This window comes from Solanum dulcamara, chromosome 5 (genome assembly GCF_947179165.1).
Source record: "Solanum dulcamara chromosome 5, daSolDulc1.2, whole genome shotgun sequence".
NCBI lineage: Eukaryota > Viridiplantae > Streptophyta > Magnoliopsida > Solanales > Solanaceae > Solanum > Solanum dulcamara.
Window position 1 is genome coordinate 58,858,734 of NC_077241.1, and position 72,089 is coordinate 58,930,822.

Sequence of the window (72,089 nt, forward strand, 5' to 3'; positions counted from 1 at the left end):
TATATATATATATATATATATATATATATATATATATATATATATATTCAATTTTATTTAAGAAATTATGTGAATGATTTAGGAGATGAATTAGCGGAAGGACCTAGGTTTTGCAATATATATATATATATATATATATTAGCCAGTATATTTAACTTGATATACGAAATTTTATAAATAATTTTTTTCCTTGAAATTTACAAGTTGTAAATATTTATATGACTTACGAATTATTTTAGTAAGAATCACGAGTGACTACTCTCTTCTACTCTCTCTATTCCATATTAAGTGAATTTGTGAGGTAATGCACACCTATTAAGAAAAATATTTAAAGACATAGTCATATTTTCCACTATTGTCTTTTTGGTTATCTTCAAGTAGTGCAATTTATCTTTTAAAAATTATAAAACTTCATTAAAGATAAAAATAAATATAAAAAAAAAATTCAAACATTTATCTTTTAACTTTGAATCATTCAATGTTAGAAGGAGTAATATATTTCTCTGAAATTGATAATGTGACATTGAAGTGATTGACTAAATACCATATTAAACATTCTAGAAACATTATACTAACGAATGATGCTAAATGGCCCAAATTTGGCCAAAAATGTATAAAGTCTATAATATCCTTATTTCAATTTTTTCATTTATTTCCTCAATACTTTTCCCTCCAAGACAAAATTAATTGTCTTCTATTTCCTAAACTTCTTGAACTACTGGAATACAATCTCTTTGGTTGCTAAGAGAAATAAAAAGCTTTTTTGTTTATTTTTTTGTGTGTGTGAGATAGTTCATTCGATTAACAAAAAAATACGATTTATTTTTAAAAACAAATATCATTCAGTTAATTAAAAAAAGTTGTATGCTTTAGTTAAAAATTATTTTTGTAATTTTATTTTTATTATATTAATAATATTTTTTATTACTATACCATACAAATTATATTATACGTATACATAACCTCCATTCCCTCCCCCACCCCTCCCCAAAACTCAATTATATTCATAATGTACCAACAAATACCTTTGAAAAAAATATCTTTTCGCTTAAAATAAATCACTCTTTTGAAGGAGACAATTAAATTTCTCGTTAATAATAACTATAAATGAATATCTTATCTACTTAAATTATACTTAATTATTTCATAATACAAATTTAGTAAAATATACTGTAGTAATTAAGCGTGAATTCAAAAAATTACAATTGCATTTTTTTCTTTAAATATGACCAACGAAATAGATTAGTGTATACAATGCATGGATGTTTTCAAAAGAAAAAATAATGTAATTTTGAAAATTAGATATTTATTAAAAATAATTGATGATATGACATTTATAACTATACCATGAGTAACACATTAATTGTTTTTATATGATAATCATTCCAAAATAATATATATAAAAATTAGTAAAATTATTTGTCACGACCTCGATCCGTCATAACTAGCCCCCACACTAACACTTTAGTGGGAGAACCATCCTTACAGCCCAAGCTATCACATTTGTGAGATATAACAGTTAAAGATTTGCGGAAGCAGGAATAAATCAAGAAATAATACTAAGTCCCCATAAACTCAGAAAATATTCTAAACAACAACTAAAATGCGAAAAACATCCTACGAACTGAAAGCCAATCGTACCAAAACTCTAACCAAACATCAGCATAAGAAAGGGGAACACCCCAAAAATGAAGACATAATACTAAAATAGTATTTGAAATATTAGTCTAGGAAAAAGGACAAGAACAAAGAAGAGTCCACGACAACTTAAAGAAAACAGCTCACCCTTGAACTCAAACAAGTCTCACTCTTCTAAACGAGGTCTCTTTGCAGCCAGATGAATATGCCTTGTACTCAACAAAGGCAGAGAAAGTGTAGATCAGTACACAAAAACAACAGTGTACTGGTAGGATCATGCGGTTAGCCAGTAAACGGATCATAGACAAGTAAATTCAACATAACAGGCATACACATATACATAATAGGTCAACCAATCTCATCTTCAATCATATTAAGCAAGATCGTAGTTAAATATCTTCAACATATTATAACTTCACACAAAGGTCCTCTCAAGGGACCTACAAACAATCAACATTTTATCAAAACGTGGCACCCGATTCAAATATGTATCAAAACATGACATACAATTTGAATATATGTCGTAACGTGACACCCTATCCAAACATACTCAATCACAAATATATTCAGTATTTACAATATTCTATTTACCAAGAACACACTCATCACAAAATAGGGCAGCAAGTGATTATTTCACACATAATCTAGTATGTTTCCCCATTCATATACACATAGGAATCTCATGAATCAATTTAACAAGTATATGAAACACATACAGGAAACAAAACCATCACCTACCTCAAATTCAAGCTTCAACCACCTTACAGTGCAAGAGCTTTTTCTTTTCGGGTTCGTTCCTCTCGTTCTTAGTCTAGAAACAGTAAATACATATAAAGGATCAACACAATGGCCTAACTATCATAAAAAATAATACAATTATTATCCTAGGCCAAACCCATGATCCTAACCCCACCCTAGGGCTATTTCCCACATTAGTTTTTAGTTCAAACCCTCCCCTAATGATTATCAACCATAGCTTCTAGGTTCTAGAAATCAAAAGATGAATTTAGGAAGTAAAATCCTTATCTTAAACATGGAATTCCATGGAAAATCATTGGAAATCACCCTAGTTCGCCTCTTGAAGTCTTAGAAACTGTTTTTACAGAAATAGACTATTCTGGGGGGGTTTTCGACTTAAGTCTCGCGACTATCCTGCTCTGGTAGGACAGATCCCTCTCTAACAGATTGCACGGAAATAGAGAGCTCAGATTTTGAGCTCTAAGCCTCTATTTCACAACACCCCCCCTTCTCAAGACGTATTAAAATATACCCACCCTTCACTCCAAGTTTAATTCTGAGAGTTTTACTCACCTGAATGTAATTCCACGAGGCCTTAAATTCTTCGTATTGCCTTGGCTACCAGCTTATATAAATAAGTCAAAGATTCGACCTCTCACCATTCACATGATCACCCTAGACCTCACCTCACTCAGAATTCGTCCAAGTTTGGCCTAAGCTAAAAAAAATTGAAGTTACTACCCAAAGTTTTCTATCCCAAAATCCTTTCCCATTGTCCTATTTCTAACGATAGGGATAAGTCATTATAAGAGATACAAATTTATCTATCACTCATCCCCGAGTAACTAACAAGGGAAAACAGGGCTAAAGTATAGATAGAGTAGTACATGTTTCATTGAACAGTTGAGGAAACTTGTCTCGCATATTCTTTTCGGTCTCCCAAATAGCTTTCTCCATTGAGTGATATTTCTATTGCACCTTGATCATGTTGATCTCTTTAGTCCTCAACTTTCGGACATCACAATCAAGAATTCCAATTGTCTTTTCCTCATACTAAAGTTCCTTGTCTAATAACACTGAATCATATTTAATGATGTAGTCCCCATCCTTATAGTACCTCTTTAGCATTGATATATCGAACACCGGGTGTAACCCAGACACTTTGGGTGGTAAGGCCAGTCTATACGCCATTGGCCCTACACACTCAAGAATCTTAAAAGGGTCAATATAATGAGGATTGAGTTTGCCTTCTTGCCGAATTTCATCACCCCTTTAATGGGTGATACTTTTAGAAGTACTTGCTCACCAGCCTGAATTTCATATCCCTTACCTTTTGGTCAGAGTACTCTTTTTGATGACTTTGAGCCGCTAGAAGCTTAGCTTGGATGCTCCTTACCTTATATTGAGCGTCCATCACTAAGTCTACCCCCAATGGTTCTACTTTTCCAGCTTTCAACCACCCTATGGGTGACCTGCATCTCCTTCCATAAAGGGATTCAAATGGTGCCATTTCGATGCTAGAGTGGTAGCTATTATTATAGGAGAACTCACACAAGGGAAAAAACTTTTCCCAATGCCCGCTAAAGTCGATCACACATGCCCTCAACATATCTTTCAGCACTTGTATAGTCCTTTCTAATTTCCCATCTGTCTGTGGATGGAAAGAAATGTTGAAAGTAATTTGAGTGCCCAAATCTTCATCCAACTTTCCGCAATATTTGAAAGTGAACTGCGTACCACAGTCTGAAATGATAGAAAGGGACACTCCGTGCAACCTTACTATCTCTTTCACATAAATCCTGGCCAGTTGTTGTGAATTATAATCCATTCTAACCAGAATAAAGAGTGCTTATTTTGTTAACCTGACAACCACTACCCAAATGGAGTCATACTTGCCCAAAGTTTTTCGAAGTCCTACCACGAAGTCCATGGCTATTCTCTCCCACTTTCATTCAAAAATGGGCATTCTTTGAGCAAACCTGCAGGTCTTTGGTTCTCATACTTAACCTATTGATAGTTCTGACACTTATCTATATATTCAATGATGTCTTTCTTCATACCAGGCCACCAATATAACTATTTCAACTATTGATACATCTTAGTCACTCTCGAATGAGTAGAGTATCATGAACCATGAGTTCGGACAAGATTTTCTGAATTAGTACGTCTACCTAGGGAACACAAATCCTACTCTTAAAGTAAGCACCCTACTTGTATCAAGTATTGAGCCTTGAGCCTTGCCCATCAACACTTTTCCCTTAATTAAATTTAAGTTAAGATCTTCAAACTACTTGGTCTTGATTTTTTCTATAAAAGTGGGCCTTAGATTAACTCCGGCCATTATCCCACTGTAACGATCCATGAGGTTGTTTTGAGTATAAAAGCATTTTTATTTCATAAAAGACTCATACCGCAAGTTTTTAATGAGTATTTTGGATTATTCGATAACTATTGTTATTTAGTTGAAGGATAAATATAGATAACAAATTTAATTAGTGGACTAAATTGATATTTTTTTATACCATATACCTTTGATTTTATATTTATTAAAATAGTTTAATAGGGTTTGTCACTTTTAGTACATAACTATTTTAGAAAAGAAGAAAAGAGAATGGCGATAGGCTAGCATGTACAGCATACAGAATAGAGAGGCCGAAGTGCTTCGGGTAAGGAATTTCAGGTGACCTTTTCAATTCTATTTGTTCATACATCAATTGCTACATGTATAAGTAATACTATTATATTCTTATTGTATTGAACCAAAGAGAAAAAAAAAGAAAAAAAGTGGATTACTGTAGTGTTGGTCATTGCCCTTTTGGATGTAATGGACATAAATTGAGTGTCAATCATTGCTAATAATAAGTCAATGGTTAGGTCATGATGAGATAATGATGGGATGATTATGATAGAATGGATCAATTGTAGATAGGTCAAAATTATACTTTTTTTGTGGTGGAAGTCACTGGCTTCGTAACTAGTTAGTTCGATTTGAATTATTATCCTTTTGTTATCATATTATGATATAGATTTGAGAGAGTGGTATATCTAATTTAATATTAGGTGTATTATGTTATATGAATACCATTAGAGTTATGTTATTTGAATAAATTAAGATTTAATCCTAGGCATGAGATTTAAGAAAATTGATTATAGATTTGGGTAAGTTTTTGGATCTAGGCTAGACATATAGTATTATTGGTGTCTACGGATTTATTTGCTTACGAATATTGTATACTTGATAGATTAGAAATGTGAGGCATTGAAGAAAGAAACGGCATTGGTGAGTTAGCTTGCTTGACTTTTGGTTCTTCAGTTGAGGTATGTTATGGTTTATTCTATATCATACAGAGACTCTTAATAGTGATTGATATTCGTTGAGTAATGTTGTGAAGTTTGCTATGCATTTAATTATTGTGGTTTGGATGATTGATATAATATTGTGATTGGTCTGTAATTCTAAAATCATAAAATCCATAATCTTGAACTTGCTTTATCAAAAGTAATGCCTTGAAGGCTTTATGAAATATTATTAATGAAGTGGGAAGTGATAATAAAGAATGATGAATTAATTATATATTTGGATCAGGTGTCACGAGCTAACACGATATATTTTTGGATCATAGGTCATGTTCCGACATAATATTATTGGATCATGTGTCACATTCCGATATGATATTATTGAATCAGGTGTCACGTTCTGACATGATAATTATATTTGGATTAGGTGTCACGAGCTGACACGATATTATTAGATCAGGTGTCACATTCTGACAGGATATTATTAGAGCGGGTGTCATATTCTGACCCAACCCCATAGGCCGTGGCTGGGGTCTGACTAGACTCCCATATACGTAACTGTCAAATGTAGCCAAAATAAAATGCATAATGTGATACTACACCCAAAAACCTCAATGGGTCAAAAGCTTTTCATGTACATGTAGCCTCTTTTATTCGTACCATATCATGAAAGGGCATACGATCCGACAAGGCTATCAGCTCATAAAAATATTAACAACACATCGTATAGGAAAAATTGAGACAAGTTACACTTAACCCACATACACGTGACTACAGACCTCTAAGAATAGTAACAGCAACATATGGCGGAATAGGGCCCCCGCCGTACCTATGAATAAACAAACATATACATTAGAAGATCAGTACCAAAAGCTAGGCTCCAAAACAATGGAGAACTTCTGACATATCTGAGTGGAAATCCTAAGCTGATGGATCCCTGAAATGAATATCTATACCTACGTGCATGAAATGCAGACCCCAAAGAAAGGGGGTCAGTACGATACATGTACTGAATATATAAAACATAGAATATCATAACTGAGACAATAGTTGAAATAGGGATGCAGGGGGCAAGTATAATATTTAGTCATCTACCGTACCTGCATCTTATAAAATAAAGGCATATGTATTATCATCACGTATTGTATCTGGCCCATTCGGGGACTCGGTATAACAACTATATCATTTTGTCATCATAAGCACATATGTATCATTAGCGCTGTAGAACGTATAGCCCGATCCATGTATATAGCAAGTACATGCCGAGGAACGATAGCCCAATCCACATATAATATAATAATTTCGAGGAATGATGGCCCAATCCGTATCTCATATACACGCTGAGGAACGACGGCCCAATCCTTTCATATATCGTTTTACTTAAATTAAGCCATTTCAAGAGAAGGGAGGGATAGGCTTCACGTATAATACTTTTCATTACATAAAAGGTTTATAAGACAATAACTCAACTATCGCAGAAGTTCTAATATCAAGAAGTGAATAAGATTTACTAGCCATACTTGGAGTTCTATGAATGGAACTATACCCACATTACATATACCATCCACTTGTGGCTAAGACATGTCAAGAGAAAAGGAGAGTTAAGCCTTACATACCCTCTACTTTTCATCATCTAGGAGACAGTGAGAGACACTAACTCAATTAGCATAGGAGCTCTCACTTCAAGAAGTAGGTAGGAGTCGTAAATCATATTTTGAGCTTCATAAGTAGATTTGTCCCCACATTTCATATACGTATCATACTTACATTAGAGACATGCTAAGAGAAAGGTGGATAGCCTCACATACTTACTACTTTCCCTAATATAGAAGGCTTGAGGGCCATAGTTCAATTACTGTAAGAGTGCTTTCATCAAGGAGTAAATAAGAACTGTGAATTACGCTTGACATTTATGAGTAGATTTACCCTCAAACTCATATCATTCATTACTTAACTTGAAGACATGCCAAAATAAAAGAAGAGACAAGCTTTACATACATAACACTTATATCTAATACATGCCAAAAGAGAAGAAAGGCTAGGCTTTACATACCTCTTATCGATTGCTTTTAACCCGGCTTGTCTCATTGTCCTCCGAACCTATTTAACACAAAGGTAATACTAATATTAATAAACTTTAACTTTATAGATTTCAAATCTACAACCAAGCACCCATAGTAATTAATTCCTTATTCGCCTTTCTTGACTAGTCTCGACTAGTCTATTAGTTAGTTAAGAAGTTAACGGAATTCGGGCAGCATCTCCTCTATAACTTGCCCTATCCGAACTTCCAATTAACCTCCAAACCTTAGAATCCATATTAATCACAACAACCAGCATCCAATATACACTTACACCACTTCAACATTACACAAAACAAGTCCTAAATAGCCCGCTCAAACTACGACTTCAAAGTATGGTTTTCAATCTTTATTTCATAAAATCTTAACCAAACGAAATAGGACATGATGTGGATGCAAACATAATAACTTATACCTATATTTATACATATTTCCATCCCTTCAACACTACAAAACAACTCCCAATACAACCCCACAATAACAACAACACTAGTTAAACTTTAAGCCGACTAGAATACACCAAAATAGTCCCTACACGACTTGCAGCCTCCTTCAGAGGTGACGTACATATTTTCATGTCTTCAAATCATATTTATACATCCATAACATGCTTAAACACTTACCCAAATGTGGGACAAGAGAATCAAATCTTACCTTGCTGAAAATTGACTTCGAAAGCTCCTTACGAGCTGAAAATTGGTGGGGCTGCTCGTTGCACTTCTTGTTGCCCCAAATAGTGATTCTATGTTATTAAAAACCATCATGTAACCATAGTATACCTTAAATAATTAATTCATGGAGCAAAATCGGGGCCTACCTTTTCTTTTGGCAAAGGCCTTCACTACTTTCTTTAAGCTTCCTAGGGTTTCTCTTATTTTGTTTTGTTCAATTTTGCTGAAGATTAAGGTGTATAAAGCATGTAACACCTATATAAATGTATCCTTAGGATGTGACATGTGTCAACCCCTAAGGATGACATGTGTCCAGCCCTCATTGGGTCATCTCATCTATGCAATCCCTCTTAGGCTGCCACGTGGCTGTGTGGGGCCCACCCCCAAGAAGGTGGGTCACCTACTTGACCCTAAGTAGGTGCATCACCTTCTTCTATATGTCACTTCTTCATTCTTCCATATGTCATCCTCTTTTCCATAGGTTTGTAATCTCGTCTTACTTTAAGAACCTATGTATGTCTTGCAACTTAAGCTCGACGTGTACTCAAGTAGATTAGTTATGTAAGACATCCAAGTCAGTGGCTTATGCGAGTAAGTCAAGTCCTATGACCCATTACTTGGCCTCCAACTCCTTTCGGATTCTCATAATTCTATTTTCAACCTTCACTATTATGGGGCATCACATCATCCCTTCCTTAGAGTTATTTGGTAACGTTATAGATAATGTAGATCACATGATAGCTTTAGAGAAGCTAAATAGGTGTTACCATGTACCAAAAGTATGGGGCATAACAATAATATTAAAGGAAAATATATTCAAATGACTTAATACTACCCAATCTCAAATAACTCATTTCCCAAAAGACTATGGTATGGAGGTTTGAGTCCTCATGTATACTCTTGATATTACTGACTAACTATATAATTTTTCATTATGAGTCTACGTTCGTGGTAGTATATTTTGTCAAGGTATAAATTGATAAGGTAAGAAATAATCGATCGCATCGGGTATTGAGCATTTAGAAGGAATTGTGCATTGGGTAAGTTTGATTCGATATGGGTGATTGTTGACAGGTTAACTAGGTCTGCATATTTCATCCTAGTTAAGGTGACTTATAATGCAAAAAAGTTAGCCAAGCTCTATATTCACGAGATTGTTCGATTGCATGGAGTTCTAATTTCTATCATATCAGATAGAGGTATGTAATTTACTTCTAACTTTTGGAGGACCTTGTAGGCTGAATTTGGTACTAGATTAGATCTTAGTACCATATTTCATCCTCAGATCGATGGCCAGTCTAAGAAGAAAATTCAAGTGCTAGAGGATATGCTTCGTGCATGCGTGATAGATTTTGGTAGTCATTGGGATTAGTTCTTACCCTTGACAAAATTTTCGTATAATAATATTTATCACTAGAGTACTGAGATAGCTCAATTTGAGCCATTATATTGGAGGAGAAGTAGGTCTCCCATTGGTTGGTTTGTTACATTTGAGGTGAAACTTAGGGAACTAATTTTTTGAGGGAATCGTTAGAAATGGTAAAATACATTCAGGAGAAGCTTCTAGTAGCTTAGAGTAAGCTGAAAGAGCATACAGACTGAAAGTTTAGGGGCATGGAGTGTATGAAGAGAGAGCAAGTGTTGTTGAAGGTTTCACTAATGAAGGGTGTAGTGAGGTTTGATAAATGAGGTAAGCTCGATCTGAGGTATATTGGGTTGTTTGAAGTTCTTAAGCATGTTGGAGAGGTGGCCTATGAATTGGCTTTACCTACAGGTTTTTCTGTCACGACCCAAGCCTAGGGCCTAGACGTGACACGGCAAATGAGACACACGGAGGTACCTCACCCAAGCCTCTTAGCATTCATTAAGCATTTCATTGGTAATGATAAACAATAATAAGCGGAAATAAAAACATTTCATCCATTTATGTCCAAACATACCTCTACTAATAAACTTGGCGGGGGCTATGACATGTCCCTAGCTCACCCTCAATATAAGTGCCATGAAAAGCTTTAATAAAAGTCTTACTATCCTACATAACAAAAGCTTAGAATAAACAGGATGTTGTTCCCAAAATATGGGAACTCACCACAAGCAAATCTTCAAACTAATACGAGTTAGCCACGTGGAGGAGATCGAGGAGCGACGTCGGTTCCTACATGGTGATATCATATAGGCAAAAGTATGCGTTAGTACTATGAATGTACTAAGTATGTGAGTATGCTATGAAATGAAGAACATAAGAGGGACATGAGAAATCAATATGCATAAGTGAATGAATGCGTTAGACATCATCATAGGAAACCTTAAAAATATTTATTTTTGTGAGGAAATGACCATAACCGACATTTAAGACCATACGAGCTATTACATGGAATCCAACATAAGCCCCTACGTTGGCACGGGGAGACTACTTGCCAGGTAGAACTCCATTCAGATTACATTTAATTATTTAACATTTGGTGGCTACAAAGGCCTAGCCGACAAGGGCTCCTATGATGGCACATAGTTAATGAAACATAAGACTTTACTTAAGGACCCCTTAGGTCGAGTCCCCATCTACATGCTACATTCGGTGCTAGATCAAATCCCATGGAATAACATTTATATATCATAATAACATAAGTATTGTATGACTTTAGACATCAAATCATCATCGATGGAATAGCTCATTAAAACCTTTGGTTTATAATATCATCATGACTACCATGTCATATTTACCGTTCTACTAATGAACCTTGTTTTATAAGAAAATTAGATCTACAATCAGTGATGACATTCCGGATACCATGCTAATCGGACCTTCCATTTTAGGAAAATGTTCAAAAGCATTGACGGCTTATAGGGAGGTCAAACATGCCATATCATAACCTTAAACATTTCATTTGATTCAATGTGAGAATTGTCCTTTCACATTGAAACCTTAATTTGGCTAAAAAGCCCTTTTATCAATCAAACATTTCATAAAGATATTTCATTTGATTCAATGTGAGAATTGTCCTTTCACATTGAAACCTTAATTTGGCTAAGAAGCCCTTTTATCAATCAATCATTCAATCATTTCACAAGACTCTCTTAAATATAGGCATTTGCTTCATAAACTTTCATTTAGAGTCAAACTTCCAATCCAACTTCATTTCAACATAAGAAGACTAGGTGGGTTCATTTCATATAACTTTCAAATACATTTAAAGAATACTTGTATGCATGAGAGTGATATGAATGCATCTAATCAAACATCTTAAAATAACCCACCATATGCACTTGAAACTACTTTCAAACCTTCATATAAGTACCTTGATAAACTATCCATTTCATGTAAATATGAATCAACATAAGTCAATATAGGTAATAAACTTCAAATATTCAAGAATCTATACATTTGGAATCGTAGTATGAAAATCCCTAAAATTTCTCATCACTTGAAATTAAGAGTCAATACACATATATATCAATAGGAGTAAATAAACTTAAATATACCATAATCTATGCATTTGGAACCATTATGTAAGATAACATAAGGTTTTCATCATTTAAAATGGAAATACTAGATTGAGAAAACTTTTGGGCTCCATGGGTGGAAGAACCCATGGATGAAAACCCACACACCTTGGAGAAAAATTCCCAAATGCAACCTTGAGAGTAATGGAGACTTGAAGAACCTTGAATGGAACCCTAGATTTTCTTCTTGAAACCCTTGGGAGAACTTTGAGAGGAGAGGATTGAGTGTTTTAGTCTAATTGTGAGAAAATGAGAGAGTTAGAAGGTTTAGGATCTTTAGATAGGGTCAATTTAGTCCCCAAAATGACCTCACTTTGGTTTAAAACAAAAAAGAGACTATAATGACCTTAAAATCTGGAAAACAAGCCAAAAACCCTGCTGGCGCGATAGCTGGCGTGCCGCGCCAGCACCCAAACTACTGAGGCTAGTTTCGGGCGCTATAGTGGCGCGGGGCGCTATAGTGGCGCGGGGCGCTATAGTGGCGCGGGGCGCCACTGCAGCGCCAGGCCAAAAATTTCTGCAGAGATAGTTTGTGGTAAAATGGTCATAACGTTTGAATCCGAACTCCAAAAATTGCAATCTTGGTGGAGTTGGAAAGAAGACTCAAAGACCTTTAATTTGATAGGTTATGGTCCACCCAATTCTCTATATTACAGGAGATATGATCGTTGGAAGTTAACCCTTATACAAACTCATTCGGAAACTTGGTCGAGACTAATTATTTGGACTCGACTTGGTTTTAGGGATCCCTTATGACCCTAAACCACATATAATACCCTTAAATTACTTAGGAATTGATCCTAACTCAAGAATACACTTCAAAGTCGTAGAGTTCGATCCTATACGTACATGAAAAATGCTACGAGTCTTGGCGTAGAAATTTTTGGGGTGTTACATTTTCTAGAGAGTATTCAGTGTTTCATGTGTCGATGTTAAAGAAATATTATGGTGAGGAAAATTATATTATTCATTGGGATTCAATCTTACTTAATGAAATTTTTTCTTATGGGAAGAGCCTGTAGTTATTCTTGATAGGGAGGTCCACAAGTTCAGGTCAAGGGAGATTGTGCCTGTGAAGGTCTAGTGGAGGAATCGTCCTATTGAGGAGTCCACTTGGAAGATTGAGGCTGATATGCGTGGAAGATATCCACATTTGTTCATCAAGTCCGGTACCCTTTTCTACCCTCTCTCTTCTTTCGACCATTCGGTGACGAATGGTGGGTAAATTAGTATCTGTTGAAATGACCCATTAGGTCGTTCTGAGTACTAAAACATTTTTATTTCATAAAATATTTATCTCATAAATTTTTAATAATTATTCTAGATTATTCGATAACTATGGTTATTTAGTTAAGGGGTAAATTTACATAATTAATTTAATTAGTAAGCTAAATTGATATTTTTTTAATATCATACACCTTTCGTTTTATATTTATTAAAATAAGTTAATAGGGTTTGTTACTTTTAGTACATAACTATTGTACAAAAGAAGAAAAGAGAATGGCAATAGGCTAATCTATGCGGCTTACAGAATGGAGAGAACAAAGTGCTTCAGGTAAGGAATTTTAGGTGACCTTTTCAATTCTGTTTGTTCATACATCAATTGCTACATGCATAAGTAATACTATTATATTCTTATTATATTGAACCAAAGAGAAAAAAAAGAAAAAAAATGAATTACTACAGTGTGGGTTCATTGTACTTTTGAATTTAATGGACACAAATTGAGTGTCAATCATTGCTAATAATAAGTCAATGGTTAGATCATGATGAGATAATGATGGGATGATTATGATAGAATGGATCAATTGTAGATAGGGCAAAATTATGCTTTTTTGGTGGTGGAAGTCACTGGCATCGTAACTAGTTAGTTCGATTTGAATTATTATCCTTTTGTTATCATATTATGATTTAGATTTGAGAGAGTGGTATATCTAATTTAATATTAGGTGTATTATGTTATATGAATACCATTAGAGTTATGTTATTTGAATAAATTAAGATTTAATCCTAGGCATGAGATTAAGAAAATTGATTATAGATTTGGGTAAGTTTTTGAATCTAGGCTAGACATATAGTATTATTGATGTCTACGGATTCATTTGCTTACGAATATTGTATACTTGATAGATTGGAAATGTGAGGCATTGAAGAAAGAAAAGGCATTGGTGAGTTAGCTTGCTTGACTTTCGGTTCTTCAGTTGAGGTACATTATGGTTTATTCTATATCATACAGAGACTCTTAATAGTGATTGATATTCGTTGAGTAATGTTGTGAAGTTTGCTATGCATTTAACTATTGTGGTTTGGATGATTGATATATTGTTGTGATTGGTCTGCAATTCTAAAACCGTAAAATTCATAATCTTGAACTTGCTTTATCAAAAGTAATGCCTTGAAGGCTTTATGAAATATTATTAATGACGTGGGAAGTAATAATAAAGAATGATGAATTAATTATATATTTGGATCAGGTGTCACGAGCTAACACGATATATTTTTGGATCATAGGTCATGTTCCGACATGATATTATTGGATCATGTGTCATATTCTGACACGATATTATTGAATCGGGTGTCACGTTCTGACATGATAAATATATTTGGATTGGGTGTCATGAGCCGACATGATATTATTAGATCTGATGTCATATTACGACACAATATTATTAGATTGGGTGTCACGTTCTGACACGGTAATATTAAAGGAAAACATATTCAAATGACTTAATACTATACAATTTCAAATAAATCATTTTCCAAAAGACCGTGGTATGGAAGTTTGAGTCCTCATGTATACTCTTGAAATCGCTGACTAATTATGTAATTGTCTATTATTTTTTCTCTTGATCTTGATTTTCTTGGTTGTCATATGTTAAGTGCTATGATTGATTTTTTGCTATTACTTTATGCATATTAATTTCTATTTCGAGTCGGTCGATGATACCTACTCAGTATATGTTGTCGTATATTGACCCCTACTTGTATTTTTCTTTTTTTTTATTTTGTGAAGTTCAATGAGTGTTCCATCGAGTTTGACTCGACCTCTGCTCTAGCCAGTATCCAGCACATCATGTCTAAGGTGAGCTATTCCTTCTAACTTGTGTTTGATTCTCTCGATCATGGCATGATGTCCTTAGTTTTTGGGTATATTATGTTATTTATTTATTCTGGTGATTGATATTTCCAGACTTAGTATTTTAGAATTAGATGTTCTTGATGTGATGACTTTCAGATTTTAGGAATGATATGTAATATATCATAGTGGATTGTTGTTTCTTACTTTCATAAGTTGGGTTTCCGCATTTTTATCGTGTTTTATAAGTTGAATGCTAATATAAGTTGGGGCTATTATCATTGGTTCTCTCACCAAGGAAGTTAAGTGTAGGTGTTATTCATGGCCCATTTTGGGCCGTGACACCCACTTTTCTCTGAGATTACTAGCTTCATGAACCTAGCCTCCAAGGCCTAAATTTCTCTATCCAGGGTCCGCTTAAGGGATCCCAAACAAGCTAGACTACCCATGCTAACCGGTTTCTGGCTCAATGCGTCTGCCACCACATTCGCCTTACCTGGATGATACTTGATAGTAATATCATAATCTTTGAGCAACTCCATCCATCTTCGCTGTCTGAAATTCAAGTTCTTCTGAGTGAATACGTGTTGTAAGTTGCGGTGATTAGTAAATACCTCACACTTGATGCCATACAGATAATGTCTCCAGATTTTTAGTGCAAACACAACCGCTACCAACTCCAAGTCGAGAGTTGGGTAGTTTCTATCATGCACCTTCAATTGTCGCGAAGTATAAGCTACAAAATTCTTATCCTACATCCACACAGTACCCAAACTTGAATATGAAGCATCACAATAAATAATAATGCCATTACCTTAGACCGGCAGGGTCAGAATTGGTGTTGTGGTTAGAAGAGTCTTGAGCTTTTGGAAGCTCTCTTCACACTTATCGATCCACTCGAATTTCACCTCCTTTTAAGTCAACCTATTTAAGTGAGTATCAGTAGAAGCAAAGTTTTTCATGAACCGATGATAATAACTAGTCAGTCCTACAAAAATTTTAACCTCGATTACAGAAATAGGCCTAGCCTAGTTCTTAACTGCCTCAATCTTTTGTGGGTCCACCATTACCCCTTCTTTTGAAACAACATGCCCTAAAAAGGCAACTGAAGGCAGCCAAAATTCACATTTAGATAATTTTGCATATAACTTTTCTCTTCCCAAGACACATAAAATAATTCAAAGATGATCTGCATGTTCTTGTTCACTCTTTGAATATACCAATATATCATCTATAAACTCTATTACAAAAGATTTTAGGAATGGCTTGAACACCCCATTCATCAAATTTATGAAGGCTACAGGTCCATTGGTCAACCCAAAGGACACCATCAAAAATTTATAGTGCCCATACCTGGTTCTAAAAGCTGTTTTTGGCACATCCTCAGGACTAATTTTCAACTAATGATACCCAGACCTGAGATCAATCTTAGAGAAGACTGAAGCACCTTGTAACTGGTCAAAAAGGTCATCAATACGAGGCAAAGGGTATTCATTTCTGATGGTAACCTTATTCAGTTGTCGGTAGTCAATGCACATTCTCAAACTACCATCATTTTTCTTGACAAACAACACTGGAGCAGCCTAAGGGAAGTACTATAATGAATGAATCCCTTATCAAGAAGCTCCTGAATCTGAGTCTTAAGCTCTCTCAACTCTGTCGGATCCATACGATAGGGAGGAATGGAAATTTGATGAGTATCCGGCTCTAAGTCCATGCAGAAGTCTAGATCTTGATCAGGAGGCATACCAAGAAAGTCTGAAGGGAATACTTACAGAAAATCACACAGTACTGGAATGGAATCCATAGAAGGAGACTCTACATCCACATTTCGAATATGGTCCAAATAGGACAAAAAACCTTTCCCCACTATTTTTCTCGCCTTGAGAAAATATATGACCTTAGCTGGCTTAGGCTTGTACACCCCTTCCCACTCTAACATTTCCCTCTCCGAGATCTCTAGAGCCACAATTTTTGCATTGCAATTAAGTACAGCAAAGTAGGGGGACAACTAAGTCATGCCTAAGATCACATCAACATCTGTCATGTCTAAGATTACTAAATCAACCCAAGTATGGTATCCCATAAACACAACAAAACAAGCATGATACATATGGGTGACTATGACTGACTCACCAACAGGGGTAGAAACATGAACAGAGGCATTTAGTATATCACACAGTGCATCAAAACCCATGACATATTTCACAGACACATAAGAATAAGAGAAACTCGGATCAAACAAAATAGTATCCATCTAGTCATAGACAAGAATAGTACATATGATCACTGCGTCAGATGCCTCTGCCTCGGTCTTACTGGGAAAAGAATAAACATGAGTTCGATCATCCTAACGGGCTACCTCCTTGCTTGGATGGGCTTCTCCTCGACCTTCACTACCATTACCTCGGCCCCCATGGCCTCTCTAATTTTTTTTTCGCCCACTTTGTGGATGTCCTCTACCATTACTCCCCCCAACTGCTGGTACTACTGCTCGGGCTTGCTAGGGTGCTGAAACTATCATGCAGGGGTGAGAAAACTCCTTTTGTATATATCCCGGCTCTCCATAATTAAAATAGTTGCGATCAAAAGATGGGCGGCTATCCGGGAATAATGTTTCTTGACCCTCATAGGCTGGATGCTGCTGTGGAGTACCTAAAAAACTGCCAATAGAAGCAGGTAGCGCTGACTGAATTAGTTGGGCTGCAATCACCGGCCTACCTGACCCTCTGGAATAGGATCTCTGAAAATTACCTGTGCTCTTAGGCTTCTAAGACAAAGCTTTGTCTTGACCGTCTCTTCTTACACTTTCGACCTTCTTTGCAAAGTCCGTAACTTTGTTGAAACTCCTGCTTGATGAAGTCATATGGACGAAAAGTACTTGCAACTTGAGGTTCAACCCCTTCACGAACAACCTGATCATTTTCTCCTCTATGGTGACTAGCTGAGTAGTATATATAGACAACGCTTAAAACTTGTCCTCATAAGCAGCCACGGATAACCTTCCCTACTACAGGGCTATAAATTCATCTTTCGTTCTATCTCTCAAAGTACGAGGCACATACTTTTCTAGGAACAGGGCATGAAACTGAACCCAAGAGAGTAGGGGCAACACTGACGAGCGACATTTTACATAAGCCCTCTACCACTTCTTGGACACGCCTTGCAACTGAAATGTTACAAACTCCACTCCATGTTGGTGCACTATACCCAGCTTGTGTAACCTCTCATAGCAATTAAGAATAAACTAATAAGTATCTTCATTTTCAATCCCATGTAAGACTGGAGGTTTGAGTTTTAGGAACTTGGTGAGCATGTCATGCTCCGTACCGGTCATTACTGGACCCATGAGTGGTCTGAAAAAGACATCAGGATGAGCTGAGCTGTAGTAGAAACAAGACGAGCAAAGGAGTTGGTGCTGCGGGCAAGGTAGAAATGGCTCCAGTGCCGGCCAACCCACTCAACAAGGCCATGATCTGCTGAGCTAATATGGGGTACAGTCTGGGTGTCCTCATCTTTTTCAACATTCTATTCTTCCTCTCCAACTTCTATCTCTCCCTCTAACTCGTTTTGGGGAGCAAGAGGGGCCTCACCTACTAGCACATCCTCAATAGGAACTTCCACCCTAGTAGGTGCTGCTCTCCCTCTGACCCTACCTCGTCTCCCTCGCCTGCCTCTTCCTCTATCATGTTCTCGAATAGCAGGCTCTTCCTCTGGCTCTACTGGAGCTATTGGCCTTACATCGTTATAGGAAGTATTGACCATATGCATACAAGAGAGTGAAAGAGGTTAGATATCAATTTGTATTGCCAGATACCAATTGGAATCAAGTTATAGCACGAAGGAAAGAAGCCAATGAAACTTTTCCTAAAATTTGTAGCCTCTCGAAGAAAAGTACACACGTCTCCGTACCGTTCCTCAAGACTCTACTAGACTCATTTTGGTATGATGAGATTAACGAACCTAGGCTCTGATACAAACTTTGTCAAGATCCTAACCTGCCGTGACTAGCACCCACAGTAACCCTCCAGTGGGAGAACCATCCTTACAGCCCAAGCTATCACACTTGTGAGATATAATAATTAAAGATTTGCAGAAACAGGAATAAATCAAGAAATAATATTGAGTCCCCATAAACTCAGAAAATAATCTAAATAACAACTAAATATGCAGAAAATATCCTACGAATTGAAAGAAGTTTGTACCAAAACTCTAACCAAACATCATCACAAGAAAGGGAAACACCCCTAAAATGAAGACATAATACTAAAATAGTATTTGAAATCTTAGTCCTAGAAAAAGGACAAGAATAAAGAAGAGTCCACGACAGCTTGAAGTAAACAGCTCTCCCTTGAACACGAATAAGCCTCACCCTTATAAACGAGGTCTTTCCACAGCTGGTTGAATATGTCATGTACTCAACAAAGGCACAACAAGTATAGTACTAGTATACAAAAATAACTGTGTACTGGTACGATCACGCGATTAGCCAATAAGATGATCATAGACAAGTAAATTCAACATAATAAGTATACATATATACGGAATAGGTCAACCAATCTCATCTTCAATCATATTCAGCAAGATCATAGTTAAATATCTTCAACATGCTATAAGTTCACACAAGGGTACTCTCAAGGGACCTACAAATAATCAACTTTGTGTCGGAATATGATACCCGATTCAAATATATGTTAGAACTGACACTCGATCTAAATATATGTTGAAACGTGACACTCGATCCAATTTATGTATCAGAACATCAAACCCGATCCAAACATACCCTATCACAAATACATTCAGTATTTACAACATTCTATTTACCAAGAACTCGGTCATCACAAAACAGGGCAGCAAGTAATCATTTCACACATAATCTAGCATGTTTCCCCATTCATATACACGTAGGCATGTCATGAAGTAATTTAACAAGTATATGAAATATATACGGGAAATAAGACCATCACCTACCTCAAATTCAAGCTTCAACCACCTTACAGTGCAAGAGCTTTCCCGTTTCGGCTTTGTTCCTCTCGTTCTTAGTCTAGAAACAGTAAATACATATAAAAGATCAACACAATGGCCTAACTATCATGAAAAATAACACAATTCTCATCCTAGGAAAAATCCATGGTCCTAACCCCAACCTAGGGCTATTTCTCACTATTAGTTTTATTCAAACCCTCCCCCGATGATTACCAACTTTAGCTTCTAGGTTCTAGGAATCAAATGATGAATTTAGGAAGTAAAATCCTTATTTTAAACATGGAATTCTGTGGGAATTCGATGGAAATTGCCCTAGGTCGCCTCCTAAAGTCTTAGGAACTGTTTTTGCAAAAATAGATCGTTCTGGGATTTTTTTGACTTAAGTCTCACGACTGTCCCCTCTGGTAAGACCATCCCACTCTGATGGCCCCACTCTGGCGAGACAGATCCCGCTTTGATGGGTTGCACAGAAATAGAGAGCTCAGAGTTTGATCTCCAAGCCTCCATTTCACAACACACACCCTTTTCAAGATATATTAAAATATACCCTTCACTCCAAATTTGATTTCGGGAGTTTTACTAGCCCGAATGCGATTTTACGAAGCCGTAAATGCTCTGTATCGCCTTGGCTATCAGCTTATCCAAATAAATCAAAGATTCAATCTCCCACCATTCACATGATCATCCTAGACCTCACATGACTCAAAATTCATCCAATTCTGGCCTAGGCTAAATATTTTCGAAGTTTCTATCCAAAGTTTTCTGGCCCAAAATCCTTCTCAATTGGCCTATTCCTAACAACGAGGACATGTTGTTACAATATTTCACCAATTTTAACCAAAAATAAAAAACTAAGTTACTCCAAAATACTTTACTAATTAGGAGGATGTTTAAAAATAAATAAATAAACGATCACTCAATACATAAATATCAATTATAATACTTTAAAATAGATATATTTTATGTAGGATACTATATTAAATTACAATATGTTTAATGTCTATAAATAGAGTATAACATAATTAGGATTTTTAAAATTATTTTCATATAATGTAGGATTTTCCATTGAAGGAAACAATTGAAATTTATGTTAATAATAGATATAATTAATTTTTTATTAATTAAAAAATATACTAATTACTCAGTAATACACAAATTAATAAATTGAATGAGTTTTCAAATTTACACTTGATTTTTATTTAAATATAATCAATGAATAAAATTACATACAGTTCTACATGATAAATTTATCGTTCATACAACGTGTGCATTTTTTTAAATATTTTAAATATGAAAAAAATGAGATATTTATAACTATAGCTTGAATAACATATAAAATTTCGTATATTATTATTGCTCTAAACAAATAATAATAATTTATAGTAATTGATATAGTTATTTCACCAATTCTAACCACGAACACATGATTAGTTACTTCAATTATATTAATTAAGAATATGTTTGAAAATTAAAAAAAGGAATAAAATCATATGTATGTATTGTATTTGTATATATTCTCTCTCTCTCTCTCTCTCTCTCTCTCTTTATATATATATAATTCTTGATTTGATAAGGTGTCTAGTTATACCGCTTAATTATAGTTCTCTTGGGAATTTTATTTTTATTTTGGTAAGTTAATATATAGGACACGTATAAATAATTTATTATTAATTATATTAATCTTTTATTGGTACATGAGAAAATTATAACTTTCAATAATTGGTCTCTTTTATTTATAATATTGATTTGACTTTATTTGTTTGTACCATCTCGCATTTAACTAGATAAAAATCAATATATACATATATAATTCATAATTAAACAAATAATTTAATTATATTGTATTTATTATTTTAGGTATTAAAATAGAGCATTGCAATCATTTCTTCTCCCTCAATACTGATATGTTCATCATTCACAAAAGCTCAAAGTTTTGTAATAATATTAATGATTCAGGACTAAAGTGTGACTACAACATTAATGTGTGACTCTCTTGGGTTATTATTAGGAGTGTGAAAAAACTCAATCGATCGGTAGATCGAACCGAAAAAAGTGTTATTGGTTTATTGCTATTGGGTTATTGGGTTAACGGTTATTTAGTGATTTTATAAAAAATATTTATTGGATTATCGGTTCGGTATTGGTTTTATAATATTGGGTTATTGGTAAACCGATAACCCATTAAGACTATAATAATTTACTAATTTAATTTTTAGTTTTTTTACTCATACACAAATATCAAATAAAAAATATTAATATAAATATATAATCAGTTAATCACTATATAATATTATTTAGTATTTAGTATTTTAGGATTTACCCTTTATGCTTTGCCGCTTTAGGTTAAGTAGTAAGGGTTTGTAAGTTGCAAGTTGCTACAACGGTGACTTCAGAATTCATATATTTGTTTTACAAAAAAATCTTATTCGTTAAATCGAAAAACGAATCGTTAAAGACCAAAAACCGATAACAAATATCTGATTTGTTTGGTTATTGATTTAGCGTATTTAGAAATCGGAAACCTAAATCGAACCGATAATACTTAAAATCGAACCGAAAGGATTGATACACACCCCTCCTTGCTATCAATATGGTTGACACTTATAACTATATAATTTTTTTATGATTTCTAGGTTATGTCGTTGTCTATCATGTAAAAGTGTTTTGAGACTGACAGTTATTATTGTAATATTTTTAAATTATATTTTAAAAAATTATTTAAAATATGTAGTTAAATTTATTTAAATATAATAATTAATAAAATTACATATAGAGAAATATAGGTAATGATTCGTAGGTTATCAAATCGGTGTAACATAGGGACACAAGACTATAATGTTAATGTGTGACTCTTTTGGATTATTGTTAACTAGGATCGACACTTATCCACTATATGAATTTTATGATTTGTACAATTTGTTGATGTCTATCATATGTAAAGTGTTTTGAGTTTTGATTGTTCTTATTGAAATATTTTCAAATTATATTTAAAATTTTAATTAAATATGTAGTATAAATTTATTTTTACATAATAATTAATAAAATTATTTAATTAGAGATCATATTAATAGTAAATATAAGTAGTGATTTGCAAGTTATTTAATAGGCATATTATAAGGGCACATAACTAGAACATTAATGCATGAATCTCTTGAATTGTTGTTAATTAGGATCGACAGTTATAAACTATATGTTTTCTTTTTTGTTATTATATTTTCATAACATATCGATATTTATCGTTATTGAAATATTATCAAAGTACATTTAAAAATTATTTAAACATATAATTTAAATTTGATTAAACATAATAATTAATAAAATACTTAATTAAATAACATATTAATAACAAATATAAGTAATGATTCGTAAGTTATCAAATCGGGGAAGACTACAACATTGTGTAACTTTCTTGAATTGCTAACTAAAATTGACACTTATAGACTATATAATTTTGATGATTTCTATAATATGTTTATGTTTATCATGTCCAAAGTGTTTTAAATTTTTTTTGTCGTTATTGAATATTTCAAATTATATATATATTTTAAAATAATAATTTAAATTTGTTTAGATACAATAATTGATAAAAAGTACTTAGCTAAAAGTCATATTCGTAACATATTTTTTAAAACAGAGTGGTTTATGACAAAATTTTGATTGTTTCAATAAAATTAATTAGAAAAGACATTAAAATACCTTGCATACCTATTTGGTACTACTACTTAAAACATTTCTTAGAATGCAATAAATGTGTCCCTTTCCCATGCGTTGAAAATGTATCAAATGTATGGAAAATAATTGATAAATAAATTAATAAAAAAATTCAAATTTGAGAGGAAGGAAAAAAATATCAAAAAAGAAACTAGTTTATAGTGTGAATTGGTTTTCTTAGCATTTTGACCAAATTTGGGCCAAATTCTTTTGGCCGAAAGGATTTTTCCTATACTAACTTCTCAAATATATATCTCTTGTGAAATATCAGAAGTGGATAGGCTCAGTCCCAATTCATCATTCTTTCTTCGTCCTTTTTAATCAATTTCCAAAGAAAATGATATCTTTCTATTTTTAGTAATGATTTAATTTAAATAAGAAAAATTAGTGAAATTATTTATAGCCACAAAATTCTCAGACTTATTTTAGATTATACAAATTTTGAAAAAAAAAATCTCTTAAATTTTGTTCTTATTTAAAAATCTTCACACAAATTGAAATGGAGAGAATATTAAAAAAAAAATCAGAACTTTATCAATAGCCATTAAAATTTTAAAAAAATTACTCCCTTCGTACCATATTAGGTGGACATCTTACTAAAAATAGTTGTCCCAAATTACTTGATCACTTACTAAATCAGGATAACAACAACAACAACCCAGTGAAATCCCACATCGTGGGGTCTGGGGAGGGTAGAGTGTACGCAGACCTGACTCCTACCAATGTAGAACGGCTGTTTCCGAAAGACCCTCGGCTCAATAAAAGCATAGAAAAAGGTCAGACAAGAATATTAGAATAAATAAGTAGATGACGAAAACGGTCCAAACAATATTATAATCAAAGCACAAAAACAGTAGATATTATTATTGGATAATAACATAAATACCATAAATAACATACATCAGAGTACAAGAAATCATAGTGCGTTAATACGCCTACGAATAAGGGAGAATAAAATCATTATGTACTAGCCTTCTACCCTAATGTGTGCCCTCCACACCCTCCTATCTAGGGTCATGTCCTCGGTAAGTCGTAAATGCGCCATGTCCTGTCTGATCACCTCTCCCCAATATTTCTTCGGCCTACCCCTACCTCTTCTGAAACAATCCATGGCCAGCCTCTCACATCTCCGCACTGGTGCATCTAGGACTCTCCTCTTCACATGTCCAAACCATCTCAGTCGCGTTTCCCGCATCTTGTCTTCCACCGAGGCCACTCCTACCTTTTCTCGAATAGCCTCATTTCTAATCTTGTCACTCCTGGTATGCCCACACATCCATCTCAACATTCTCATCTCGGCAACCTTCATCCTTTGCATGTGGGAGACCTTAACTGGCCAACACTCCGCCCCATACAACATAGCTGGTCTAACGACCACTTTGTAGAACTTGCCCTTAAGTTGTGGTGGCACCTTCTTGTCACATAACACACCGGAGGCGAGCCTCCATTTCATCCACCCTGCCCCAATACGGTGTGTGACATCCTCGTCGATCTCTCCGCTGTCTTGCATGATAGAACCAAGATACTTAAAACTACTTCTCTTCTGGATGGCTTGGTCCCCGAGCCTAACTTCCGCGCCAACCTCTTGAGGTGTCTCACTGAACTTGCACTCTAGGTACTCTGTCTTGGTCCTACTCAGCTTAAATCCCTTAGACTCCAAGGTGCGTCTCCAATCTTCCAGCTTATCGTTAACTCCGCTACGAGTCTCATCGATGAGGACTATGTCGTCCGCAAAAAGCATACACCATGGCACCTCACCTTGAATTTATCGCGTCAATACATCCATCACCAAGGCAAATAGGAACGGGCTAAGAGCTGATCCTTGGTGCAACCCCATCATAACTGGGAAGTGTTCTGATTCCCCTCCTATTGTCCTTACCCTGGTTTTGGCACCCTCGTACATGTCCTTGATCACCCTTATGTACGCTACATGTACACCTTTAGCCTCCAAACATCTCCATAGTATCTCTCGTGGGACTTTATCGTAAGCCTTTTCCAAGTCGATGAACACCATATGCAAGTCTCTTTTCCTCTCCCTATATTGCTCCATTAGTCTCCTCATAAGGTGGATGGCTTCTGTAGTTGAGCGTCCCGGCATAAATCCGAACTGGTTCTCTGAAATAGACACGCCTCTCGTCACCCTCATCTCTACTACTCTTTCCCACACTTTCATAGTATGGCTTAGAAGCTTAATACCTCTATAGTTGTCACAGCTCTGGCTATCCCCTTTATTTTTGTAAAGCGGGATCATGATGCTCGATCTCCATTCTACGGGCATCGTGATAGTATTAATTAAAAAAATTATTTTACCCCTCCAATTAATATGACATTTTGAATGTGAACAATTTTCAATACTAGCTATTCTTATGTTCTATGTATATTTTCTTCTAACTTATATTTATATGCATTGATATAAACAAAAGTCAAGATAGTAAAGTTAATCAATCTATTAATGATTTGTTAATTATCGTGTAAAATAAAATATGTCCATCTAATATGAGATGGAGAGAGTAGTATTAATGTTGAGAATGATGTTCCATTTATTAACAACAATGAGCATGAGCTTGGGCTGGGTCATTAATTTTCAAAAAATCATACCACAAATATTTAAGATCCTATATTATAAAATATATATAAATATACTTTTTATTATTTATTTAACATAATTTGATATGACAACATTACATATTTAAATTTTAAATGTTCCACATTTTTGGCTCAAACTTAAAGATATTATTCAAAGATTAATTCTACTATTATGTTTGGAAAGTAAAATCTCTTGTTAAATTTTTTGGCATAATACAAAAATTGGCTCTTAAACTTGGCTTCAAATTTTAAGAAATTGACCCTTAAACTTGGCTTCAAATTTTAAGTATCACCTCCAACTTTTATAGTGCATAAGTAGACACTTTAACTATTCTTTTTTTAAATAAAAAAAAGCACGAAACCAACAACCTTATTGTATGATATACAAACGCTCCCACATTGATTATTTAGCCAATCAGTGGATGCCACGTAATTACAAACTGTACACATTTTTTATTATTAATAAAAACAAAAAAAATAAAGGAAACAATAGAAAATCCTGCCCCCCCCCACTAGCCCAGCTCAACCAACCCACTCTCCCCCCCCCCCCCCCGCTCAAAAAAATAGTTTAGAAAAAAAAGTTTTGAATATTTTTTTCTCTTTTGCATCACCCCACCCCAACACACTCCGCCCCCTCCCAAAAATTTAATTTTTTCTTGAAATAAAAGTTTTGATTTTTTATTTTATTTCTTTGCACCACCCCATCCCCCCTCCCTGCCACATTAATTTTGTTTTCGAAAAAAAAGTTTTGATTTTTTTTTGGTGTTTTGCACCACTCACCCCTGCCCCAACCCAACCTCCTCCCAAAAAAGAATAAAATAACCACCTAAGACATATATATATATATATTAAGGATAGAATTGTTATTTTTGCTTCTTTTTATTATTGTGAGCCTCGAAAATTACACCTGGCGTGCCTGAATTGCATCATGATCACGCGTTATGTCAGGTTGGATTCGTATGTTTTTTTATTTAAGAGATGAACAGTTAAAGTGCCTATTTGTGCACTATGAAAGTTGGAGGTCATACTTAAAATTTGAAACCAAGTTTAGAGACCAATTTATGTATTTTGCCTAAATTTTTTGTAATAATAAATCTCATATACTATAATTATGCTCTTTTTTCCAAATATAAATGGATAATTGCAGACTGATTTGGTCTTTTTGGACAAGCAACCATAAGTCAAGCCCACCAACATAATATCGTCATTAGTATATCCATCACCGATTGACTAACTTTCACTCCACTAGATAATTCTTACGTATTATCTTTCAAAGTTCTCACTAATAACATAGAATATCAGATATATTTTTTTTTAAATAAGGATATAGAACAAAAGTTATAATATGATTCAAAGTAGACAGTGAGGGATGACATCCCTAGTCAGTGGCGAAGCTAGAATTTTCAATAAGGGAGTTCAAAATCTGAAGAAGTAGACACATGAATTAGTCGAAGGGGGGTCGATATATACTATTTATACATAAAAAATTACTTTAACTCAATATAAATAGTATAATTTTTCGTCGAAGGGGTTCAAATTGTTGTGTATAAGGCTGAAGTACAGAGTTCGTTAGTAGGAGTTTGTTAGCGGTTGTTACGAGTTTGTTACAAAGTTAGTTAATTGTTAGCTCTAGTTAAATTAAGCTAACTAGTCTAGATAGTTTGGCTCTGGTTAATGCATACTATATAAAGTGTTGCTCAGAAGTAATTGCATATTACGAACCATTATGAATCTAGCTCTTAGCTTCTCCATATTCTCTCTTATGGCTTGATCATGAAGATTACCATTATTGAAGCTTGATAGAATCTTAACATGGTATCAGAGATCGAGGTATAAAGTTTGCGAGGTATCTCTGTTTTTTGTGCAACCATAGGCTCTCGAAGGAGTAGATGCATTGTTTGAGAAGCAGTGAAGATTGTGATCCTAGGTAGATTCATCAATGGAAAATGATAATGCTGCACCTTCGGTACCAGGAGGAGTCACAATAGTTGATGCTCATCATCTACTGCATCTTCAAGCATGTGATACTCTAGGTAGTTATTTGGTTTCGATTCAACTCACTGGATCTGAAAATTACTTGTTATGGAGTAGATCAATAAAAATAGGTCTACTAGGTAAAGGAAAATTCAGATCCACAAATTGTAAATGATCCAAGAATAAGTTTGATGCATCACTGCATGATCATTGGAAAAAATGCAATTCTATTATGCTTTCATGGATTATGATCTTTGTTAGTAGGGTATTACTGAGTGGGATAGTCTATGATAGTAGTGCTAAACAAGTGTGGACTGATTTGAGGGAGAGATTTGACAAGGTAGATGGCTCTAGGATCTTCTATCTATATAAGGAGATTGCTACTCTTAATCAAGGAATGTTGTTAGTTTCTACATATTTTTTCAGGCTTAAGGAGTTATGGATAGAATTTAACTCACTTATGTCGTGTCCTGGTTGTACATGTGAAGTATCAAAGACTTATGCAACTCACTTTGACTATCAGAGGTTAATGTAGTTTCTCCTAGGGTTGAATGAGTCCTACAATCAGTGTAGAAGCCAAATAATGATGCTAAATCCACCACTAGGAGTGAACAAAGATTACTCTCTAGTTATGGCTAAGGAAAGCCAAAGGATACTTGATAAAGCCAATGCAGTAAAATGTGAAACCTCTGGTTCTACCAATACTGGATATCTGGATGAGGCTATGGCATTCTTCAGTGGTGGTAAAGAGAATATGAATATGATTCGTTCAGGATCTAGCTCACACTCGGGTACTGATCACAGGTCTAATTAGAAGAATTACAATAGCAACCTGTACTATAATTACGGTAACTGGAAAGGCCATACTAGAGTTATTTGCTACAAGTTTGCATGGTTATCATGTTGATTGGAAAGGTAAGAAAAGGACTAGTCCTGGTCCTATTACTGTAGCTAACCTTGTAGGAGCCAACATGAGTAATGGACACAACATGCATTACCAGAATAATCCACCTTACAATACATAAGAAGCTATTAGCAATAGTTATCCGGACAGATCTCAGTCCAAGATTCCTAAGCAAGGTGTTAGTAATATCAATTCTGATATTTCTTATGCTCTTATGACTAACATGAAGACTCAGCAAGGTCATTATCCACAACTACAACATCTTCACTTTTCACCACAACAATACAATTAGATCCTTCATATACTAGACCAGGAGACTGAGAAGAATAATTATGATAACACTATTAGAACTACAGTTATGTTGAACTATCCTAATTTCATCACAGATGATGATAAATGGATTGTTGACTCTGGAACTTCCAAACATATGGTTTGCAAACTAAACATGTTTGCTAACTCCAGTTCCTTGAATGAGAAAGTTCACTTACCTACTAGTTCTTTTGCTCATGCCAGTCACATTGGTTCATCTCTGATCCTTGAAGGGATTGAGATAACAAATGTACTGCATATTCCTGAGTTTAAGTATAATTTGTTATCTGTATCCAAGCTAACACGAGAGTTGCACTGTTGTGCTTTCTTCTATCCTGATGTTTGCCTCTTTCAGGACCTCTTTAGTGGGAAATTAAGGGGGACTAGCATATTGAAGAATGATTTTTATGTGGTTCATGTTTATTGTCAGTTGAAGTCACAAGGAGCTCAATAGAACTCTCCAAAGAATTAAGCTAATGCAGTAACATTTAATAAGTAATGTTCTTCACTAAATCCTGTAAATTTGTCTCTATGGCATAAAATATTAGGCCATGTACCTCTGTCTACTATCTTAAAACTCAGTTGTTTCAAAAACTTGCCCACTCATTATGATATTCTATGCACTGTATATCTATTAGCTAAACAGTCCAGAAAAGTTTTTCTCTTAAGTAATACAACTACTACCGCTTGTTTTCATATTTTACATGCTGATGTTTAGGGTCCCTATAGAGTGCCTACTCATAATAGTAAAATATAATTTCTTACTTTGGTTGATGATTACTCAAGGTATACGTGGCTGATTCTGTTGAATTCCAAAGCTGAAGTTATAGTAGCTCTTAAATATTTCTCTACTATGGTCAATAATGTGTGTTATTCCACTATAAAGGTCTTAAAGAACTCACAATTGGGGTGAGTTTTTCATCTCAAAAGTAGATGATTTTCTTCAATCACTAGGCATACTACACCAAAGCTCTTGCACTTATTCTCCTCAGCAAAATGGAGTTGTGGAAAGGAAGCATAGGCACATTCTAGATACAGGCAGGATATTGAGATTTCCCTCTGATTTGCCGCTGAAGTTCTGGGGTGAATATGTATCCACTAGTGTCTATTTGATTAATAAGATACCATCTAGTGTCCTTAAATCCAAAACTCCTCATAAGTTACTATATCATGCTCCTCTACCCCTTGATCATTTAAAAGTATTTGGTTTTCTTGTCTTTGCTACTGAGGTATTCCATCTATCCTTCTTGGCTATTCCACTCTTCAAAAGGGATACAAACTTTATTCTTTGCACACAAAGGAGATTTTTATGAGCAGAGGTGTTGTCTTTAAAGAGGATGTCTTTCTCTTCAAACACATGAGTTCATCTCGTCCTCCATTATTTCCTATCCTTCAACTTATAAAGGATGCTCCTACTTTCCTAGTGGCTCTTTCTACTACTGATTTTGTGTCTGAGCCTGATCCCACTCCTATTCTTGAGTCTTCAATAATTCCACCTGATGAGAGTGCCTCTCCTCCCATTCTTGAGTCTTCCATTTCACTTCCTATTGGTGGTAATCCCACTATTCGGAAGAGATCCATTAGACCTACCAAACCACCTATATAGATTCATGATTTCTATATTACTCAGTCTAAGAGTAGTTGCCTCTATCTAATTACCAATCATGTAAGCTATGCCAACCTTTCCACATCATATGGTGAGGCATTAGCTTCTTAGCGGTCTAACCTAATCCCTAGGGCAGACCCCAATTGAAAGGTGCTAGACAAACTAAGGGCAAGCGTTCTAGTGTTACTGAGCCCACATCCTTTGTTGTAGCTGCATCTCTTCCTGAATGGGTTGCAACAATGAAGGCTGAAATTAGTGCTTTAGAGGAAAACAACACTGGGAGCATTGTTGATTTTCCTCAAGGTAAACATCCCATTGGATGCAAATAGTATTTAAGGTAAAGTATCTAGCTTCAGGGGCTATTGAAAGGTACAAGTCAGAGTAGTTGCCAAAGGGTTCAGTCAAAAGGAAGGCTTGGATTATTCAGAAACATTCTTACCAGTTGCTAAGATGGTTACTGTCAGATCAGTTTTAGCTGTTGCTGCTGCTAAACTTTTGTTATATCCCATATTTGTTTTTTGTTTTTTACAATAGGACATTATTGGGATAACGGTAACAAGTCAAGGGCAAGGCTATGTTTGATTTTGTTGGATACATAATTCTTATGACTAAATTGGGATGTGGAAATATTGGAAAAGTTTAAGGGTAAAATTGGAATTTCACATGTGGAAATACTATAAAAGGTTAAGGACAAAATTAGAATTTCACATGTGGAAATACTATAAAAGGTTAAGAACAAAATTGGAATTTCAACTTGGAAATATTAGAAAAGGTGAGGGGCAAAATGGTAATTTCACCTAGGGGTCTTTATAACTTCCAACTCCTAGAACTTTCAAGAGAATTGGAAGAACATAGAAGAGCAAAAACTCTAAGAAAAACATAGAGAGAGTTCGGCCAAGGAGAAACATTTTTACTCCTTGAAATTTCATCCCCAAAAATTATTTTCTCCTAGTATTCCTACTAAATCAAGGGTCCTCTACAACATGATGAAGTTATTTTGGAAGATAGGAGTCTTGTTTGGTTGATTGGTTGTCTTGGTGAAGTGAAGAAGTTGGAAGTAAAAGGTAAGAATTAATCCAATTTCATTATGTTATGAAGTTTGTTTATGTTGTAGTAAGTAGAGATGTGTAGAATCCATGGAAATATGGAAGTTATATGGTTGGATTTTGACATATGAATAAGTTATGTGTATGTAAGATTGTTGGCAAGAAGACTTGAATTTTTGTGTAGTATTTTAGTAGTAGTTATGGAGTAGTAGTTATGGTAAAAATTTTATGTTGGAATTGGAAGTTGAATGAATTTATTGAAGTTGAAAATATGGGTTAGGTGATGAAAGGGAAAAAAATTAAGTTTGTATAGTTTGTTAATTATTGTTGTGATTCTTGGAACATAAGGGAAGCTTAAATGGTTTAAGTTGGTATTAAAATAGATTGTAGGGAATTATGTATTTTTAGTATGATTTTATAATATTATGGAAGTAAAGTTGTTCAAGTATAGATTGTTGTGGTTGATTATGAAGTTGAAAGAAGAAAATGAATTTGATTATGAAGTTGAAAGAAGAAAAATGAGTTATAATAGTTTTATTGCATTTATGAAATTTTTGGGTGAAATATGGAATTGATGAATATGGAATAGCTTACTTGGAATATTTTTCACCTATGTTTGAATGAGTTTAAATTAGTTATAAACATGAAATATTCATATTTATTTGGAAATACAAAATTGGGTTGAAAGTTATTGCATTAGTTGGAAAAGAAACCAATTTATGTTATGGTGCATTTTAAATTGATTGTTGATGGTGTTGGTGTTGTTGTTGGCTTGGTTGTTGACATTGTGGCGGAGTTGAAATCTCGGAGTTGTTGTATATATAGGGGAGATGCTGCCGAAATTTTTGTAGACAAGTATTGGTTAAGATTGGAGTCTTAAAGTCTTATGAATAGTAATTGATAAATGTGACCAATTGTAGATTTTGGAAAAAACGGGAATTGAATTTGGACAAGTGTGAAAAGCCAATAAGGTATGTAAAGCTTTACCTTTTCTTCTATTGGCATGTCTTAGGTGTAATAGGTTTGGATACGAGCCTCGGGGATGACTCTACTCTTCGGAATCGACACCTAAAATTGACTATTTTCTATTCAGTAGAATTAAATTAAGTATTTATGAATATTTTTGAAAAATTGTCTAAACCTCTAGAATTTGCACAAATAGGACCCGACTATCTTGAAACTCTTATAAATAATGTTATGAATGTTAACACCTATAATTTCGATACGCCACCTCATTTGTCCGAGGTGGGCCCCACTATTTCGAATTTTTCTTTGTTATTCTGTTTGACTTATATTAGTTAGAATTTAAAGGAAACTCTTTGCTACTCTTCCAAATATCATATGACTAATTATTCCGTTAAGTCCCATAATATATTTTGAAATACGAAAACAATTTTAGAAAATTATTTTGACATAGACTATCGGGACATTGAAAAGACTTGCACTATTATTATTATTCAAGTATTTTTATTTATGATTTGTTATCGAAATTATGCAATCGAGTCTGTATAAATATTTTATATTTTAAATTGCATTTAGTCTCTCACTACTCTACTCGTGCATATTGTAACCACTCCTTCACTGAGCCTAGGCCAGGATATGTTATCAAGTGTACTTCTCTGCATTTTTTGCCATGCCCCGACGTGAGGGGGCAAGTATGACATGTACATGGGTTGTGGTGTATGTTATGCCATGGAGTTATGATGTGCCATGTACACATATGCTTATGATATGATATGATATAATTTGATATGATTTGATATGGCCATCTGATATGATATGATCTGTTACGGAGATATTCTCTACTCTGGTGTTATGATGTGCTATGGTGCCAATGATGGGAGGGCGACCACATTTTGTTCACCGAGTCCCATGAGATGGGGCCGGATATGGCATATGTCTTTGCATATATGATTTGTGATTATGATAAGCATTTTGAAATTTTGAACATTTATTTCATTTTCTGCACCTACTATTGAGATTATGGTTTTACTTATTACAGTTCATGCTTTACATATTTGGTACATTTTTCGTACTGACCCCTTTCTTCGGGGGCTGCGTTACATGTCCGTAGGTACCGAAGTTCGATTTGCTGATCCACTTGTTTAGGACATTTACTGCGTCGTTGACAGTGCTTCCTTGTTCGGAGCTTGTATTTTGGTACTGACTTTATCTCTGTATATTTAAATATGTTGGTCAGGGATACGACGGGGCCCTGTCTCGTCATATAACTATGCTATCATCTGTAGAGGTTTGTAGACAAAGTTATGTTGTGGGTTTTGTATATATATTTTGGGTTTTGTGTGTTTGTGACGGCCTATCAGCCCTCGTGCCTATATCTACTTTTATGATTTGTTTAGCAATTTCTTATAATTACTACCTATGTTTATTTAGTTAAAATGGCTAATTTGGGATAAGGGTACGTTTGGGTGCTCAATTAGGGCACCAGTCGCGGCCTATGGGGTTAGATCGTGACAACTTTGGTATCAGAGCGGTTTGGTCCTCGGAATGTCTACAGACCGTGTCTAGTAGAGTCTTGTTTATCGGTGTTTTGTGCACCACATCTATAAATAGGAGGCTACAGGGCATTTAGGATATTATCTTTCTTTCTCATCTTAGATCGTGCAATAGAGCCAGCTATAGGAAATGAAATTCCTTTTATTTTTACTAACCTTTGGTTTCAGCTGAAGAACGTTATCGACAGAAAAAAGTGATGGATGATTTTGGAAGCTACACAGTATACATGTTAGTAATGGTATGAAAGAGGCATGTTGTATAAGGTAAGAAAATTGAAATATGATTGAGATGTAAAGTTGAAAATTGAAGGAAAAAGTAGATAGGAAATTGTAATGGGTGCAGTTCGAGTTGGACATACGAGGTAAGTCCATTATTTTACACTGTTGTTGATATTGGGCGCCCTGTGTGGCTGTGATATGAATATACATATGTCACGCTCCGGGAGGGTACCCTAGATGTAACCAGCACCCAAAAGCCATTTCTGACCTCCGAGTGAACTACCTGGTCCAGTCACACATTCATTCAATCATATTCTCTTAGCGGAAACTTCAATTAATAAAATACTGATCATATATATATAGGGGCCGGAGGCCAAACATTTACAACCCAACAAGACAATAAAATAAGACTCCTCAAAATAACAGTTCGACCTCCCCAAACTCCAGTCTATGAAGCCTCTATCAAAGTCTAAGAGGTGCCAATGACAAGTCCATGGCTACCAACAATCAAAATAAGAGAAACGGCAACAGACTGTACATGAAGGCTCAACATCCTCCGGAAACTAGGAGGACTCGCCAACTAGTTGAGGGTGTATGTGGATCTTCAATGGAGCGCCGGTTGATGATCTCTAGTACTTGTCTCTGCATCATTAAACGATGCAGGCCAAATGGAGTTAGTACATCGAATGTACGAGTATTGAAAATGGCCGAATACAACGAACATCAAGGAAGAATCAAATCAACTCAGAAGATCGACTCAAGAGGAATACCAACTCAATCAAATGTCCTAAGTCTAAACAAGAATATGATTTAGACGGGACCAATCACATACAATTCAACTCAATCTGACTCAGGGTACTATCAAGACCTATTTGGGAGTTTCTCTTATCCGACAACCATCACTTATGATCCAGTGAAGGTACAACAAAACGACGTTGTTGCCGCGCCTATTCATACTTTGCCAGGGTATAAACGAATCAAACATTCATAGATCAAATCCAACCAAGTCCTATAATGTCAGGACAAATCTCTCGGGGAAACATCCGACTTTAACGGTTCAATCCCCCCTATGTTTGGCAACATAGGTATTGGGTTCGAGTATGGACTATACTCTTGCCCAATTCGGTGCTCGATACTCCTCCAAAGACTCAATGCTCCTAAAACTCCATCCAATCAACTCAATCAAATCATATCGACAAGTCTCATTACAACCTTGTCAACTCATCAACTCTATCATAATCAATCTCTTCCAATCATACTATCCGATCAATCTCAATCATATCCTTCAAAAGAAAATTTAAATGCACATATATAGCAATATCTAGATATACTCAATCATTTCCTCCATCCGTATGAGAAATCTTTGAGACTCATCACAATTTTAAGACTTTAAATTTACATTTTTATAATAAGCAACATTTTTAAGAACATAGCATCATTATCAAAATCTACATAGTCAAGAAGATCAATAGAACATATTTAGCAACTCATTTTCATCAACTCATACTCACATAAAGGCTCATTTTGGGAACTTCTTAACTCAACAACATCAATACATATAGAATCAAATAAATAGGGGACAAAACTCATTTAAACTTAGACCATACCAAGAAACTCCATTTTCATGAACATCTAACCTCAAAGCAAGAATAGGGCACATGGGTGGACTCAACCCATATTTTGGATAGCCTTACATACCTTAGTGAAAACTTGAAGAAAACCTTGTGGCTGGGTCTTCAATGAAAACTCAAACCTTGAAGCTCTTGGAACTCTTCTTGTTGGAGAAGGATTTGGAGAGGAAGAAGAAGAGAGAGAGAGAGAGAGAAGAGGTTTCTAGGGCTTTTAGAGAGAGAGTGGGGGCTGAAGAAATGATCCCAAAATAGTCTAGGGTGATACATATATAATTTGGGGCAATTCCCAAATTGGCCCTTCTCAAAAGTTCTGAAAAATAGGCAAAAATGCACCTGGCGCAATAGTAGCGCATCGCGCCATTGCAGCGCCAGGCTGAAACACGCCTAAAACCTGCACACCTCGTAGTGGCGCGCCGCGCCAAAGACCAAACTATTGAGGCATGTTTCTGGCGCGATAGTGGCGCGTCACGCCCTTACAGCGCCAAGGCCATTGTTCTGAGTTTTGGGAATTTGGCCTGAAAAACCCTGCACAACTTTTAGTGGCGCATCGCGCCAAGGACCAAACTATTGAGGCATGTTTCTGGCGCGATAGTGGCGCATCGCGCCCTTACAACGCCAAGGCCATTTCCCCAGCAGTTGCAACCCAGGCCAAAAATGAAATTCCTGCTGTGCTAGTTCATCTTGGGATCGTCATATCTTTTGACTCCGAACTCCAAAATTTATGTTCTTGGTGGCGTTGGAAAGGAGACTTGGCAACCTTTAATTTGATAGGTCGTGGGCCACCCAGATTGACGTCCTTTAAAAGATAGGGTCGTTAAAAGTCGACCCTTATACGAACTCATCCTAAACTTAGCCACGACGGATCTTTTGGACTTAGCTCGGTTCTAGGGGTCCTTGGTGACCCCACATAACCTCTAACACTGCTCAGTCCCTCAGAGACGCATCTTAACTCACGAATATACTTCAAGATACTCGGGTTAGACCCCTCTCGAACACAAGAAGGGTCTGAATCTTTGGAAGAATTTTGAGGGGTGTTACATTATCTCCCCCTTGGGATCATTCATCCTCGAATGACGAGAAATAAAGAATAGACTCAGGGTGCAATTCACAATCAAAACTCAGTCATTCAATCAGTCAAATTCTCAATCATTTATCAATCAAGACTCAAAAAGGCACAAATGAATTCAAATCAAGGAAATAGTCATTACCTTCAACATTCTCCTCGGTAGGCACGAATAGATGGGGATATTTAGATTTCATGGATTCCTCCGCTTCCCATGTGGCTTCCTCAACAAATTGGTTTCTCCACAGGACTTTGACTGAGGCGACTTCTTTGTTCCTCAGTTTGCGAACTTGGCGATCAAAAATTTGGACCGGAACCTCTTCATAAGACAAGCTATCCTTAATTCCAATGCTATCAATGGGGACTACCAACGAGGGATCGCCCAAGCACTTTTTCAACATCGAAACATGGAATACTGGATGAATAGAGGCTAGATCTGAAGGCAACTCCAACTCATAAGCAACACTCCCAATCCGCCTCAAGATCTGGTAAGGACCAATATATCGAGGACTAAGCTTCCTCTTCTTTCCAAACCTCATGACACCCTTCATGGGTGACACTTTCAAATATACTCAATCATCCACCTCAAACTCTAAGTCTCTCCTCCTCACATCGGTGTAAGATTTTTGGCGGCTTTGGCTGTCTTTAGCCTCTCTCGAATAATCCTTACCTTCTCCATGGCTTGATGAACAAGGTCAGGCCCAATCAACCCGTCTTCGCCAACTTCAAACCACCCAATGGGAGATCTACACCTCCTCCCATACAAAGCTTCATAAGGAGCCATTTGAATGCTTGCATGATAGCTATTGTTGTATGCAAACTCTATGAGAGGTAAGTTATCATCCCAATTTCCCTTGAAGTCTAGAACACATGCCCTCAACATATCTTCCAATGTCTGGATGGTGCGCTCTGCTTGGCTATCTATCTGGGGATGGAAGGCTGTACTCAAGTTCACCCTCGAACCTAATCCCTTATGAAAGGATTTCCAAAATTGGGAAGTGAATTGAGATCCTTTGTCTGAAATGATAGATAAAGGGACCCCATGCAATCTGACGACCTCCTGTATATACAACTTTGTATAATCTTCTGCGGTATTATCACAATCACCCAAATGGAATCATGTTTCTTTCGGGATTTCGGCAAGCCTGTAATAAAGTCCATGTTGATCATCTCCCACTTCCATTCTAGAATTTCTATGTTTTGAGCTAAACTACATGGCCTTTGATGCTCAACCTTCACCTGTTGGCAATTCGGGCACTTGGAAACAAATTCCGTAATATCCCTCTTCATCCCACTCCACCAATAGATTTCCCTCAAGTCCTGATACATTTTCGTAGAGCCTGGATGAATGGAGTACCTAGAACTATGCGCTTCGTCCATAATCCTCTCTCGAACATCATCGACATTCGGCACACACAATCTATTTTGGTACCTCAACACACCATCTCCCCCTTTGGTGAAAACCATTACCTCTTGTTTGTGAACAACTCCTTTCAATTGGAGAAGGATGGGATCTTGGTCTTGCTTCTCCTTTACCTCTGCCACAAGTGAGGACATAGACCTATCCTGAACAGTAACTCCTCCCTCATTGTTCTCTTTCAGATGAACTCCCAATTGGGCTAATCTATGTACCTCCTTCGCCAATTCTCTCCTTCCTTCCTCCACGTGGGCAGTGCTACCCATAGACAACCTGCTAAGAGTATCAGCAATAATATTAGCTTTACCTGGATGGTAGAGGATGCTTATATCATAGTCCTTGAATAGTTCAAGCCATCTTCTTTGACTCAGGTTGAGTTCCCTCTAGCTGAAGACATATTACAAGCTCTTGTGATCGATGAATACGTCGACATGCACTCCATACAAGTAGTGGCGCCAGATTTTAAGCGCGAATACCACAGTTGCTAGCTCAAGGTCATGAGTTGGGTAATTCTTCTCATGAACCTTAAGCTGTCTCGAAGCATAGGCTATCATATTTCCCCTCTGCATCAGTACACAGCCCAACCCAATTCTAGATGCATCACAATAGACCACAAATCCCTCTGTCCCATCGGCCAGAGTCAAGACATGAGCAGTGGTTAGCTTGGTCTTCAATTTCTGGAATCTCTCCTCACAAGCATTTGACCATTGGAACTTAGCCTTCTTTTGGGTCAGCTTAGTCAATGGTGATGATATGGATGAGAATTCCTCTACAAACCTCTGATAATAGCCAGCCAAACCCAAAAAGCTCCTTATCTCTGTCAGGGATGTGGGTCTGGGCCAATTCTTCATGGCCTCAATCTTTTGGGCGTCAACCTGAATACCATCTCCAGATACATGGCCTAGGAAGGCCACTGATGCAAGCCAAAATTTGCATTTGGGGAACTTTGCATACAGTACCTGGTCTCTCAAAGTTTGTAAAATAACTCTAAGATGATAGGCGTGCTCCTCTTCATTCTTGGAGTAGACCAGAATATCATCTATGAATACAATCACAAACATATCTATATATGGTTTAAACACTCGGTTCATGAGATCCATAAAAGCTGCGGGGGCATTAGTCAACCCGATGGACATGACCAAAAATTCAAAGTGGTTATAACGAGTCCGAAAAGTAGTCTTCGGAATATCACATTCCCTCACCTTCAACTGATGGTAGCCGAATCTCAAGTCTATCTTTGAGAAACACGTGTCACCCTGAAGTTGGTCAAATAAATCATCTATTCTAGGGAGAGGGTATTTGTTCTTTACGATGACCTTTTTTAGCTGCCGGTAATCGATACACATTTTAAGGGACCCATCTTTCTTTCACACAAATAGGACCGGAGCTCCCTATGGTGAGATACTCGGCCTAATGAATCCCTTATCCAACAAGTCCTTCAACTGCTCCTTCAACTCTTTCAACTCGGCTGGAGCCATTCTATATGGAGGGATTGAGATAGGCTGGGTATCAGGAAGAACATCAATCCTGAAGTCGATCTCCTTATCAAGAGGGACTCTAGGCAGGTCCTTGGGAAAAACGTCGGGAAACTCCTTGACAATCGGAACCGACTCAAGGGATGGAGACTTAATACTGTCATCTTTTACTCGGACAATGTGATAAACACACCCTTTTGAGATTAGATTCCTTGACCTAAGGTATGAAATAAACTTACCCTTAGGCATAACAGGACTACCCCTCCACTCTATTACAGCTTTGTTTGGGAATTTTAATGTGACAATCTGAGTTCTACAATCAATAGAGGCATAACAGACATAAAGCAAGTCTATGCCAAGGATCACGTCGAAATCAACCATGTCTAACTCAACCAAGTCAGCCAAGGTATCCCTATGATGAATTGACATAGTGCAATCTCTATAGACTCTCTCAGCTAAGACAAAATCACCGACAGGAGTAGCTACACTGAAAGGCTCAAGAAGACATTCGGGAATTTTATTGAATTTACTAGCCACATAAGGAGTCACAAAAGATAGGGTGGCACCCAGATCCATCAACACATAACAATCAAGAGAAGAGACTCAAATCATACCCGTCATGACATTTGGAGAGTTCTCTTGATCTTGGCGACTACTCATAGCATATAAACGGTTTGTAACTCCGCCGGTGTCTAAAGTAGTGCCCCTTTGATTACCTCTAGTCGGTGGTGTGGTGGTAGAATGCTGGGCCCTGTTCCCCCATGCTAGACACTCCTTCTGAAGATGGTCTATTTGGACGCATTTATAGCAACCAACCCTTCCCGCTCTGTATTCTCCCAAGTGGAGCCTACCACACTTGCTGCATGGTGGCTTCCCCCTCATACCTTGACCCACGTTAGATTGGGATTGCGAACTCCGAGGTCTGAAATCCTGGCGACTCTTTCCCTGCCGATCATACCTATTCTACGGCATAGGTACACTGGCGGTGGATGAGGCATAGTTGGGAGGCCTCTTCTGGAAGAAGGACTTGTTGCCCTTGCTTTGCCTCTGTTCACTCTGATAGCCCGCGAATTTTGCCTTCTTACTCAGATGCTCCTCTCTGTCTTTTCTTTTCTCATCCTCTATTTGTTGAGCGTACACCATTAATCTCGAAATATCCATGTCTGAGATCAACAATGCTGCTTTGCATTCCTTCTTCACATGCCTCCCTAATCCGGAGATGAACTTTCTCATCTTTGACCTCACATCTGGGATCATTTCTGGAGCATACCTGGATAACTAGATGAACTTCAGGCTGTACTCCTTAACAGTCATGCCTTCCTGTTTCAGATTCACAAATTTCTCCACTTTCGCTTACCTCAATTCTCGGGGAAAGAAGTGGTCAAGGAAGACTCCCTCAAATTCATCCCATCTAGCAGGTTCAGCATCCTCACCCCTACCCTGTTCCCATTGGTTATACCAAATATTTGCATATCTTTGAGTTGATATGACATCAACTCGACCCCCTCGATTTCCGTAGCATGCATAGCTTTCAGAATCTTCCACATCTCATCAATAAAGTTTTGGGGATCTTCATCGACCTTAGAACCCGTGAATGCATGTGGGTTCATCCTTAGAAAGTCTCTAATTCTAGTGGCAGCAGATGGCTCCTAGAAACTAGAGCTGAGAGCCGGCGAACTCTGGTTACCATTCTGGGCAGCCATTAATTGAGTAAGCATGACAATCGCCCCTCGGAGTTCTGCCTCTGACGTGGGTGCAGGTGGAGTAGCTGGCACTTGGGGTGCCTTCGAGTATCTCGCAGGTCGGCCTCTAACCTTTGTCGGGCGTGCCTCGGGCTGGGGCATCTCTGCGTTATCAACATTCCTCTGGCTAGCAGTACGTTTTGGAGGCATTATCTATAACGTATAAACGCACGAATTAGAAGGGAAGTGTCATAGAGTTTAACTCCATCGCACGAATTCAGAGTATGAAAGAAGTGAAATAATTCCTAATGTCCTATAGCTTTCTGCTTATAAGTGTGGTGCACAACACACCCATAAGTAAGACTCTACTAGACACGGCTTCATAGACTCCCTAGGACACTTGAACTCTATGCTCTAATACCATGTTTGTCATGCCCCGGGAGGGTACCCTAGACGTAACCGGCACCCGAAAGCCATTTCTGACCTCCGAGCGAACCACCTGGTCCAGTCACATATTCATTCAATCACATTCTCTTAGCGGAAACTTCAATTAATAAAATACTGATCATATATATATAGGGGCCGGAGGCCAAACATTTACAACCCAACAAGACAATAAAATAAGACTCCTCAAAATAACAGTTCGACTTCCCCAAACTCCAGTCTATGAAGCCTCTATCAAAGTCTAAGAGGTGCCAATGACAAGTCCATGGCTACCAACAATCAAAATAAGAGAAACGGCAATAGACTGTACATGAAGGCTCAACATCCTCCGGAAACTAGGAGGACTCACCAACTCAATCTGACTCAGAGTACTATCAAGACCTATTTGGGAGTTTCTCTTATCCGACAACCATCACTTATGATCCAGTAAAGGTACAACAAAACGATGTTGTTGCCGCGCCCGTTCATACTTTACCAGGGTATGAACGAATCAAACACTCATGGATCTAATCCAACCAAGTCCTATAATGTTAGGACAAATCTCTCAGGGAAATATCCGACTTTAACGGTTCAATCCTCCCTACGTTTGGCAATATAGGTATTGGGTTAGAGTAGGAATACTCTTGCCCAATTCGGTGCTCGATACTCCTCCCCAAGACTCAATGCTCATAAAACTCCATCCAATCAACTCAATCAAATCATATCGACAAGTCTCATTATAACCTTGTCAACTCATCAACTCTATCACAATCAATCTCTTCCAATCATACTATCCGATCAATCTCAATCATATCCTTCAAAAGAAAATTTAAATGCACATATATAGCAATATCTAGATATACTCAATCATTTCCTCCATCCGTATGAGAAATCTTTGAGACTCATCACAATTTTAAGACTTTAAATTTACATTTTTATAATAAGCAACATTTTTAAGAACATAGCATCATTATCAAAATCTACATAATCAAGAAGATCAATAGAACATATTTAGCAACTCATTTTCATCAACTCATACTCACATAAAGGCTCATTTTGGGAACTTCTTAACTCAACAACATCAATACATATAGAATTAAATAAATAGGGGACAAAACTCATTTAAACTTAGACCATACCAAGAAACTCCATTTTCATGAACATCTAACCTCAAAGCAAGAATAGGGCACATGGGTGGACTCAACCCATGTTTTGGATAGCCTTACATACCTTAGTGAAGACTTGAAGAAAACCTTGTGGCTGGGTCTTCAATGAAAACTCAAACCTTGAAGCTCTTGGAACTCTTCTTGTTGGAGAAGGATTTGGAGAGGAAGAAGAAGAGAGAGAGAGAGAAGAGGTTTCTAGGGCTTTTAGAGAGAGAGTGGGGGCTGAAGAAATGATCCCAAAATAGTCTAGGGTGATACATATATAATTTAGGGCAATTCCCAAATTGGCCCTTCTCAAAAGTTCTGAAAAATAGGTAAAAATACACCTGGCGCAATAGTGGCGCATCGCGCCATTGCAGCGCCAGGCTGAAACACGCCTAAAACCTGCACACCTCATAGTGGCGCACCGCACCAGAGACCAAACTATTGAGGCATGTTTTTGGCGCGATAGTGGCGCGTCGCGCCCTTACAGCGCCAAGGCCATTGTTCTGAGTTCTGGGAATTTGGCCTGAAAAACCCTGCACAAATTTTAGTGGCGCATCGGGCCAAGGACCAAACTATTAAGGTATGTTTCTGGCGCGATAGTGGCCCATCGCGCCCTTACAGCACCAAGGCCATTTCCCTAGCAGTTGCAACCCAGGCCAAAAATGAAATTCCTGTCGTGCTAGTTCATCTTAGAATCATCATATCTTTTGACTCCGAACTCCAAAATTTACGTTCTTAGTGGCGTTGGAAAGGAGACTCGATGAACTTTAATTTGATAGGTTGTGGGCCACCCAGATTGACATCCTTCAAAAGATAGGGTCGTTAAAAGTCGACCCTTATACGAACTCATCCTAAACTTAGCCACGACGGATCTTTTGGACTTAGCTCGGTCCTAGGGGTCCTTGGTGACCCCACATCACCTCTAACACTGCTCAGTCCCTCAGAGACTCATCTTAACTCACGAATATACTTCAAGATACTCGGGTTCGACCCCTCCCGAACACAAAAAGGGTCCGAATCTTTGGAAGAATTTTGAGGGGTGTTACAACATATGTTGGCCCTATGAGGCGTTATGGCTATGATATGATATGATATGGATGTATACATACGTTGGCCTTGCATGGCATTGCTGGTATTTTCTGAGTGCAAGTTTGGGATAGGAAGGAATATAGAGAAAACTTTACCGAAAAGTTTTTTGGAATAAAAAGGGAATGAGATACGGGTTGATCATATGTACTGGAAGAATAGAGAGACCACTACAGGGAGCACTCAAGATAGATGGGATTAATTAAGTACGAGTATCGGATGAAAAAGGAAATATATAGCTACGAACTGAAGGTGTAATATGTCAAATGTGTTGGAACAGAATCATATGCGTATAAAAACTTGAAAATAAACAGAGGATGACATGGGTACACCCTAAAAGAGGGGAAGCAGACAATAGAAACACAAGCATAAGAGAAAATCAACTGACGCTATCATATGTAAATAGGATGCTAAAACTTCAAATAAGACTCCATAAAAGATGGATGGATCTCGAGGTTAGCAATAAACAAATAAAAGCAGCGGTATCTGGGACCGTGTGAGGAACCATTGGTGGAGACCTTAAGAGATTGATGCGATCATACCAGCACTAATACACCGGATTTCATCAGAACTCCAAAGTTAAGAGTGCTTGGATGAAAGTAGTACTAGGATGGGTGACCCCCAGGAAGTGAAAGAGGAAATAAAATGGATGACCGCAACCTTTGGGACTCTGATATTAATTGCTCGATGCAAGTATATATGTTATTGCAAAGAAATAGAGAAACTCTCCATATTATCGGTATGAAATCTTGAGGAAAGTTTTTGGCTCAACATTCGAGGATGAACGTTCAAAAGGGGGAAAGAATGTTATATCCCATATTTTTTTAATTTGTTTTTCACAATAGAATATTTTTGGGATAACGGTAACAAGTCAAGGGCAAGGCTATGTTTGATTTTGTTGGATACATAATTCTTATGACTAAATTGGGATGTGGAAATATTGGAAAAGTTTAAGGGTAAAATTGGAATTTCACATGTGGAAATACTATAAAAGGTTAAGGACAAAATTAGAATTTCACATGTGGAAATACTATAAAAGGTTAAGAACAAAATTGGAATTTCAACTTGGAAATATTAGAAAAGGTGAGGGGCAAAATGGTAATTTCACCTAGGGGTCTTTATAACTTCCAACTCCTAGAACTTTCAAGAGAATTGGAAGAACATAGAAGAGCAAAAACTCTAAGAAAAACATAGAGAGAGTTCGGCCAAGGAGAAACATTTTTACTCCTTGAAATTTCATCCCCAAAAATTATTTTCTCCTAGTATTCCTACTAATTCAAGGGTCCGCTACAACATGATGAAGTTATTTTGGAAGATAGAAGTCTTGTTTGGTTGATTGGGTGTCTTGGTGAAGTGAAGAAGTTGGAAGTAAAAGGTAAGAATTAATCCAATTTCATTATGTTATGAAGTTTGTTTATGTTGTAGTAAGTAGAGATGTGTAGAATCCATGGAAATATGGAAGTTATATGGTTGGATTTTGACATATGAATAAGTTATGTGTATGTAAGATTGTTGGCAAGAAGACTTGAATTTTTGTGTAGTATTTTAGTAGTAGTTATGGAGTAGTAGTTATGGTAAAAATTTTATGTTGGAATTGGAAGTTGAATGAATTTATTGAAGTTGAAAATATGGGTTAGGTGATGAAAGGGAAAAAAATTAAGTTTGTATAGTTTGTTAATTATTGTTGTGATTCTTGGAACATAAGGGAAGCTTAAATGGTTTAAGTTGGTATTAAAATAGATTGTAGGGAATTATGTATTTTTAGTATGATTTTATAATATTATGGAAGTAAAGTTGTTCAAGTATAGATTGTTGTGGTTGATTATGAAGTTGAAAGAAGAAAATGAATTTGATTATGAAGTTGAAAGAAGAAAAATGAGTTATAATAGTTTTATTGCATTTATGGAATTTTTGGGTGAAATATGGAATTGATGAATATGGAATAGCTTACTTGGAATATTTTTCACCTATGTTTGAATGAGTTTAAATTAGTTATAAACATGAAATATTCATATTTATTTGGAAATGCAAAATTGGGTTGAAAGTTATTGCATTAGTTGGAAAAGAAACCAATTTATGTTATGGTGCATTTTAAATTGATTGTTGATGGTGTTGGTGTTGTTGTTGGCTTGGTTGTTGACATTGTGGCGGAGTTGAAATCTCGGAGTTGTTGTATATATAGGGGAGATGCTGCCGAAATTTTTGTAGACAAGTATTGGTTAAGATTGGAGTCTTAAAGTCTTATGAATAGTAATTGATAAATGTGACCAATTGTAGATTTTGGAGAAAACGGGAATTGAATTTGGACAAGTGTGAAAAGCCAATAAGGTATGTAAAGCTTTACCTTTTCTTCTATTGGCATGTCTTAGGTGTAATAGGTTTGGATACGAGCCTCGGGGATGACTCTACTCTTCGGAATCGACACCTAAAATTGACTATTTTCTATTCAGTAGAATTAAATTAAGTATTTATGAATATTTTTGAAAAATTGTCTAAACCTCTAGAATTTGCACAAATAGAACCCGACTATCTTGAAACTCTTATAAATAATGTTATGAATGTTAACACCTATAATTTCGATACGCCACCTCATTTGTCCGAGGTGGGCCCTACTATTTCGAATTTTTCTTTGTTATTCTGTTTGACTTATATTAGTTAGAATTTAAAGGAAACTCTTTGCTACTCTTCCAAATATCATATGACTAATTATTCCGTTAAGTCCCATAATATATTTTGAAATACGGAAATAATTTCAGAAAATTATTTTGACATAGACTATCGGGACATTAAAAAAACTTGCACTATTATTATTATTCAAGTATTTTTATTTATGATTTGTTATCGAAATTATGCAATCGAGTCTGTATAAATATTTTATATTTTAAATTGTATTTAGTCTCTCACTACTCTACTCGTGCTTATTATAACCACTCCTTCACTGAGCCTAGGCCAGGATATGTTATCAAGCGTATTTCTCTGCATTTTTCGTCGTGCCCCAACGTGAGGGGGTAGGTATGACATGTACATGGGTTATGGTGTATGTTATGCCACGGAGTTATGTTGTGCCATGTACATATATGCTTATGATATGATATGATATGATTTGATATGATTTGATATGGCCATCTGATATGATATGATCTGTTACGGAGATATTCCCTACTCTGGTGTTATGATGTGCTATGGCGCCAATGACGGGAGGGCAACCACGTTTTGTTCACCGAGTCCCATGACATGGGGCCGGATATGGCATATGTCTTTGCATATATGATTTGTGATTATGATAAGCATTTTGAAATTTTGAATATTTATTTCATTTTCTGCACCTACTATTTAGATTATGGTTTTACTTATTACAGTTCAAGCTTTACATATTCGGTACATTTTTCGTACTGACCCCCCTTTCTTCAGAGGTTGCGTTACATGCCTGCAGGTACCGAAGTTCGATTTGCTGATCCACCTGTTTAGGACATGTGCTGCGTCGTTGACAGTGCTTCCTTGTTCGGAGCTTGTATTTTGATACTAACTTTATCTTTGTATATTTGAATATATTGGTGAGGGATACGACGGGGCCCTGTCTCGTCATATGACTATGCTATCATCTGTAGAGGTCTGTAGACAGAGTTATGTTGTGGGTTTTGTATATATGTTTTGAGTTTTGTGTGTTTGTGACGGCCTATCAGCCCTCGTGCCTATATCTACTTTTATGATTTGTTTAGCAATTTTTTATAATCACTATCTATGTTTATTCGGTTAAAATGGATAATTTGGGATAAGAGTTCATTTGGGTGCTCAATTAGGGCACCAGTCGTGGCCTACGGGGTTGGATCGTGTTAACTTTGGCCTATCTTTCAGATGAATGTGCATAATACCTTTTTACAAGGTGATCTTCTATAGGATCTGTACATGATTATACCTCCTAGATTTTACAGACAGGGGGAATCTGGTAAAGTCTGCAAGCTTCATAATTCCCTTTATGGACTCAAGCAAGCATAGAGAAAATGGAATCTTAAGTTGACTTAAGCTTTGATACATATAGGCTTTATTCAAAGTCACTATGACTATTCTCTCTTCACCAATAAAGTTGATAAGGACCTGGTAATGGTTCTTATTTATGTGGATGATCTTTTAGTTACAGGAAGTTGCAACACTCTTATTGTTTAGACTAAAAGTGATCTGTAACTCAAGTTGAAAATGAAGGACTTAGGAGAGCTAAAGTTCTTCCTTGGAATAGAATTTGCCAGATCAAAAGAGGGGTATGTTATGAGCCAACGCAAGTATGCATTGGATCTAATCTCTGATATGGAATTAAGTGGTGCAAAACATGTAGATACACCATTAGATCCTAATGTAAGGCTAATATCCATTGAATATGACTCACATGTACAAGAGACATATACTACAATAACAAGTAAACCTTTAAAAGATGCCGGAAGATATCTAATATTGGTGGGAAGACTACTCTATCTGACTATGACCAGAGTAGACATCTCATTTGCAGTGCAAGCCTTAAGCCAATACATGCATGCTCCAAAAGAGTCTCACATGGAAGCATCTCTCAGAGTAGTCGGATATATCAAAATAGCTCCTGGTTTAGGCTTATTCATGCCCTCACATAGTTCATAATTACTAATTACATAATGTGCCTTTGATTGGGGTAATTGTGTACAAACAAGAAGGTCTGTTATTGGATATATATGGTGAAATTTGGAGATGCTTTTATCTCTTGAAAGTATAAGAAACAAGAGATTGTGGCTAGAAGCTCTGCTGAAGCTGAATTCAGAAGTATGGCATCAACAACTGCAGAGATCACATGGCTTATTGGTCTGTACAAAGAATTAGGAGTGAATATTAAACAACTATTGGATCTGTTCTGTGATAGCAACAATTCAAATTGCATCTAATCCTATATTTCATGAAAGAATCAAACACTTTGATAATGACTACTATTTTAGTAGATAAAAATTAATCCAAGGAATGATCAAGACTCATCATGTTTCTACAAAGAATCAGTTGGCAGATCTTCTTACAAAGGCATTATGGAAGACTCCACACTTACATCTGATGTCCAAGTTAGGTCTGAAAGACACCTTTCACTCACTAGCTTGAGGAGGAGTGTTGTGTATAAGGCTGAAGTACAGAGTTTGTTAGTGGTTGTTAAGAGTTTGTTACAAAGTTAGTTATTTGTGTAACTAGTCTAGATAGTTTAGCTCTGGTTAATGCACTATATAAAGTGTTGCTAAGATGTAATGGCATATTACGAACCATTATGAATCCAGCTCTTAGCTTCTCCACATTCTCTCTTATGGCTTGATCATGATGATCACCATTATTAAAACTTGATAGAAGCTTAACACAGATGAACCCCTAGCCACCATGTGGCTCAGTCCTTCTCCCCAGTGCCATGTGACATCTTTTATATTATTATTTTCATTCAGTATTCGATATACTAACAGATTCTGGTTAATTCAAGTTTGCCCCATGTAATCTTATTGGGGGTTGGCAGGGGGAGGGAGGGGGAGAGAGAGAGCACTCTCTACTGGGGATTTTTTTCATATTCAAATTTGAATCTGAAACTTCTGATTTAAGAGAAGCAGTCTCATATGGTGCCGTGTAACATCATTCTTTCATTTGAATATATAGTCGAGAATTAAAAAGAATAAATCTTTAGGAAAACAATGATGTCAAACTTATAAATTATATTGCCACAATTACAACAACAACAACAACCCAGTGAAATCCCACATCGTGGGGTCTGGGGAGGGTAGAGTGTACGCAGACCTGACTCCTACCAATGTAGGACGGCTGTTTCCGAAAGACCCTCGGCTCAATAAAAGCATAGAAAAAGGTCAGACAAGAATATTATAGTAAATAAGTAGATGACGAAAACGTTCCAAACAATAGTATAATCAAAGCACAAAAAAAAACAGTAGCTATTATTATTGGATAATAACATAAATACCATAAATAACATACATCAGAGTACAAGAAATCATAGTGCGTTAATACGCCTACGAATAAGGGAGAATAAAACCACTATGTACTAGCCTTCTACCCTAATGTGTGTCCTCCACACCCTCCTATCTAGGGTCATGTCCTCGGTAAGTCGTAAATGCGCCATGTCCTATATGATCACCTCTCCCCAATATTTCTTCGGCCTACCCCTACCTCTTCTGAAACCATCCATGGCCAACCTTTCACATCTCCGCACTGGTGCATCTGGGACTCTCCTCTTCACATGTCCAAACCATCTCAGTCGCGTTTCCCGCATCTTGTCTTCCACCGAGGCCACTCCTACCTATTCTCGAATAGCCTCATTTCTAATCTTGTCACTCCTGGTATGACCACACATCCATCTCAACATTCTCATCTCGGCAACCTTCATCCTTTGCACGTGGGAGACCTTAACTGGCCAACACTCCGCCCCATATAACATAGTTGGTCTAACGACCACTTTGTAGAACTTGCCCTTAAGTTGTGGTGGCACCTTCTTGTCACATAACACACTAGAGGCGAGCCTCCATTTCATCCATCCTGCCCCAATACGGTGTGTGACATCCTCGTCGATCTCTCCGTTGTCTTGCATGATAGAACCAAGGTACTTAAAACTACTTCTCTTTGGGATAGCTTGGTCCCCGAGCCTAACTTCCGCGCCAACCTCTTGAGGTGTCTCACTGAACTTGCACTCTAGGTACTCTGTCTTGGTCCTACTCAGCTTAAACCCCTTAGACTCCAAGGTGCGTCTCCAATCTTCCATCTTAGCGTTAACTCCGCTACGAGTCTCATCGATGAGGACTATGTCATCCGCAAAAAGCATACACCATGGCACCTCACCTTGAATTTGTCGCGTCAATCCATCCATCACCAAGGCAAATAGGAACGGGCTAAGAGCTGATCCTTGATGCAACCCCATCATAACTGGGAAGTGTTCTGAGTCCCCTCCTACTGTCCTTACCCTGGTTTTGGCACCCTCGTACATGTCCTTGATCACCCTTATGTACGCTACAGGTACACCTTTAGCCTCCAAACATCTCCATAGTATCTCTCGTGGGACTTTATCGTAAGCCTTTTCCAAGTCGATGAACACCATATGCAAGTCTCTTTTCCTCTCCCTATATTGCTCCATTAGTCTCCTCATAAGGTGGATGGCTTCTGTAGTTGAACGTCCCGGCATAAATCCGAACTGGTTCTCTGAAATAGACACGCCTCTCCTCACCCTCATCTCTACCACTCTTTCCCACACTTTCATAGTATGGCTTAGAAGCTTAATACCTCTATAGTTGTCACAGTTCTGGCTATCCCCTTTGTTTTTGTAAAGCGGGATCATGATGCTCGATCTCCATTCTACAGGCATCGTTGCCGTCGTAAAGATGACATTAAATAACCTAGTCAGCCATTCCAAACCTACCAAGTCTGCACTCTTCCAAAATTCTCCAGGGATCTCGTCAGGTCCGATCGCTCTTCCCCAGCGCATCCTACAACAGCATCCTTAACCTCATCGACCGTAATACTCCTACAACCCCCAAAATCGTGACTCCTTCCTGTATGTTCCAAATCTCCCAACACAATTTCTCTGTCCCCTTTATCATTCAAAAGTTTATGGAACAATTAATATCATCAAATATAGGATAAAAACGTCCCTATATAATCAAATTATTGTCCCTTCAAGACAATGGGGTCAAACTATAAACAGGAAATCAATAAAACTTAGATGGATAAGCTTCAAAAGTTTAGCTTAGGTAACGGAATTCTTGGAATGATTCAAAACCCACTTGGAAGTTTTTTTTTAAAAAAAAAAATGGGGGTTAAAGAAAGGGTAGACAGAGAACGGATTACAAGATGAAATCAAATTCTCATCAATAAAATAAAATATTTAAATAATTAAAAGACTAAGCTATTAAGATTTTTCTAAAATGTTCAATCAAATAAAGTAAACAAAATAATAAATGGTAAATAAATAAATAAATCCATATATAATAATTTGATTTTAATAGGTTGAAGTGTCTATGTGTATATGTACATAACAAAAACACGTAAAACAATACTACAAAAATCAATATATAATAATAAAAGAGGAACATAGACAAGTGATGTAGCACATCTCTATGACCTTCATTCGTATTTATTTATTTTCTCCTTTTTTGATATTTTTTTTCTATTTCTTCAATTATTTTATTTTATAAAATCATCTCCTTACCTCATAGTTCTTTAATAAATAAATTTTACTCTTAATTAATATTAATAATAACTTTCAAACTTTTCATATTCATAACTTTCAATTATTTAATGTACAAATTTGTAACACCTTAAAATCATATTAATAGAAATTTTTTTTGAGGTATACTCACCTCTCACTATAATTTGTCTTCTTTATTAGAGTTTTAATATATATGTTCATGTATTCTTCCACCTTCAATTTTTATAATTTATTAATGCAAAGTAATAATGTATTAAAAATTGAAGAAAAAATTATTTTTTTATTTTATTTTTTATAATTAAAAAAGTATTTATTCAATTCATCAACTTTTCACCTCCCACTATAACTGCCTTCTTTATTAGAGATTTTAATATATATATATATATATATATATATATATATATATAGCATGTTTGGATTGACTTATTTTTAAGCAGCTTATAAGTTGAAAACTGCTTATAAGTTTTAAAAAAAATAGGTGCAAGCCAACTTTTTTTTTTTACTTAAAAGTTGTTTTCAACTTATAAACTGCTTAAAATAAGTTTATTCAAATAAACTCAATTATTTATTGGGGCTTATTTTAAGCACAAAATTACTTTAAATTAGCCAGTCAAACACTCAAAAAAACTGAAAACAGCTTATAAGTTAATCCAAATGGCATCATATTCATGTATTCTTCCTTCAATCTCTATAATTCTTAATTAATTTTATTAATGTGGAGTAATATGAAATTTTTCATTCAGAAGTTTATTAATAGCCATTAAAAAATTTACAAAATTACTCTCATCCCATATTAGATAGGCATCTTACTAAAAATAGTTATTTCATATTATTTGGTCACTTACTAAATCAGTAATAATTAAAAAATCCATTTTAACCCTACAATTAATACGACATTTTGAATGTGAACAATTCTAAATACTAACTATTCTTATACTCTCTATATGTTTTATTCTAACTTATATTTATGTGCAAATTGATATAAACAAAGAGCAAAATAGTAAAGTTGATCAATCTATTAATAATTTTTTAATTATCATGTAAAATAGAAAGTGTTCATCTAATATGGAACGGAAAATAGTATTAACGATGAAAATGATGTTCCATTTATTAACAACAATGAGCATGAGTTTGAGCTGGGTCATTAATTTTCAAAATATCATACCCCACAAATATTTAAGATCCTATATTATAGAATATATAATTATACTTTTTATTATTTATCAAACATAATTTTATATTACAAAACATAACAAATTTAAATTTTAAATGTTCAAAATTTTTTGCTCAAACTTAAAGATATTATTCTAAGATTAATTCTATTGTTATATTTTGAAAAGTGAAATCTCCTGTTAAATTTTGTTATAATAAATCTTATATGCTATATTTATGCTTTTTTCCCCTCAAAATATGGATAATTGCAGACTGATGTGGTCTTTTTGGACAAGCAACCATAAGTCAAGCCCACCAACATCACATATGACATCGCCATTAGTATATCCATCACTGATTGTTTGATTAACTTTTACTCCACTGGATAATTCTTACGTATTATTTTTCGAAGTTCTAACTAATAATATAGAACATAAGATATGTTTTTTTAAATAAAAAAATAGAACAAAAGTTGTAATGTGATTCAAAGTAGATGATGAGGGGTGACATCTCCAGTGCCATATGACATCATTTATATTATTATTTTTAATCATTATTCCGTATACTAATAAAGTCTGATTAATTCAAATTCGCATTATGTAGAATTTTATTAAGGGATTGGGGGAGAGGGAGGGGGATGGAGAGAACATTTTCTTACTAAGATTTTTTTTCATATTCAAATTTAAATTCAAAACTTCTAAGTAAAAAAAACAGTCTCACTCAATGTATCACATTCTGGTGCCTTGTAACATTATTCTTTCATTTGAATATGTAGTCCAGAATTAAAGGAAACAATGATGTCAAACTTAGATATTATATTTCCACAATTGATATCAAGTGTAGGACAAAAACGTCCCTACATGATCAAATTATTGTCCCTTCAAGAAAATGGGGTCAAACTATAAACAGGAAATCATTAAAACTTAGATGGATAAGCTTCTAAAGTTTAGCTTAGGTAACGGAATTCTTGGAACGATTCAAAATCCACTTGGATATTTTCTTTTTAAAAAAAAATAAAAATAAAAATTGTGGGTAGAAAAAGGGAGACAGAGAATGGATTATAAGATGAAATCAAACTCTCATTAATAAAATAAAAAATTTAAATAATTAAGTAAAATAGTCTGATAGACTCTTATATTTATATGAGTTTGTATTATGAACCCTTCTATTTATTTTTTTGTCATCTGTACCCTAAATCCATCTAAACTCAACATTTTAAACACATTTTTTGACTTGATATTGTGCGTGTTGCACAAACACTTACACGTTGGCTAAATAAAAAAAAACTTTTAATCCACATAGAAATATTTTAGTCCACGTAGGAAATGACTAATATGAACAAAGAAAAGTCATTTTTCATTGTTCATCTAGACACTTCTGCCATTTTCCCCCTTCTCCCCTTTCCTTTCTCCCACAAGCTCAGCTGAAGGGAGTTTTATGTTTGATTTTCATTGTAAGTTTTTTGAGTTTTTTCAGCTATTTGTTAGTTTGTATTTTTTTCTTTTTCTCCGTATATACTTGTTTGATTTTAGTGTCGAATGTCATTGGATTTTCTGAAAATTTTTGGGGATTTTACTTTGGTTTGTGCCTAATGTTAGTGTAGTATTCTTTCGTAGTTGGTGTTATGACTTCGAGTGACTTCAATGGCATATTTTTTGAATTTGAGTAGATTTTAGAATTTATTTGTAAAATTCCAATTTCAACAAAATAAAATCGACAAACTGGTCGCAAAAAAAAAAAAAAGATGAGTAGATGGAAGAAAAATAAAGGAGAAGAAATTTGGAGAGAGAAGATTGAGAAAGAGGCAAGAAAATAAGCTCAAATTTGTCCAACAATGGTGTTGAGTGCAAAGAAGGAAGAAGATGGTCTTCAAAGCTCAAAAAAGGACGGTCAATGACTTTTTTGAATGTCTCACGCTCTTATTTTGTGTGTTTCACACGCTCCGAGTGGGCTTTTGCCACATAGGATGCGAAGTCAAAAAATATGTATAATATGTTGAATTTAGGTGGGTTTAGGGGTCTAGATGACAAAGAGATAAATAGAAAGGTTCACAATACAAACTCATACAAGTACAAGAGTCTACCAGACCATTTCGCCAAACAATTAAGCTCTAAGTAGGCATTTGGCCATGCGATTTCATCCCATGATATGAAATTATAAGATGAAATCAGCGTTTGGACATGCAATTTTATGTTGATTTCATCTCGTGATTTCATATCATGAGATGAAATTTCAAATTCACCAAAAATCATGATTTGGGAATTTCAAATCATAATATGGATTTTTCAAATATAAAAATTGACACACAAGTTTATAATTTTATAAAAATAACCCATATTTATTTTATATATATCTACTAGCCATTTATTTTTTAAGTAAATAAAATTTATAATTCATATCATTACTTTTAAAACCTGTTATATCTCATATAACAATTATTCTCTCTAATATAAAATATATTTTTACTTCAAATCAATTCTTCATTTACCATTTATATTCACCAAATTCATTATTTTTTATCAAATTTATTACTACTTCATTCAAACTAATGTTTAATTATAACAAAAGTCCATTATTATATTGAGTGGAGAAGACTAATCACTGTGGTCTATGGCATTAATTGCAAAAATAATTTCCTTAGCTACTAACAACTTGAACACTATAACTTATGTTCAATTTTTTTTTAAAATTAATTAAGGTCTAATCAATAAATATTGTATTTTTTTTAGAATAGCTTTGTGATAATGTATGATGCGATTTTATAAACTTTTGCTTATTTGGTAAGATTGTATAAATAATTGCGATAATTTTGATAGTTTTGCAACTTATGAAATTTTTATGTTTATGAAAAAGCATACAGCATAAAAAGCATAAACATAAAAAGTCAAAATCTCATGTTCAAGCAAAATTTTAACTTCATCTCATAATTTTATATAATGATTTTAAATCATAATTTTATATGGCATGGCTAAACGATCCCTAAGATTTTCCTAAACTGTTAAATCAAATAAAGTAAACAAAATAATAAATGGAAAATAAATAAATAAATCCTTGACAAAGTAACATTGGAATTTTCCGAAGGTTCTTTCAATTTTGTAAGGCGTCATTATTGAGAGAGGTGGCGGGATTGAGATTGGGATTGGGACTCAGAGGGAATCTGTTGGTGTTTGATTATGAATATAAAAAAATACTTACTTAAATTGAAATTAGTAAATTTGATTGTGCTTCGTACGATCATAAAATATTTTATTAAATTTATAAAATAATTTTAAGAAAATATTGAGTGTTAAAATATTCTAAAAAGGCTTAATTCATTTTGTTATTAGTAAAATTTTACGATTTTTGTAATTCTAAATCGATTGAGAGTCTTTCATTCTTTCAAAGATCATGTTTCTTGCATTAATGAAACTATTCCTTTACTTTTGTAAAGAAAGAAAAGTTTGATTTTAATAGGTTGAAGTGTCTGTGTGCATGTGTATATGTACATAACAAAAACACCACTATAACAATAATCTTATAATTGAACTATACGAAATAACAAATAGTAACATAAATGGAAGAACAAGAAATTACAAAAGTAGTACTATGCCTATTAGTAAGTACAACAAGACAATACACTCATATACTTATTAGTATAGATGCACTCTTACCTACTAACCTTTTATCCTAATTCATGTTTTCACATCTTTCTAGCTAAGGTTATGTCTTCGGTAAGTTGCAATTGTCCATGTCCTGTCTAATCACCTTTCCCTAATACTTCTTCGATCTATCTTTGCTTCTCCTGAATCCATCCATAGCCAACCTCGATCTTACACCTTTGCATTGAGGCATTCACGCATCTCTCCATCACATGCCTGATCTCTACCTCGCTTTCCACATCTTGTCCTCCACTGAAGTCATTCCGATCTCATCTTGTCTCGGATATCCTCATTTTTAATCATATCTCTACTAGTATACCCACACATCCATCGCCGCATTCTCATCTCCATCACATTTTTGACCCCTCTTTTGGATGACCAATGTATCTAACCTTATTTTCATGTCAAACTCATATGTTACATCACTGAACTTGCCTTCTAAATATTCAATCTTAGTCCTTTTCAAGCTTAACCCTTTAGATTCCAAGATCTCCAAACCTCCAACTTAGTGTAGACTTCGTGGGCAAATCTCATCAATCAATATTGTGTCATTCTTCAATTATATACACTATGACACCTCACTTTATGTTTAGTTATAATTCTTGCAAATAATATTAAATTTTTTGAATAACTTTTTCTTAAAAAATATGAAATATAATTTAAATATATTTATTTTTTATAAAAATAAAAAGCGTAGCTAAATTCGTAAAAAAAATAAAAGTAAAAGTGAAAAAAATATATTTTGAGTGTCATAAGTCAATATAACTTTAAGTTAGTATTTGAAATCGTTATCTAACGATAACTTTCAAACAAAATATATATAAAACAAAATATTTAAAAATCTTATCAAATGGGTCCATTATCTTAGACTAAAAACAAAATAGGATATTTCCCATAACGTATTGCAATTGCTAAGGAGACATAAAAGTAGTGATGACTGCTTCACTTTCTTCCAACTTGTCCACTTGACAACCCCAAAATTACAATCTATTCAAAATATCTCATAAATATTCTTTATTGATGTTAAAATTAATTTGATAAGTAAATAATTATGTGTTTGAATAAATATATTAAAATTGGTTATAAAAATCTTTAAGTATTTTGCACATGATTAATTTTCTTTCAAATGATCAATATGTCGCTAAAGTTATTTATAAAAATAATAAATTAAAAAGTATTGGGATTTTCTGATAAAAACATACAACCAAAAGTATTGGGATTTTCTCATAAAAACATACAACCAAACACAAAATATTACATGCATGCATCATATTTCCAGTTTACACCTGCACAGAAAAATAAAAATGATCGTGGTGTTTATATATTTGGTATACAATATGATATAATATTATATATATTGTAGTAACTTTGTATAAAAATATATAATAGTGTAAAAGAAGTGTGTTATAATACATATTTTTTACATTGTTATTATACATGTAAATTGTACCAAAATTGGCTTTCGTTTACTAAAAGCTTCCGACCACAAAAATGGGTAAAAAATATTATCAAATAGCTCAAATCTTCTTCGATAGTTTGAAATTTTAGCTACGACATCAAAATGAAATCTCCAAATAAACCCCAATCATTATTTTGTCCAAAATTTAGGAAAAATCGATAAATAACAAAATCCACAAGTGACTTTTCAAGCTTTTATAAACTCCAATAATGGAGTTTTTAGCTTTTACTTCACCCAATAATAGTTAAATTTGTGATGATAAATATGAGTATCAACTCTCAATATGTTTTTAAGCATAATAATTAAGAAAAAACATAATCATAAATAAAAATTTATTATATTTTTTCTAATTATTTCTGATTATATATAATAAAATAGATTAAATAGGGTAAGATCCAAAAAATATGAACTAATTTTAGTTACAAGCTTGACACCGAATGATATAGATAGTGTAAAAAGTTTGTACATGAAGAAAAACCAACAATATTAAAATATCATGGAGGTGATTAACTTATGATTTTTAATTGATAATGACTTATAAATACAGTAAAAGTTTACCAAATACGTAAAGAAGTTCAAAATTGCCTATAATTTAATTTGACTAATTTATAAGCTTACTCGAACACCCTCAACACTCCCACCACGCCTGACAGCATGTACTTGATCCCCTCCATTTTTGGAAGAGTGACAAATTAAATTTTTTTAAAAATAAATTTTACTCTTAATCATAAATTTTTATTGTAGTTATGATCCACAAACATTTTGGCAACTAATGATGCGGTTTAATAATTAAATAAAATAAATAATGTACTAAAACAAGTTCCTTCGAACCCCTAAGCCACTTATAAGCTAAGCTTCTCATAAAATCAGAATTTGATCTTATATTTAGTGTAATTTTTTGACGAAAAGGATTGGAGTGAACCTTTTGAGCTCCACATAGCTCCGCCCCTTACACGTTCCTGAGTAATTGATAGGATTTCATGTTAGATTGTTTATGCGTACAATTTATTATTGTTAAAAAAATCCTTATATTTATAGTACACATATATTATGATCATATGTTTTAGAAATGCAAATTTTGTATATTTTTTATTCTTTTAAATATTTATATCTAATCAATTATATCACTTAAATTAAAATGGAGAAATAACTCTTTTGCTTGACTAGTGAAGCAATCACACCTGGTTTCTTGGATTCCAGTTCCAAAACAAACACTTTTTGAATGCTACAAATCAAAAAGGATCCTCCATAAAAACACATATCCAAATGGACACTTGGCTCATTTGTGGTCAAACTATGATGAACAGAGTTAACTTCCGTTAGTTCACCCCAAAACTCAAAAGAGCATTACAAAATTTTAAAGGTAGTTCGCCTACAAGTGGGCGTACTACAATTCTTTTGATTAACTTCTCACATGAAGCTATATCTCTTTCTTCAACAAGAACTATGGGATTATTTACTTCACATTTTCTCATTCATCTTTTATCTTTTTCTACTTTATATTTTGATTTTTAAAATTTTATAGTTATGTCTCAACAATTCGAAAAGTCTGTATATTTAATTGAACCGTACCAAATTGTAATATAAAAACACTGAGGATTCTAAGAAATTTCGACCGCAAATTTTGGAGTTGTGCGCGTTCAAAAATAATTTTTTTAAGTTATTCACTTTAAAATATTTGGATATTCACTTGTTTCCTTATTTTGTTATTTAAAAAAAAATAATGGATGCGATTATTTTCGGTGGGTAGAAAATATGCCCATAAATGAAACTAGCACCATTCTTTCATGGTGAGGATGTAAAGAATATTCCTTGATATGATTTCAAAATTCAACATCAGTATGATGAATCTTTAAACACCCTACTTGTCCCTTTAATTGGTCATTCCAAAGACTTGCTTGAATTGTTAACACATCATAAAACTATGGATCATAATGTTCATCTCCAGATGAAAAATTTATATCTAAAAAAACAAACAATTAAAAATGTTAAAATTCATATCTGAAGTATAAGCAAAAGAGTTCGACAAACCATTTTTAAAAAACTAACAAAAAAGTAGAGTTCGCCTAAATATGGACGAACTCTATTTGTTTTTCATAAAAAATGATAAGTAGACATTTTGCCTTAGTTAATCTGTAGCGCTCAAAAAGTGTCCGTTTTCAAATGGGACTCTCATTTGATGAGTTGAATTTTGCGTCTACTACCTTCTGAAAAGGATAGGTTGAGATTGGCTAAACGTATGGGGTTTTACTTTGTAATTACATTTGTACATTTGTATAAAGACAGAATTAAGCGCAGATAAAAACATTTTTTTGTCATATCATGGTGTGTAAACTCCGCGGGGCAAGTGCAAGGATAGTCGACCATTTAAATTTTAAAGGTTTAGTAATTTTTTGTTGTTTTAATATTAATTTTAATTTATGTTTTTTTTGTACATTGATTTATGCTATTGAAATTGGGAAAAAAACTGCATTTGAGATTACTATTTGTTTTAATGAAATTTAATATTTTACTTGTGTAAATAAATTTCAGACGTTTTATATAAAATTCAGAAATTTAGGTCGCCAAAATCTAACTTCATATTTATACATAAATAATATGATTGACGTGTAGCTCTGACAAGCCAAATTTGATTCATTTATACATTTAACTTCAAATCCTTTCAAGTAGTTTGACACATCAAAGATTTATAACTAAACAGAAAATTAATCATCATTAATTACTCAAGTAACTAGTAAGTGACTTGAAAAACGTGATGGCCTCGTAAACAACAAATTTTGGAGCCGAGAAAAAATCAATAATCAAGACCGAAAAATTGGAGTAATAAAGTGTAATATTTGATTTTAAATTGTAGTGCGTGTTACAATCTATATGATAATCCTCTGATTCTTCAAATAATATGAAATGTGTTGAACTTGAATTTGATTTAGAGTCAAAGGCTTGAATAGCTTGATCTTAAATCTTCGTCTTCAAATTTGGATTTGAATTACTCGTCACAAACACTTATATGGTTATGACGAATAATAAGTATGAACAAGTAACTTGATCTCGAATTTTTTGATATTTGCCTTCGTTCTTGATCTTGAACTTGAATTTGATTATCTGAACTTTGTAGCTTTGTAGAGAATTTGTGGCCTCTGATCCACGAGCTCTCTTCTTGCTTCTTGTTTATGAAAACTCCCCCTCTGAGAATAATGATGACCTCTATTTATAGTTGTAGGGAGTAGTATGCTGGTGTGATTTGATTGGTCGGTTTAAACTGACCAATTAGATTCTTTTGGTGAAGAACTTTAATTTGATTGGTCAGAACATGTCACATATACACGTGACATTATTCTAGTAGCTAATTTAATTTTGACTTAGATTGCCACATAACTTCGACACGTGACATAATTTTAGTGGCTTATTTAATATGACTTGGATTGCCACATAATTTTGGCACATGACATGATTTTAATAGCTCATTTAATTTGACTTAGATTGCCACATAACTTTGACACGTGGCATGATTTTAGTGGCTTATTTAATTTGACTTGGATTGCTATATAATTTTGGCACATGACATGATTCTAATGGCTTATTTAATTTGACTTGGATTGTCATATAACTTTGACACTCTAGTGTAATTTTAGTGGCTCATTTAATTTGACTTGGATTGCCACATAACTTTAACACGTGGTGTATTTTTAATGACTCATTTAATTTGACTTGAATTATTTTCTTGAATTTAATATAGTCCAATTTAATTTACGAATTTAAATTCAATAAAATTTTAATGCTTACAAATGCCCCCTACTTCAAGTCTTGTCGAAATATTTTATACAAAGACTGTATTTACTAAACGATAATCGTATGTCGTGCAATTTAATATTCACCATCAACATATTAAATTAATATGTTCCTCCAATTAGAGTGACATAGTTGGAGTAAATAATGAGACTCCAATTGAAACTTGATCACGTGGTTAATGCAATTTTTTTTTACTAGATTTGAACAATTAGAATAGGATAGAGATCAACAAAATAAAGGGTAGGCATTTGCTAATCAATAATAATAATAATAATCCAATTAGAATTCATAAAAGACACACTCCTTTTAGAATACAGATAGTCTAAATTTTTAAAATTCCACAACCAATTAGGATTTGGAGTGAATAAATTTGTACCATTCCACTAGAGTCCTAACCCAAAAAATAATTATAGTTACTTCGAGAGAAAGACTCCCTCACCGTCACTATTTGTCTATAAATAGACTCTCTTCTTTTATTTATTTTTATCATTGATATTGACAATTTTGATGCTCCTTTTTGCATATACTCTTGAGTTCATTGTGCAGAATCAAGATACAAGGTGCGCTTTTTCTTTTTTCTTTTTTTTTTCTTTTCCTCTTTTTTTTTGCTTTGTTCTTTTGTTCTTTTGTGTGTTTTTTTAAATAATAGAAGCAATAGTTGTATCTTATGGAGCCAATAATTTTACATAATCCTTGGCGAATACTTTACATCATCTGACTCGAAGGTGCCGCATTGTTCGAGCCAAAGACTTACACTGTCTAAGATAAAAAATTTATATAATTTGTGATAAAGACTTTACACCGTCTGAGTCAAAAGACACCACATAGTCTAAGGCAAAGACTTTACATGATTTATCGTAAAAACTTTACATCGTTTGGGTCAACGACATCACATAGTTCAAGCCAAAGACTTTACACCGTCTAAGACAAAGACTTTACACCGTCTGAGTCAAAGGCATTTCATAGTCCAAGCCAAAGACTTTACACCGTCTAAGGCAAAGACTTTACACCATCTAATGCAAAGACTTTACATGATTTGTGGCAAAGACTTTACACCGTCTGAGTCAAAGGTATCTCATAGTCCAAGTCCAAAGTCTTTATACCGTTCAAGGCAAAGACTTCACGCGATTTGTAAAGACTTTCCACCATCTAGATTAGGCATAGTTATTGCTCAAAGAATATAATCGTTCATTATTGAGATTCATTACCATGATTATTGAATTATTAATTTAAGAGCTAATAAAACTTTTTTTTAGCATTCTGATTGATTAGTTGTCACTTTTTTAGAAATCCTTTTGATTGCATTATATTGTACATTTCTTTAAATATTTCTTTTACGTTTCATCTTCAAGAGTTATTTACTCATATTGATGCATTAACTAATCGCATTAAGCTTGGATTTTCCCCTAAATATCCTTATTTATTATCTTGTGTATTTCGATAGTACGAGAGATATATCATTGTATGAGAGCATCAAAGCCAGCAGAGACTTAATTTATCAGAAACCAAACTTCTTAATCTAAAACATATCCAAAATTTATAGTTCAAGTCCCTCAGGATCATTCTAAACAAACTTCAAAAATGAATTTCACATGCAGAAAAGCTTACAGATTTATATTCGCATGATCTTATTAAAATACTCATATCTCAGCGTAGAGAAGACGAAAAGAAGATTCATAGAACTACAACATGTACAATATTCACAGCTAATAGCTTTACAGATTTGTACGAATATTTCTTTGAAGACAATTCAAATTCTGTCTTGATTGACCTTCTTTAATTCACACGTTATATATGACAATCTATAAGAATATTATGATACTCAAATAATAGCGTTTCCCATTTCTTTTGAACTTATGAGACTAAACTTAGGATGTAGCTCTAAGCATCACGGACCTCGAGAAGAGGGTCAAGTAAAATTATGTGTTTTTTTGGATACTCATGCGACTGAAATCAGAATATAATTCCAAGCGCCTACGTAACTCATAACGTAGTTCTAAAAGAGTAATTTTTATTTTTATTATTTTTTTTGTGTTCTAACTTTTACCTAGGCCGCCTCTTTCAAGATTTTCAACCTAGCGAACATTATTTTATTTTTTTGACGTCGTGCACAGTTTATACTCTTGTAGGCCAGGAGTAACATGTAGTTTATGCACGTACATTAAGTAGCGTGTTTCTTTTCTTCAAGGATAGTATCTCTTTATGAACTTTCCGTTAATGGGGCCAATGCGCAATCCTTCTGAGTCAACTAATTTGTAAGCGCCACTTGAGTATACTTCTTGTACCACATATGGTCTATCCCATTTAGCGGAGAACTTGATCACCCACTTGGAAGCATCTAAGACAAACCTTCTTATTAAAAGATCGAGCTATACGAGCTTGATAACATTCCAGACTTTGTTGGACCTCTAGTCTTTTTTCATTAGGAGCCTCTAATTCTTCAAGGCGTAACCGAGTATTTTCTTCATTAGTAAGTCCTTCTTGAATGGCAAGACGTAATGATGGCATTTGACGCTTAAGTGGAAGGACTGCTTTAACTCCATAAACAAGAGAATAGGGGGTCGCTTGTGTTGGCGTGCGATACGTAGTCCTATATGCCCAAAAAGCCTCTTCCATTCTTTCATGCCAATTTCTCTTAGACTTGGAAACAACTTTCTTCAACAAGTTACAAAGTGTTTTGTTAAATGCTTCAGCGAGACCATCAGTAGCCACATAATACATAGAGGAATTGCGTTGCTTGAAGCCAAAAAGATCACATATGTCCGTCATTAACTTGTTATCAAATGGCTTGCCATTATCTGTCAATATGTATCGAGAAATATCAAAACGGTAGATAATATTTACTCGAATGAAGTTAGAGACATTCTCTTTCTTCACTTCTCTAAGAGAAACAACTTTTGCCCATTTTGAGAAGTAGTCAATTGCATCCAGGATGTACAAATGTCCATCAGAGAACTTAGGCAATGGTCTAACAACATTCAAACCCCAATCTTCAAATGGTCATGAGATAATAGTTGGGTGCAATACTTTGGGGGTTGATGTATAAAATTCGCATAGAATTGGCAAGCTTTACATCTTCGGACGTAATCCAGACAATCTTTCACCATGGTTTGCCAGTAATATCCCATCCTTTTTACGTGAAAATGAAGTTTTGGCCCAGATTGATGCGCTCCACATACTCCAGAATGTGCTTTTTGCATAGCTTGAGTAAATTCATCTTCCCCCAAATATCGTAAGAGAACTCCACCGAATAATCACCTGTAAAGTATATTTTTATAATAAAGAAAATGAGGGGCTCGTCGTTGGATTTCTATCCTTCTTCGAAGATTTTCTGACAATATTCCATAACACAAGTAATCTATTATTAGTTATCGCCAATCTTCAATTTTAGCCTCCGAAGTGGCGATAACTTGTCGAAATTCTTCTTCATGATCATCTGGAGGTGGAGTTATCCATCTTTGGCAAACCACAACTTGCATTTTATTAGGCGATACTAATGCAGAAGCTAAAGCTACCAACGCATCAGCCTTCTTATTTTTCTTTTTAGGGACATGTTGAATAGTCACCTCTCCAAGTCATCCTATCATCTTTTGAGCATAATTGTAGTATGGAATAACTCAGGCTTCTTTACTTCATAATTACTCAAGACTTGATTGATCACCAACTTGGAATCCCCAAAAATTCTATAGTTGCAATTGTTTCATATCAATGGCCATTTCAAGCTCAAGTAATGGTGCTTAATATTCAACAATATTATTGGAGCAGTGTTGTGTTAGAGTGAAGGAGTACGCCAAAACTTTTCCATATGAAGTAACAAATACCACTCCAGCATCGGCTCATTCACGATGTGAAGAACCATCAAAATACATCTTCCAAGGTGGCTGAATTTCCACTAGCATTGCGTCTGCATCAAGTAATTCATCAGATAACTCCCAATCATTCGGAATTGGATGATTGGCCAAGAAATTTGCTAGCACTTGTCCTATTACTACCTTCTGAGATATATACACAATTTCAAATTATTGAAATTGGAGGTACCACCTTGCTAGTCGATCACTTAAGATAGGCTTGGACATGACAAACTTGATAAGATTCGCTTTAGAGACAAATTGTACAATATGAGCTTGGAAGTAATGCTTCATCTTCTGAATTGAGAATACGAGTGCCAAACATAACTTCTCAATAGGTGAATACTTGATCTCGTTTTGTGTCATCATCCTACTCAAGTAATACAAGGCATTTTCTTTCCCTTCATTATTTTCTTGTGCGACAAGTGCGCCTACTGACCTTTCTTGTGCTGTAATATATAAAATCAATGATTTTCCAGGTATAGGAGCTACAAGTACTGGAGGCTTCATCAGATAAGACTTTATGTTCTTGATTCCATTCAAAAGGAACATCTTTCTTCATAAGGCGATTGAATGGTTGACATCTCCCAGCCAGATTTGAGATAAACCTCCTAAGGTATGTTGATTTTTCCTATAAGATTTTTAACTCATGAATATTTTTTGGCTCAAGTATCTTCAAAATAGCATCTATCTTATCTTGGTCAATCTCGATTTCTCGATGTCGAATAATAAAATTGAGAAACTTTCTCGAAGTAACTCCAAAGACATATTTTAAAGGGTTCATTTTGAGTTGGTATATTCAAAATCGTTCGAACACTATTCTTAAATCTTGCAAGTGGTCATCACTCTTCCTTGATTTCACCACTAAGTCATCAACATAGCACTCAATATTTTTATGAAGCATGTCATTAAAAATATTTTGCATGGCTCGTTGATAAGTAGCCCCATCATTTTTTAAACCAAAAGGCATTACTTTGTAGCAATATATACCTTTAGGAGTGCGAAATGCAGTAAGTTCTTCATCCCTTGATGCCATGCGAATTTGATTGTATCTAGATGAACCATCCATGAAAGACATTGTCTCGTATCCAGTCGTGGCATCAATAATAAGTTCATGGATTGGAAGAGGGAATTCATCCTTAGGGCATGCATTATTAAGATCTCTAAAGTCAACACAAACTCAGATTTGGTCATTCTTCTTTCTTATAGGTACAATGCTTAAAATCCATTTAGGATATTTGACTTTACGAATGAAACCTACTTTAATGAGCTTGTTAACTTCAGTTTTGATCAAAGGAACCAGTTCAAGTCTAAAGCGATGTTGAGCTTGTTTAACATGACAAGTGCCTCATTTCACAGCAAGACAATGAACTGAAATTTTAGGGTCTAATCCTGGCATCTCTTTGTATCTCCTAACAAATACATCCCTAAATTCCATAAGCCGCTCAATATATTTCTTCTCTTTATCGTCATCCAGTGAAGCGCTTACATATGTAGGTCTTATATCATCATCAACCCCAAGATTTACTTTCTTCAATGCATCAACAGTATTTTTTATCCCTTCCCTGAGTTCAGGTAGCGCATTTTCAGCATCCTTATCTTCTTGAGGATCACCATCATTAAAAGATATTTGATGGCATGCATGAATATCAACAAACCCATTCTCAATTTTTGCATATAGTGAAGTACCTTCCTCTTTACAAATTATGATGTGATTTGATGATCCCACACTTTCTTCATCTTCATCTCGCTCTCACTATGATATGAGTTCTTGCTCTTAGGACATTTTCACATGAAACTACAAATTTTGTTTCTCGCCTCATTCTAGAAGGAAACAAATTGGGCAATTCTTAGGTGAATTATGCTTTCGAGCATGTACCCGTTCTTCTATTTTTCTATAATTTCCTTGGCGCTTGTACTTCTTCTTCATTGGTCCCAATCGATCAAATACTGAAGTTTTTGGAGTTGATTCGATATGCCGATCAAATATAGAAATATTAAGAGACATGCTATTAAGTCGATTAAACACAGAAGGCTTCTTGTTGAATATCATAGGTTCTTCCATATGGGTAATGTAGTTGATGCTCATCCTTTATATAGAGATTTGAACTGGCGATGGTTGTTTGTAACCCAAGCCTTCGCATGATTGCTTGACAATATACCCTCTCTTTATCATCATCCTTTGAGTTGGATTTAGGCCATGATTTGCCTTTTCAATAACTTCATTTGGAAGCTTCCCTACTTTAAAAGTTTCATACCGACGCCTCATTTTCTGCCTTTCTATCTATACTTCCCATTCGGAGGAGCAGGTTATGGAACAATTGAGCTTATTGCTAGGTTGGTTATTTAGAGCCAGCAATTGGCTATCGGATTTCATCCCGCAACTAAAAGAAGATCGCTTCGGGGTCACTTCGATGTGGCTGAATGTAGAGCAGTCCGCCCTTACAACCTTTGATCAGTAAATTATTTAGAACTTCAGAAGATGGTCAAGGTAGCTTGCTTCCAAGCCACTGCACTAGATAGGCATGTAGTCATAGTAGTCAGCTTTTAAAAACTTCATTGGGATTGTACCCTGCTTTCACCAATAACTTATATGCATTTAGGTTAAAATCCTTATTTGTACGCTTTTTAGGAAGTGATTCATGTGAATCATGATTTGATAGTCTGACAAATCCTTCTATCATTTTTAAAGGTGATTTGATTGCATCAATTTGCTTGATAGAAAATGTCAATTTGCTACTCTACACCTCAGAGGGTGGGATCTTGACCTTGTTTTTCTTTGGTACATAGTGAGAAATAAGAATCGCTCTCTTAATTGAAGATACCTCACTTGTCTTAGGTACTTTACTTTTATCTGAAAGCGTTTTATTCTTTTTAATCATGACCCTCACATTATCAGGTGCTACATCAACCTTTTTTGTGATATCAGCCTTTCTGATTGGTATCACGTTATCAACTTTGACTTCTTTTGAGACATGATTCTTTAAGTAGAATTTTGCATCAGCAAAGTGCGCTTCTGTCTCGGTGAAAGATTCATCATCAGCAACTACCTTCTTTTGAACCCCATCTTCAAAGTATTTGAAATATTGATAGTAGGTGGATCGTACCACTTTGTTCTCATGTATCCATGGTCTTCCTAACAAGACATTATACGAGGTCTTTGAGTCAATAACATGTATTCATGCACTCGAACGCATATCTCCCATCATTATATCTAATTTGACAGCACCAATGGCTCTCTGGCCCCCTTGGTTAAATACCTGAATCATCATACGACTTTTAGACAGTTCATTTATCGGAAATTCAAGTTCCTTCACAGTACGAATAGGGAGAATATTAACCCCAGATCCATCATCCATCATGATCTGATTTAATTTATATCCACGCACAAAACCTACTATATATAAAGGACGATTATGCAACACTTCACTCAATAAAAGATCATCATTAGTGAATGTAAACTTCGCATCACAAATATCCACTTCTTCAGAGTAAGACTTGATAGGGCCTTCATGTGATGGAAGTAATGATGGCGATAAGTCTTCTCCCGTTGTCTCTTCTTTATCAATGTTACAACATGAGACCTTGGTGTCATAATGAAAAATCTTTTCACAGAATCAGCTTGGCAAGAATTCCTCTAATGTTATCGGAGAATGTTGCCTTTGATAGTAATTCCCCCCAACTCTTGACTTCTTCACATTCTTCTTTACCCTACGAGTTTTAGGTAGTTTCTTCATCTTTTCTCTTGTCACTTGCTTACTTAATCTCGTTGTATCCTTCATCATTAGTATAAGCACCGCAAGATTGATTTTCCTCTAGAGGTTTATCTTCCTCTATTACTTTATTCATCAAAGGAACGAGCGATAACGTGTTAACATCTATCGGTTTGAAGTTACCAAATTTAATCATTTTTGGTGGTGATGTGTCTAGGACATCACCACCATCATGTATTTCGACAAAGTTGCAAAGAACTATGGGATCGAGTGAACCAAAAGTGACACAAACTTGATTTGAACTCTCCTTCTCGTCTTCAAGCAATATCTTTTCTTCATGCGCCAAGTCCATGATCTTTTTCTTAAAGATAAAGCACTTTTCAATAGGATGGCCCATCAAACGATGATATTTGCAGTAATTTGGATCATTAGTCCTCCTAACTTCATCTGGACGCTTCATTTCAGGTAGCTCAAAGAGTTTTAATGCCAGAAGCTCTTCAAAAATTGCTGAAACATCTGATTCCAAGAATGGATACTCTTTTGCCTGCATTTCCTTCAAAGTCAGCTTTCTACCAGTATTATTCTAAAAAGTTGTGGTCTTCACCCCTTAATTCTTGCTTAGATTTATAGCAACTTTCAAAGGTACGACATTAATATTTATAGACTCCTTATTTCTAAACTTAGGTGCCGATTTTCCTCCTTTCGTTACCTCCATTTTGTTTTTTCCCTTGCGAGGCTCATAAATAAGTGGTCCTTCAATTCCTCTTACAGACATGCTCAACTCTATATCATGAGCACGCATGGCTAGTTCCTCAAATGATTTGGGTTTAATACACAGTAGGATATAACGAAGTCCCTAACGCATTCCTTGAATACACATCTCTATTTCGAAAGTTTCACTAAGCCTATCCTTACAATTAAGGCTTGCATTTCTCCATCGGTTGATGAACTCGATGACATGTTCATCTTTCCATTGACGTGTATTTATGATTTCAACCATGCTCACAGTACGCCTTGTGCTATAGAAACGATTGAGAAATTCATGCTCAAGTTGTTCCCAACTATCAATAGAGCCATCCTCGAGATTCGTATATCAGTCAAGGGCATTTCCTTGTAAGGAGCGCACAAATTATTTGACTAGATAATCTCCACATGTTCTAGCATTATTTCAAGTTTCAACAAAATGAGAAATCTTCAAAACATCGATTCTTAAAGTGTATGGCTTTGCATACGTAAATGATGACTTTGAAGACACGTCATACTTATCTTTGATAGTTCCCATAATGAAGTTCTTTAGTTGATGAATGAGAATTCCTCCTTCAGCGGATACTTGCAGCTCATCACCCACACTTATTTGCTTTTAGCTGAATCTCCCTTTTCTTGTATCATGGGACGTTTTTCAGCTGCATGACTTGAGTCCTCCTCCATAATATTTTCAACTCTATCCGTCAATTTGACAATTTGATTATCCTGATCTTGCACATATTTTGTTAGACCTTCGATTGT

General features: G+C 35.1%; 1 protein-coding gene and 1 pseudogene across 1 annotated transcript; one reads left to right on the forward strand and one right to left on the reverse strand.

Moving 5' to 3' along the window:
• Positions 1-24,349: 24,349 nt before the first annotated feature.
• On the reverse strand, positions 24,350-26,685 carry LOC129890629 (uncharacterized). Its single transcript, XM_055966145.1, has 2 exons — positions 26,676-26,685; positions 24,350-25,463 (listed from the first exon to the last, which is right to left on the reverse strand). Exons 1-2 carry the CDS (start codon positions 26,683-26,685, stop codon positions 24,667-24,669), a joined length of 807 nt encoding a protein of 268 aa, XP_055822120.1. The 3' UTR covers positions 24,350-24,666.
• Positions 26,686-45,315: 18,630 nt separating this feature from the next.
• LOC129890991 (5S ribosomal RNA) lies at positions 45,316-45,431 on the forward strand (annotated as a pseudogene).
• The last annotated feature ends 26,658 nt before the right edge of the window (positions 45,432-72,089 follow it).